The following is a 72089-nucleotide window of genomic DNA, read 5'->3' as shown; positions in this document are numbered from 1 at the left end:
GCGTCAGCACACCCTGCACTTTGCTTGATATTGCGGGAGTCGAGACGCGATATATCCTACCGCTCTTTAAAATGAAGATAGTATTCGTTCATACACAAATAAATTGACACTTCCTCACAGTAACGGTATGTCAGATATTCTTTACCAAAGTTTGGGCTGTAACAGACCAGGGTGTCCTAACGATGTAGACCAAGAAGTTCAAAATAACAATGGGATGACTCCTGGCGACTGCTACGAAATTTGACATCAAATGCAACGAGCAATGTCAGCGTCCAGCTCTCCCTGCATCGGCAACACACTCTGCACAACTGTTCATCACAGTTGCAGTCATCGCACTTCTGCATTATTTCAAAACTGCTTGTTTTCTGGTACAAAATTGTCCAAATTATCCGTCAAAAATAGATCCTGTAACTTCTTTGTGCCACCTCTAAATGTCGCGACGGCCGCGGTCGACGTATACCGCGTATGCGGTACAGAATGAGACAAATCTATTTTTAGTATGCCAAAAAGGCCAGGACTATTGTTCTTATGTAAATTTAAGAAAAAATTGTTACTTTTTTCTTTTGATTTGAACTCTTGACCCATTTCTGTGTGACTTCAGCAGGTATTTTTTGTTTGCATGCGAATAAAATGCAATGTCGATATGAACGTAATGCGTATTTATCGTAGGATACTGTGTGCCTGTAAGTAATCCCAACTTATAAAAATGCTCGGTCTCGGGCGCAGAATTTCCGACGTTCGATCTCTCAGACGTCCGTTTTCTGCATTTGGGGCTTAGAATGATGAAAATACGCGAGTAAGACAACAAAGGCAAGCAAGTTGATATAATATAATAGCAATAACCCCCTTCGCAGTCGGGTATACACTCGATTTTGGTACAATTCGCTCCATATAGCACTCGCCTATCGGCTCGTGCTATATGTCGCGCATTGTACCAAAATCTCGTGTATACCCTCCTGCGGCGTGGGTTATTGCTTAATTTTATTAACACGGTTCTGCTAAATTTCTTTGCACACTATACAGTACTGGGAGTTAAACATTTGTATCTGTTTCAATTAAATTTATCAAGTATTTCTCGACATATCACACTAACTCGGCGCGTTAATTAAATATGCAAATGAGAAATTTATGGCTTATGACTGCTAAATGTCTTGTACATTTGTCTAAATGTCTTAATTGACATGATATTGCTTAATGTCTTTGCATTTTAACAGCACTGTGTGCTCAAAATTTGCAGCTAGTTTCATTGAATTTGCTGCAATATTCTTAGAAATATCACCTGAATTATTACAATTCTTTAAATATGCAAAGAAGAAATTAATTGACATGATATTGCTTAATGTCTTTGCATTCTTTCACAACACTGTAAGATCAACGTTTCACACTAATAATGAAAGTTCATCAAAGGTGCAAATTAGCGTATAATTGACATAGTTATGTTAATTGTCTTTGCAAAGTATTACAGTGCTGAGAGTTCAACATCTGTATCAGGTTTAATTATATTTTCTGGATTATTTCTAGACACCAATTAGAATACTAGGAATTTTACATCTGTACCATGTTTCATCAAATTTGATGCAGTATTGCTGGAAATTGTGCACAAATTAAGATGGTTGATCAAATGAGCAAATTAGCAATAAATTGCCATGATACCACTTAATATCTTTGCAACTATAACAACACTGGTAAATTAACATTTGTACCAAATTTCATTAACTTTGAGTGGGTAATTTTTGAAATATCAGGAATGATTCTAGAGTCTTTAAACATTCACGCTGGGACTAATTTCAGATTCAGATTCATAGAATGCATAACGGAATAACATACACCAAGCTAATGTTGGATTCAGATTCAGAAGATGTAGCTCTGAATATCCCCAAAATTTAATCTTTTGTGGCCAAATTTGATTGTTTTGTGACCACATGCGGCGTGCATTGAGAGGCCATACGGTACTGTACTTATATCAAGTTGTTCAAAAATTGCTGCACAAATGACTGAGAAATCACTAGTGACGGTTGCACAGACGGACGGACGGACGGATGGACGATCGTGACCTAATCTACAGGTGCCCGCCGCTGCTTTAGCGGCGCGGGACAAATAATTGATGCAATTTGACATTAATGTATTTTATGTGTGAAAGATTCGGAACAATAGATTAATAGAACATGTGAAATTCCTGTGTCATCTTATTACCTGTAAAATCTTCATAGATTCAGTCATGTTAATGTCAATGGGTGATTCCGCAATCACGTTGAGGATTTCATCATCTATAGATTATGTAAAATACAAACATGAAACTATTTATGACATCGGAACGCAACAATCGGCCATATTGCATAAATACTTGGGAAGTTATATATTGACATATATCGACAAAGTGAGCAAGCTTTACAAATACTCTTAAAGCAAACTTCATATTCAAGATTTCCGAATATTTCTAAAAATGAGGGTCTATATTGACCTTCTCAAATAAATATTTCCTTAAATTTTCCAAGAGTGGGTATTTCGAAAGCAACACAGATGATAGTTTTGCCACATGTTCAGGAGGAGAATTTTTTCGCAAATACTCTCTGATTCAAATTTGCATCCCCTTAACTGGAATTGAAAAGCAGAAAAAAAAGAAACCTATTATCATCAAAATATATGACACTTAATTTAAAAGAGAACATTTTCGGGTAGAGGAAGACATTTCAAATATTAGTACGTTGCCAAATTTAAATTTCATCACCTGATTCTTCACAAAGAAAATTTCTTGTACTACCACAATCTTCTGTCAACCACTTCGGTGAATTTTCACTTAAATTAAATGAAACAGTAATTAATTCCCAAACATAGAAGAATCTATTTCATCATAAAAATGCGTAGAAACAATAGACGGAAAGGTACAGAAAAGTGTCGTCATACGTATGGATGTTCATGTTAGTTTTTCAAGTCGTGATAAAAAATAAAGACAAAATTATATCATACATGTTTGCAATAAAGAGATTTTGCAGAAAAGTAAAGACACTATGTTATAGTCAAACACAGCTCTCTCCCTGGCAACAGTTTCAAGTATTACCATCAAATTGCAAACGTAGATTTTTTTCAAGATCCTTGAGATTGCTTAAAAGGTTTATGACGTAGTTGTTATTTGTGAAAATTGTTCCCTTCAAGCAACGGCTATTTGGCCAATCAGAAAACAGGTATTGTAAAATTGTATTAATCGATTATAAGTGGACTTGCAGCTCATGTCGACAAATAGCCCGAAGTGTGCCACACTTTTGTTTTGAATGTGAAACTTTTGTCTTAATCTATGAATAACTAGTGTCTATTGACATTGCATACCTGTCTTTCACGTTCGTGTATAAAGTTATACAAGATTTGTTGTAGATCTCTTCATCAAAATAGTTTGGTTTGTATGTCAGATAAGTACCGTCATTTGTTTTTAAAGCTCCGGAGGTGTCATTCAGGTAGGCATCTATCCAAATGCGATTTCCCACCTTTAAGGTCTGCATAAGCTTCACTACTTCAATATGTTTCTCCTCATCGGTAATCCTTATCAAGCGTAACCCATGCTGCTTACAGAGTTCGATTGCTTGAGTACTGTTCAACTTTTCCATGATGAGCAGCTCTCCCGATACTATAATTGATGTTACGAAAAGACTTTTAAAGCACAGTTTGACCTAATTACCCGGAAAGGATCTGAAAATTTAGAAGCCAGGCGTGACATACTAATATTAATAATGAACTTACCTGCGTTTTCGCAAATTGGAAATATCATCGTGTCACAGGGCATACTTTTCCACTTCTCGTTTCTGCGAAGACACATATGCGGCAAATATATCTTTTTAGTTTTATACATTAGTATGCCTACGTTACGCGAGCATAGTTTCAAGGCAAAAATTTTGATAGGTAGTGCTGTAGGCGTCTGCTGTACCAATTAATCATGCAAGAATTTAAACAGAAATGTCATGATCTGGCAAAGTAGTGATATTGGAGAACATGGTAAACCAATAGTTTTAACCTGCCTCGATATTTTGTGGCATCCTTGCAAGATGATCCCAAGGTAACAATGTTTGATAACTACAACATCGCTTCGTAGAATTACCTTATAACTATGCAGTAGTTCGCTATTGGAGTATGTGTATTCCCAAATGGTTTATAGGTAAGTTCCATGCCGTCACTTGTCTTTACTATTTCATTATCAGCTGTAACTTCAGCATCTATTCCATAGTTATTGGTTTTTCTCACAATCGCCTGCGTAATATTTTCGTGTTTTTCTTCACTGTTGTCTATCACTAAACGTAAACCCAACCGTTCACACAGTAGCCTTCCTTGATAATGACTTGCAACACCGAAGTATGTGAATCTTTCCAAAGCTTCGAACAAATGCAAACCATTAATATTGAAAGTAAGACTTAAGTTGGAAAAATACGACAGTTAACGGAATAGTCGCTTAAATAACAGTGAATTCACTTAAGCTTATCGGTGCTAATTTTCAGTCAGTAAGTATCCAAGTGAAAAAAATTAATATAAATATATCTACGGCTTCTATTAAACCATTGGCCTAGAAATTACAAACAATGCTCAGTCGTTTAGACAATCAGTGCATTCAGTTTGTTCTCATAACCGACTAACAGAAAATAATCAAATGCAAACTCACTATATGTGGATCATCGGTATTCCCGGGTGTAACTTAATCTTAATATGGGTGGTTTTCTTGTAAGCCATAAAATTTAGTTCAACTGTTGATCATAATTTGACCTCATTAAAATATTTCGCTTACTACACGCATTTGAGATAACAGTACGTATGTCTAGTTCACTCGCTTTTTTGTCAGTCCTTGTTGTATTTAACATGTCACTGCGCTAAATGAGTTCTTGACAGAAGTTTCTAAATTTAAATATCCGAATACAAAGGCTATGATTTTTCAATTTAGAACACATGAACGAAACGCCAAGAGAATAATATACATAGCGAAGGAGTGGAAATCGTTCCATTGTCTTCTATCTTTTTAGTCTTTGGACAGCATCGCTGTTATCATTCCTAAGATATTTGTTTGGCCGCAAAAAAATTGTCCCACTTTTAACCACCTATGAGTCAACAGAGCAGCTCGTTCAATTTTATCATCTGAAGTGGGGTTTTTTTTGTTTTGAAAAAATGTTTTATCCATCAGCTCTTAATTTAAGTCCTTAGCTTGCAGGTCAAACGGGAGAATTTTTTTTTATTTCACAAATAGTGCGTGTTTTAAAGTATGTATTAGTTACTGTCGTTTATATTTACTGTGCTAGTACTTAAATTGCATTTATTGAAACATAGTAATTTGAGAATGGCCATTTCAATTGCTGTTTTTTGAATGAATTGATAACAATAATTAAATAAAGAATTATATAATTATCATAGTACGAAAAAAAGGTCCAATTTTCGCAACAATTTCAGCATAGGGGTATTTTTTGGTGGAAACGAACAAAAATTATATCCTTTTTGATGCCCCATATTTCCATAACAACCATTTAGGGGTTCAAAATATCAATTTTTATCAAATGCAATGTACAATGGCTTAGAATGCGAGAAAAGTTTTGAAAAACATGTTTTTTGTGGATTTTAATAGGTATGCAGCCTGTTTCCATGACAACCATTTTGGGATTCAAAATGTCACTTTTTTGTCAATGCCATTGAAATGGCTTAGAATGCTAATAAACTTTCCAAACCATGTTTTGATGGTTGCAATACACAAAAGTCTGTAGCCTGTTTCTATGGTAAACATTTTTGGTAACAAATTATCAGTTTACTCAAATGCTATTGAAGATGGTTAACAATGCAACACAACTTTAGAAAAATGTTTTGATTGGCTGTAATAAATAAACGTGACCTCAATACTCATGCAGCCTGATTCCATGACAACATTTGTGGCCAGATATATTTTATTAGTTTTCAAAGGCCCCACCAAAAAAGTTTGATTACTCCAAAAATTAACAATGAGACCATCCAGGGATTACAAAATCAAATGGAATGTAAACTGCTATGGCACTTGTTTCCATAGCATCAACTTTGAATTTCTAAATGATTGCCATGGGAATATTTGATTATTTTCCATCTTAGATGCGCCAATTGTTTATTTTTTTGAGCTCCTCGTTAAATTTCACTAATGGGTAAACATAATGAAATACTCAAATTAGTTTAAGCTGATGTTGACATTTCAAATGCTGAAATGACTGTCAGAAAGCGCATATAGAATAGCATTCTATACTGTGCTATAAGGGTGCATTCAAAAACACTTCTGGGAAACAAATTTCATTTTTTTAAATGCCTCCTTACAAACTTATATTGCAGCGGGGTCGCAATATTTTTGCACAAGCCTTTTGAAAGGTCATAAAATTTCATCACTGCTTTTGAGGAGGGACATCATTTTGTTGCGCAAATATTTGAAAGCCCTGTCGGTGACTGATGTGCATGTTTGATTGTATTGTAAGAAAGCAGACATTAGTAATAGAATGAATGGTATTGGGTTATGACCTTTAACTAAACTGGACAGAATTAGTTATGTCATACCCAGGCTCAAGAAATGATAAAATTCAACTAATCTACAAGAAACTGGTTCAGGCATGTTTTAGTGCCCTCCCTCCCCCCTTGACATGAAAACGTCAGAAGGCCAGATGTGAACCGAAAAGTGCAGCCATGTTCAATACAGAACAGACGTCCTATAATTAGCTATTGATACAGCTAAAGGCCTTTCTTGACTGTCAAATCTTTGTATGATCATTACCTGCAGCAAGTGTCATCATATTTAATACAGCCATTCAGGATATAGATCGCTAATTGCAAACTTTGTATTCCTTATTAGAGACTCAACATTACTGCAGAAAGAATGAAGTTGTTCCATAACATGCAGGTAAAATGTAAAGCCAATCTCGGCTGCAACCATTATTATTTATGGCCAGTAAATATGTCAATTAATAAATAATTGACAGAATATCACTAAGGCTTTTACATTATTCGAAGATCAACATCTGTACCATGTTTCATCTAATTTGATCCAGTATTTCTGGACATATCACTCTAATAACGTGATTTCATTAAAAGCAAATTAGAAATTAACTACTGTGATACTGACAAACAAATTAATACACAGTTAAAGCAAGATTAGCTTAACATGTTTACCAAATCTGATGAAGAATTATTGACATATAAGCCTAATTACGAAAATTTATTACGTATGCAAATCAGCAATTAATTGACATGATACGGCTAAATGTCTCTGCGTGCTATTAAAACTCTTTGAGATCAACACCTGTACCAAGTCTCATAAAACTTGCTGCAGTATTTCATGACATATCACACTTATTGTAAAAAATTGAATATGCAAAATACCAATTAATTTACATGTGTCTGCTTAATATCTTTGCACAGTTAGAGCACTGAGATTTAAACACCTGTGCCGTTTTTCATCGAATTGGTGCAGTATTTCTGGACATAGCACACATTAGATAAGTTCTTGTAATATGCAAATCAGCAATTAATTGGTAAAATACAGCTAAAAGTCTTTCTTCGGTATTACAATGCTATCTGTTAAACATTTGTACAAAGTTTCAACAAATTTGCTGCAGAATTTCTAGACATATCACCGTAATTAAAGAGATTTATCAACTAGTCAAATTAGCAATGTATTGACAAGATAATTCTGAAACGTCTTTCCACAGTGTTAGAGCTCTTTGCAAAGTTTCATGAAATTGGCTGCAGAATTTCTAATCATATCACCTTAATTACGAAAATTCCTCAAATGTGCAAATTAGCAATTATTTGACATGACCCGCTTAATGTCCTTGCAAATTGTTACGGCTCTGATATATCAACATTTGTACCATGTCTCATCAATTTTGTGTCAGTATTTCTTGAAATATTAAGAAAGATTTGAGTGTCTTTCCATATTCACATTGGAGAGATACAAAAGTAATTTCGGATTCAGATTCAGAGGATATAGATCCGAATATCCAAAAAAGTAGTCCTTGGGGTGAACTGTGATAGTTCCAATCGTGTTCCAGGTATGTAAGTAATGTTTTGCCGTTGTTTTCTGCTTATCAATAAAAAACCTGCTATTAATTTTTTTTGAAAACATACCTGCAGTTAAATGCAGTGGCAGAAACCTGAGAATATACAACAAATTTAGCTTTTAAACTCGGCGTTACAGAGATTAGAAATCTTATTACCATCTTATACAATTGCAGAGTACTCTTTCACGTGTTCATGACAAAATTAATATTTTCAAATCCCTACATCTACAGACATTACATAACAGTGAACCGACATTGGCAATATCACCTACCTGATCCGTGTTGGAAAATGGCCAGCGTAAATGCCAAAAGAACAACACCGATGCGAAATCCTTGACAAATATATCGATGCCGTAGCTTCATACTGAGCCTTCTAATGTTTGGCAAAAGCCAAAATTCTAACTGCTTGGGTACGCAACTGAAAATCCTAGATATACGTACTTTATATGTTTCTTAACATGATGACATACTCAAAGTGCTTACTTAATGAAGTCTGACTGTAGAGATGCAACCAAAACGAGGCATGATAATAATTAATATATAAGGTCATCTATTAACCAATCGAACGACAAATTGGTAGATGTAAGCTCCATACAGTCTTCCTATCAGATGACAGTGAAAAATATACCGAAATTTTGACTTGCACACTATATGTCCGTGGAAGAGACATTTTAATGAGTGCACTTGCACAAAACGTCTGATGGAGCATCAAGTTAAGGTAGGTACTGTAAAATTCATACATCCGTAATGTTTATTTTGAGTTTTCTTATTTTTTTGGTTGGTTTTTGTTTGTATGTCTAGCGACATTTCGTTTTCGCTGGAAAAATATGTGCTATTTTGAAGTATATTAGAACTCTCTAATTTTTTTTTGAAATCGATAATTACTGTTAATCCAATAAACTTAAATCAGGAATGACGGCAATTTTGAATTTCAAGTGTCGGTAAATTTATGGCTATTTTTTCCCATATCAAACTCTGCAAAACGACCGCTAATTTTACTCTTGTCTTTTTAGAGAATGGTGGAACGTTATCATCAAATGTTTTGAAACCGTAACGTATAATTTAATGTTATTAGGGTGGTAGAGCGATTCATTAAGATCGAACAGAGTCGCATTTAATTGTCGGACGCTATCGATGGAAGAGGAACATGTGCGCCCTCTAGCGCGGACGTCTCCGTCCTTGTCGATTGAATCAATGCCAGTGACTCGGTGAAGGGGATGTTGTCCTCATAACTAAATACAATTGCAATCAAAGTTTGATTGATGAGGAATTATATATTATACGCATCCGGCTGCAACAACGAATGATCAAACTACTTATTGATACAAATTTTATCATGTTACAGCACTTACATGAAAAACAATTTTCTTAAAAACATAGCTGCTGTTCTTGAATCTTCATCTTAATAAGTTCTTTAAGAGTTATGTAGATGACATCTAGGTGGATGATGCTCTTATTTAGTTTACGGAACTGTATATTTGCGCAAAGAAGTTATTGGTTTGCGTTGTATATAAACATGGTTTTGCGGCTGAGTCCGTCGTTGCTCTTACAAAGCAATCGTGACTTGATTTTAGAGAAAAAACATGACAATGTTAGTATTACTGCCGTTTTATCGAGCAAGATCCTGCAACAGAACAAAATACAGGTCCTACTTAACGAAAGTAGAGTTGAAATCAATTTCTATTTCTTAAAAATCATGGAAACAGTTTCTTCTAAAACTTTCAGAAAAAATGTTTAAAAATCCTATTCAAAATTTATGTTGTTGTATTTTTCTATTTTCGTTGAAAGGGGAGTTCATCTTGATACAAGTATTGTCTTGCAACATTTTGTAATGGAAAATGTGAACTGAGAAATTACTTCAAATGAAATTCATTTTTCAAAAGTAAAAGTCCACACAAAAATATGCAATTAGCATTCCGTGCCTTGCATGATATAAAATTTCAATAATGAAACTAATTGAATCAGATTGTCCACGACTATCGGAAATTTGCCACATTTCAACGAAGTGAACGGTCTGTTCCAACGTTATTAGTAACACTCGATTCCAAATCTCAATGATTGTTGGGAACACTTCAACATAGTGAATTGGTCTGTTCAATTGTTATCGGTTATAGTCATTACAGTTTTTCAGACAGTATATGAACCACCATCATCGAGAGACAACCTGTGTAAAAATAGAATGTGTGTACAGACATATGAAAGTGAAATCGTTTTGCAGCAAACCAGTAGGTGGAGGTGGAATAGAAATCTAATTTTTCAAACAAGGAAACTCTGTCACTTTTTGCCATTTTTTCTGACTTTTATGTAAAGTTGTAACAGTATTTTGTTCTGGTCTGCATAGTTGGCGAAAAGTATCTTTGTAGATATCGGCCTTTAAAAATGATATTGGGTTATATACAAAAATACCTAATATACTACACGTTTTGTTTTATGAACATTTAAGGCGATATTTTTTACTGCGTAAATGATAAAATATACAAATGAGATATCACTCAGTGTATCGTGCACGTCGAACTTACTATATAACTAAATACTAGCTTTACACAAACTCTCGAGGTGATCAGCTTAAGCTAGTGCATTTTTATATATTCGCTAAAGTTATGATAATTCAGTAAGTGTGCAGAAGAGACTGATGACGCTAATGTGCCACATAGAACTATGTCATAACTTGACCCTGTTTTGACCAAAATGCACATGGAGTCATATGACATGTGCAATGCTTTGATATCAGGCCAAATTACAATACCCTGTTGATAAAGAAAAAGGGCTAATTCTATGTATGTCAGTCTCACGTGTTAGTGAAACTCATAGTTATTAATTCAAAAATCATTCATTCAAACGTAGGGGATTTGCGGCTATTGTTAATGCTTGATGTGGTCTGAGTTGCCACTTTATGGCTATTTCAGTTAAACAAAATTGAATCTAAAGCCGCACTTCTCTGTCTCTTTCTTAGCATAATATCACTCCCAAGAAGTATGAAATCTAAGGGTTCAGGGAAAGGAGAATCATTAGAGAAAGATCTGAGAGGGTTGACGTAAAATTGAACATATTTGCCAGAGAAGTCCACAACCGTTCATAATAAACAAGTTTCTTTATTTATTCTAAATTTAGCTAGTGAATTTGTTTTACGTTGTTAAGGAAAGGGCAATAACTACATTGTTACTAATGTTATTAACAATAAAAACTGTGCCTGCATAGACCCATTTGATCCACAGGGTCTTTTAATCAGTCCGTTCCCAACAATTTTGTATAAGGTAAAATTTCTGATGCGGTTCCTGCACGTACTCTGACCACTCAAATGCATGCCATGGATGAGACCCCCCAACAGCTTTGAGTAAGCTATCATGATAATGTAGGCTGACCGCAAGAGTTGAAGGCCATGCGAAACGATATGACAAATCAACTTTCAAGCGAATTATTTATCATTACAACTGTTTACGTGAGTGTGCCTACGCGCTGTGAATACGAAAAGGAAAAAGGGAATAAATTGACTATATACATACATACAACGAAAACATCGTAAAGAGTACATTTACCAACAGTTTCATTCAGGACATCGGTTTTTGATGGTCACAATAAATGCGCATACTCCATGAGTTTTAAATCCAAAATGTGCGCAGTCCTATAGGATTGCAATTTTTGTCAGAGGGTTGTGGAATTATTGTTTGTTAATAAACAAGCAGTCAAAAGATTGAAAAAGATCAGTCAATTCCTATGTAGCACATGATGCCTATGGAACACTTTGTAATTAGGAATACTTTCAAGGCACGTATAACTTGTGTCATTAATGGATATCGCTTGACTGCTTGTCATACTGGTTGATATATCTGTGACTGATCTGAGCTGTTGATCAGTGTCTGGAGCAGGGTAGGCAACAGTTATGGCTACGTAATAGGTGAAATGTTGCCATTGAGAAAACTAACCCCGACTCGAAGTGTTTCCAGGAAAAGTAAGACCGGATGTGATCTTTTGATAGAATAAATAAGAAAAGAGGCAAGCGTTGAGAGACAGACAGACAGACAGACAGACAGAAAGAGACAGACTGACCGATAGATCAATTAAAGGTTTACACTTATTTTGTTTTAAAGGCGTAGAACCAGATGAGAGCATTAACAAACAATAGTGGCTTTGTTTTCATCACTCTTAAAATCTTAGTAAAGAAATTGAACTAATTTGGGATAATTAGATGGCGAAGTAATGTCGCTTACTTCTGGAAATGTAAGCTCATCTGCTTTTCTTTTTAAAGTTGCACACTTGTTTTTATGAGTAATTTGTAATATTGCAACATTTAGCTATAAGGCAGCTAACGCTTTTGAGCAATTTTAAAATATAAAGATCCAATAATCCCAATCGTGTTTAACGTTTTCCGTTTGGGTTTTACATTTTACCACCACAAAGTCTGCGAAAACTCAAGAGTTCTGTTCGTTGAAACTTTTAGCCAATGCGAGTGTAATCAATGTATAATATGTACCTCACAGAAAACAACCGTACCTAGAAGTCAACATATAAATAGTCAGTGGCAAAACAATTTATAATATTAATGACTTAAATATTAATCAAGCTTAGAAATTGGAGTGAAAGATCTACCCTTCTCAGTGGTATAAATGAAGACAGCATATAATACGTAACCTAAACCTTCTGTTGCGAGTGCTAGTTTTTGCAATGTTTTGCCGCTGGCGGCGCTCAGCAAATGACCACTGCGCTGTGAGAGCTTATAGATCTCTGTTTGTTTGTCTATCTATCTATCTATCTATCTATCTATCTATCTATCTATCTATCTATCTATCTATCTATCTATCTATCTATCTATACACTATATATACATCTCTCTGTCTGTACATAGGTTTGTCTGTCCGTCTACTTCACAAAGTAAGGGCTGACATCGACAAACGAATTTTGGCTTTAGAATGTAGAAATTACAAATTCATGTCAAAAACGGGAAATAGGTGGTGTGTGCAGGGCACTGGAGGAGATCTTACACTAAACTGACAATGTTTGGAGGATGTATTTGTTTATTTTTACTTCTCTTCACCGTCACGGCATTTTAAGAAACATTTTATTGCAGAATATAACATATATAACGTATCAATACTGTACTACTACCTCTAAATATTGAGATAGGTGAAATTTGTCTGATAAAGCGCACAATGAAGATAGATGAATTTATTCAAAAATATTCATGTAACTTTTGTGTACACTAAATTGAAAAAAATTCACTGCTATTTTGCAAATTGCAAGCATACTCAGATGTGCACATTTCACCACTGTCTATACATGTGCAGACGAAGCTCTTAATGTAGAACGTCGTACTCAAGAAATGCATCTAAGTCATCTCAGCTAGACAAAAGAACGTTTTTCAGACAGAGAGACAGAGAGACAGACACACGCACACACACATATATGTATATGTATATGTATTTTTATATATATTATATATATATTATATATATATATATATATATATATATATATATATATATATATATATATATATATATATATATATATATATATAGAGAGAGAGAGAGAGAGAGAGAGAGAGAGAGAGAGAGAGAGAGAGAGAGAGAGTTGAGATGCAAAGTGACAGTGTAAAGGACATACAAATTTACTTTTAACATAGAGTAAAAATGGATCTTCCTTTTCTATATTAAACGCGAGAGCTATGGTCTCACCTGTACAAATTAAAAATAAAAACAAAATATTTTTAATTCAAAAAGTCGATGATTTTCCCGAAATGTAATACGAATATTTCATCTATACAAGATGTTTCATCGTCATGGTTATTTTTTCTCCGTGATATGGGGAACAGGAGTGACAAACCTGCAAAGAACATGTCAGAACACCTCAGTGGTACTTTTTATAAGGTGCAAAGGGGTTGTATTATGGGAGAGAGCTTTATATTAGCTTTATATTATTTCTTGTCTCAGAAAACGTGGAATAGAGATGAAACAAAGACTGTCGTTGAAATTGTTAGGCTCAGTTGATAATGAAGACTATGTAATCCTTCTGGAGATCTGGAAAAATTAACCGAGAGCACTGCATATTCTTCGCCCATTTTTTACTGAATTGAAATGTCCCATAACTGTCAACATGCTGCTTTGTGCGGTGATATACATAGAATGTCTAGTCTTCAAACATTGGCCTTCAGTATGTTCGATCTTCATCAAAATATAAAATCTTCATATGAATTAAAAATTTCAAGAGTAAGGGATTATTTTACAAAAGAACAAAACAACTTTAATTGGTATGTATATTTATATGTCAAATCGCAATTTTCGATGCATAAAAAAGCAAGTAAACTTAGCACTTATGGAGCTTAGAGAGACGTTACAACTTCACCGCACGGGGTGAAAGTTTAAAAGCAAACAATGTTACTATGTTAGCGACCTTACTATTGAGGAACACTAAAATCCAATGATATGTTCAGTTAAGTACTCTTTTCTTTGTGTTGTTGGTTACAAGTTGGAAATTCGCTGCTATTCAAATTAAAAATAAAGTAATTACGAATTAGAAAGTTCAAGCAAGCTGTGTTGACAAAAAAAATCTCGAAATTACAGCATGACAAACGGATTAGGGTCAGACACAGTAGTTGATATACAGAAACACAATACTGAGAAACTTGCCACAAGTTACAGCTTAGGCCAGAGAAAAAAAATCTTGTTCATCGGATTTTTTGGACCAAGTCCCATGAGCGGCGAGCGAATTTTTTTTTTATTTTCTTTTTAGGCCGAAGGTAAACTCGGTTCTCTGGCATTTTTGCACAGATGCAGACAAGGCAAGATAATTGTTTCCCTTTTTACCAGAAATATCTCAGACAAGAAACACTGATACTGGTAACTGAATTCAATACTATATTTCCCAACAATAACATAGGCCATTACATTCACAGTTAGTGTTTGCACAACATATTCTGAGCATTTCAACATTCTCTCAGAATAAAACTGAAATGTACAGCAAATCACTGAAATTCAACAATTCAGTATTGTCCTTTAATATTGTCCTGGTGGGACCTAGCATCTGAGTTTTTTCATTTTACTTTGGCCCCATGTTTTGGCCTCTTTACCACTGTCTATATATACACATTTTAAACACTGTACTGTGATCGGAGTGAAGTTATATAGTCATCATTCAGATCGTACTTTAACATCGACGCAACCATGTGTTTTGTCATTGCCGTACATTTTTATACTTTCGATGCAATTTTCATTCAATCGGATGCACCGTCCATCTGCTGTCACGATCTTGTTGAACAAATCGCCGAACGTAATATCAGGACAAACACTGAATAGCGTCTCTGGAACTAACTGTTGGCCATCACGTCGAATGTTGGCGATCAAATTAATACTCATGATGTGACATGTACTAACCTTTGCAAAACGAGCAATTTCTGGCCAAATCGACCCACTTTGCGTCGTGATTCGCCAAATTAAGACGTCACAACAACGTGTTGGCGGTCAACTAAGTCCGAACACGTATGAAGTCTCATTCAAAATCCAATGCCCGCGAAAACCCTACAGAGTGTAGGGCGCCACAAAGGCAGTACTTAAAATATTTGCCGCGAATTTGCCGCGATCAAAAAAAAAAAAAAAAATCCAAATATGCCAAAGTAGAAGCGGCGATTCCGATGAACAATTTATTTTTTCTTCCTGGCCTTATTGTCCCTTTAATGTCGTATTGTGTATTGAAGAGTTTAAGTCGTTCTAATTTTGCGCAGGAAACGTCGGCGCCAGGTGTTTATCTTCATTTTTTTCATTATGTTGATATTGCGTATATAAGTTGTCTTCATGTAGAAATAAACCGCAGTCTAAAACTATTTTTCAGGACAAATTATTATGCGTATTTAGTGGCGTCATTGATCTTGAAAGCTGCTTCGTAAAGTATTACTTTTTGGTGCTTTAATTACTTGCAATCAAAGCAGCTCTGCGCTCATCATTGTCATATACAGCCGTTTACATTTGAAACGATGTAGCCATTGACATCATTTATTGCCCCTATCGATGAAAAGATTCTCATAGACTAGCAAATTGTGACCAATTGCATATCATCAAATGATTGGCTACGAGTCTCAACGAACACCCAATATAAATTTACACATCAAGCCGACATGCACAAACAGATGACTTAAACATACGCAGGAAATTAAATTGTAACGTACGCAGAACTCCTGAATTATAAACTCCCCTGAGACGGATAGTCTGAATATATAGAAATTGATGACGTGAAATCGTTTGTGTGAAATAATTCAGTAAATTCTCCGCCGGATTCAAAGTCAAAACCAACGGCTCCCAATTACCTAGCAAAACATCACCGTTGAAATTTTTCGGCTTAATTCCGGGCCCTTAAAAGTGGTTCGATAACCGAGATACGTTGTTACAAATATGAGACCACTACCAACAACATTATGTACAGTTCACGAACCATTCTTACACACATACTTTCTATCATACATCGCACGCGGCTTAATCAGAGAAATGTAAATGTCATTAAAATATGCGGCAGAAAGCCTCGGGGACAATTCTGTTAATCAACAGAACTACAGTTAATTTTAATGTCTAGCATAAAATTGAACACGAGAAAAGGTGATCTTATAAAACGATATAATTTGCTATGTGTGCCTCACCCTATGACGAGTGGTTTTCATTATATCTTTGATGAATTATTAAAAGATGATGAATTGTTGTAATCAATTTGAGGTGACAGCCTGTACGATAAGATATTTATACTGTTGGCTGGCTTTGCTCTACAAGAATACATTGATTAATTTTACATGCTAAGTTTCCTGAACATCAATCGGACTAATTCGGAATAATATTATATTTTAATTGTTCAAAAGTATCACACACGTCAAATGCGATGTGACTGAATTCGCTATATTACAAAGTACCCATAACATCAAGTGCACATAAAGAAAATTTGATGAGCTTAAATTTGCTGATCAGACCAACATCATAAAAATATATTATGCTCGCAAATTAATTCCAATTGTTGTCTTTAACGTTGCTGGGTATAATTTCTGTACGAAATGTTAACCATGGAGCTTGTGTTTCGTTTTTTACTCTGTTTTCGTCTGTAGCGATTCTCTTCATAATTATAGATGTTTATTCGGACACTGACTAATAAATGTTAACTTCTATAGATCACAAACCGAAACGCTTGATGTTGTGAAATATAGACGTTTTACCCATAACGCATTTTAATATGTGCAGTTCGAACCCCTAGCACAAGACAAAAGCTATTTAAAGCAGTAGCTTGAGTTACAGAGTCACTGACACATTCAAATTTACTGAAAATTATCAGACAGCAAGTGCAAGGTGGTCTTCGACACTCTTTTCTATTGATAGTTGATTTCAAGGGCAGAATATAGCATGTAGAACTTTTGTGTCACTATATTATATATATATATATATATATATATATATATATATATATATATATATATATATATATATATATATATATATATATATATATATATATATATAATACCCATATCTAACAATAAGTCATGCACATTTCGTTTGCGTTTCCCAGTCTTCATTTAGTTTTCTGTCTTCAAATACACACATAGGAATGTGTATCCACACTTGTTTTAATTCACTGGTCTTATAAACTTTGTAACAATAGCGTGTAAGACCACGTGTGATGATAGTCAAAATGACAAACTCTTTGTATTTTTAAATCCCAAATATGCACAATCGTATAGCATTGCAATTTTTGTCAGAGGGAAATTTCAGTCTTGCTAGTTAATAAACAAACAGTCCAAGAATAAGTACTATACGTCCCTTTTTGTAGCACATGACGTAAAGGGACACTTTGTAATTAGGAATACTTTTAAGGCACGATTAACTTTTGTCAATAATGGATGTCTTAAGATAGTCTCTTAACCGCTTGAGCGTTAAAGTCAAATTTTAGCCCTTATGAAATAAACCTCAGTCAGTTTTTGTCAGTGGCCAATGAATTGTCGTATTCATGTGGCCCGAAATTATAAAAAAGTTTACAGAAAAGATCATAAAATTTGGTAAAATGTTGCACTAAACTTTTGGTGAGAAAGTACAAAACTCAAAGGGTTAATGAATATATTAGATATATTAGTGGCTACAGCAGATTTTAATTTCTTTCCCAGCTCAATCTAGTTTAATTGTGTTGTCTTTCATGCCATGGATAACTTTTCTTACGAAGGGTTAATTCCGGGTTTTTAAGAAATTTGAATGTAATCTTGTTTGTCGGGAAAACATACATCACAGGATGAATACGTTTAGCCAAATTGTTTTGTGTCTTTAATACGTATATTGTTGATACTGTTGAATTCATAAAGCATCTCCATCTCCAGGCTCAATGAAGTGTATCTTTTCATTATAGAATTTTCCGGATTATTCTACACTTCCTTTGAAATTAAATTTCACTTCCGCCTCCATCTACTTTAATGTTACACCAAGGAGAGAATGCCAGTCAGCCAACCTTCTTTATAAAATTGAGAGCAGTTACTGTATGAAGACTCCGTTGTTCTGCTTGTCTTTTTGACATTTCATCCTGACTTCTGAGGAAGGCAATAGAATATTATCTGTACTATATTTTTAACCAATACCACATAATCATCAGTTTTTACGTGTTAAATATTAGCCCCTCCGATGACTACATTTTGTCGTCTGCCACACAGTACGCCGCGCGCGTGGTATGCGTCTATGTATACCACTCGGCGGCCGATATGCATCAACCGCACGTAACTGTGCTAGTCACGTATGCGAATTCAGGTGGGATCAAACTTTGTTTTCCGTGTTTTCTCAGAGTCCGTAAGACTCGGCTTTTCCCCAGGGGGCATGACCGATCACCGACGCGAGTGGTACTGTGGCATACAGCAGCGTAGGCGTAGACTCGTGCTCCGTAGCTTAGTTGAAAATGGCCCCAAGGCCGAACGTTCGACGATTCTGTTAATCAAAAAACTATAGTTAATTATAATGTCCAGCATAAAATTGAACACGATAAAAGATGACCTTTCTAAACGTGATAATTTGCTTTGTATGCCTCGCCTTATCACTAGTACTTTTCATAATATCTCTGATGAACTATTAAAAGATGATGAACTGTTGTAATTAAGTTGAGGTGAAAGCATGTACAGTATGATATTGATATTATTGGCTGGCTTTGTTTGACATGAGTACATTGACTAATTTTACATGCTAAGCTTTCAGAACATCAACCAACTAATTTGGAATAATATTATGTTTTAATTGTTCAAATGTATCACACATGTCAAAAGCCATGTGGCTGAAATTGCGATATTACACATTACCAATAAAAGCAATTAAGTGCACAACAAAAGTTGCCGAGCTTAAATTTGCTGATCAAAACAACATATATGCTACTCTCTTAAATTAGTTCCAATCACTTGCTTTGGTACTTAAAGTTGCCGGGTATAATTTTTGTAAGAAAACCAGGGAGCTTGTGTTTTTTTTCACTCTGTTTTTGTCTGTAGTGATTCTCTTCATAACTATCGATGTTTATTCGGGTACTGACTAGTTAGAGATTATTACAAGGAAGCAACAATAAAATGCCTGCAACTACTAAATGTCACAATATAATCATAAATTATAATTTCTGTCAGATCGCAAATCCAAATTCTTGATGTACATTTTAATATATGCAGTTTGACCCCTGAGCGCAAGACAAAGGCTATTTAAAGTAGCTAGCGACAAATATCCAGTATTTAGTGAGGTTACACAAACAGTAGCTTGAGTTAAGTGTCGCTTACACAATCAAAGCTATTGAAAATTATCAGACAGCAAGTCCAAGGTGCTCTTCGGTGCTCTTTTCTATTGATAGTCAATTTCAAGGGCAGAATATAGCATTTTGAACTTTTGTGTCATGGAGATAAAAGAATATACAGGATACCTATATCTAACAATGCCTGATGTCTTTTGTCGTTTGCGTTTTCGCAAACATAATATTTCCGGAGATTAACCGAACAGCTCATTATGATCAAACAATGAGGGCTGAAATTCAATTGAACCGTATGCTTTAGTGGAAGGATATCAATCAACAACTGTATCAGGAAGTTTAAAGTCTTAAACTGTAAAAAATTGATGATGTGACACATGTTGTACAGTATAACACATATTACCCGTCCTTCATTAAATGGAAGAAAAGAAAAGACTATTCTTACACCGGGAGAACCTCTTCATTATTTATTGGTGGCTCTTCTTATTGCAAATAATACTTTTCAATATGTCGTTTACGTGCTATTAAATGATGGTGAACTATTCTAATTGGTTTCAGATAAACATCTCAGTAACTTTGTTATACAATAATACATTGGATGATATACAAGTTTTCCTGGTACTTTGTCATTGTCCAGTGTAGATATTGAGTTATTCAAAAATTAAAGCAGTGAAATTGCTAACTGAATAAAATGAACTACACTGCAAACTGACATCATGATAGACTATGTTGAATATGGGAGAACATTTCCATCTTTTTTGTCTACCTCGTCTTATTGCAAATGCTTCGAACATGTCTCTGATGAGCTATCAAATAGTGATGAGCAATCGTAAAGTATTGAATGATTGGTAATTGAAATTTTAATTCAGGCGTACTTTTTCCGTGTTGCACTGGTTCCCGTTTGTGTCGTCGAATCCAAGATGGGGAGTGACCTCCTCTTAGGTATTGGCTTTTTAATTCTTATCGATACTGGAATTGGCTAGCGAGACGTATGTGTATAATGGACAAAGGCCGCGCAACAACGAAATGACAGACAAATGGTAGCATTTCCCATGTTACCTAATCGCACAGAAACAAACTCTCGTTGCATGATAAAGTCTTTAGCTTTTTTATTTTAAATTCACGCAAGAGAAAGGAAATGTCCCTCGGATTTGTTTGTTTAAAGTGCTTACGGTATTTGTGTTCCAAGCTCGCCGATTTCGTGGTCGCAATTTTCGTTTTATTGATATATACACACAACTTGTGCAGATGACACTGCAGAAAAAAGAGCCGACTCTTTAGAATGTTTGGATAGAATGGACAGTAGAGACACCGAATGAAGCTGATATATCAACACAGACAAGTGGTAATTAAAGTACATAGGACGTCTCGAGTAAAAAAACTGACGGAAGTTACAGGCAAGAAGCCATTACATTATAAGCCATTCGAGTGCCACAGTAACGTAAAGTTATTTTCAGTTCCCTCTCCCAAATTGACAAGGTACATGGGTCAAAATTATCAGACAGCCAGTGAAATGTGATTAGCAATACTAGGGGATGTGATTAATTAGAGAATAAACATATTGACACAATCAGCGGGTGCAATGCAATTTACTTGAGACTATCAACTGTGTGGTTTTATTAAGTACCCTGTAGCTGAATGTTGCATATTACAAATTACTCATAAAAACAGTGTATAACTTTAAAAAAAGCAGATGCGCTTACATTAGCAGATTAACAGACATTACTTCACCTTCCAATTATCCCCAATTAGTGCCAATCGTGTTGTTGATATATCAACTTTCTTCGGTGTCTCTACTCTGTGTTTTATCTGCGTCGGCTTTCCTTTACTGCAGTGTAATCTGCACAAATTGTGTGTGTTTAATAATAAAACGACAAAGAAAACGAGCTTGGAATACAAATCAAATATTATGTAGAGAGTACGCCAGGAAATCCTCTGCCAATACATACTATTGGATTTGTTTTTAGATTTTTAAAGACAGATATGCCAATAAATGAATTTACACAGTATAGTAAATATCTTCTTGAGATTAATATTTACCAGATACGGTGCATTTTGCCCTCTTTTGTACAACCACTAGCTTACAGCGGTATCGTTGGTGTGGCGATAATTACAGAATGATGTATTTTATTTGGTCTGTGTAATTATATTCTTTAATTTTCAAAGAAGGTGACTCATAGAGAATAGCAGAACAAACACACATATAAGATAGTTAGGTAAAACAACTCAAAAACGCATATTTTTGAGAGAAATGGACACAGACGCAGTGATTTTGGGAAATAAACATATTTTTTCATAATGTTGAGATATAGGGCTAACAGAAAATATAGAATGTGTAGGGTCCAAAGTGAAATTTATTGAGAAAAAGTGAGTTTAAAATAAGTATCATCTAACGTGCGTCTATATATATATATATATATATATATATATATATATATATATATATATATATATATATATTGATTACAGATATACTATATATGTGTATGTATGTATGTATGTATGTATGTATGTATGTATGTATGTATGTATGTATGTATGTATGTATGTATGTATGTATGTATGTATGTATGTATGTATGTATGTATACACACACACTCACATTGCAATCAATAATTCATTGACAATGACGAATATTGGAAACTGACAATCATTAGTGTTTATCAAATGAGGAAGACTGTTCGTAAAAAATTGAGTCTGCATATGTACAGTCTAAACAGTGGGAGCACACTTTGAGGCGGCATTGTGCTGTTGTGGTAAAGTAGTGGGATATGGTATATGAAAACACAAAGTTGGCTTCTCTCTCATTATAGAGGTAATTCCAGTACATTTGTGAAAGTCACATTAGCTCTGTATTAAGAAGCTTTCAAAACAGTTTTGTTTCTGCCCACACTGTCATGTACCCTTCGTCTTCAGGGGCGTGTAGACTTGTCGATTTCTGACCCATTGAAAAACGTCACTGTATCTGCGGTTTGTCCTTTATACTGTCCATACTTACTGCGGTGTCTTTGTCGGTAAGAGTTCATGCGCAGTTCCGTTTAGCACCTCATAAATAAAATAAGAATGTTAACGTTGATGACGAGGCAACATGAACGGGAGGGGTTAATAAATGGACGTGCGATATTTAGAGTATGACACTTACATGAATTTCGCCATATATCGAGGCGCGACCTGCAATAATATTATTTCAATTACACCTATTTCCCGATTACTGCGATTAATGCACTGCGCGATCATGGGAACGAAAACATAATGCTTCAGTGCTGGTACAAACAGTGCAGTTTATTTAATAAATAAAACAGTGCATATTCCATAAAGTGTCGATTTTGATAAAATCATCTCAAGGTAACAGTTCAGAACGCAATATGAAATAAAGTATCTTGTCTTAAACATTACTTGTTTTAAAATAAATCATGTTCCATCGCGTTTCATTTGATGTTACCGTATAAATGCGCTGCCCATTTGTAAGTCACATCCTTAGCTACTGTATCAGGAAAGATAGTGCATATGGCATGTTTACGGTTGACACAACATCTTCTTGTACTACTTAAATCCTACTATAACTTTCCAACATACAACTTTGAGCCGTTAAGGGTAACCAATATGAAAAAAAAACCGCAAAGTAATTAAACAATCGTTTGCAATTACGGAGGAAATTTATGCTAAAATAGCTTTTATAACCCTTTGTAATAAGTTTTTGCTTAATATTCTTATGTAATTACAAAATGGCAGCTAATATATACATTTTAAAGGAGCAAAACGTTTTGAGAAAATAAAGCAAACAAATTTAGTCAAACCTTTTATTTTACATAGATCGTCAAATCAAAACTATTGAGGGGACATAAATTTCTTACTTGTTTCATTGTATTTAATTATGAATAAATAAATGAAGTAATGAATTCAATTTTATTACAAATATTAGAGTATTTAGTTTGTGTATATATCATTTATTACTATGAAAAATATTTTGCATTTTCTATATCAAATTTAAGTTCGTGTGCCTCAGCTTCCATGATGCTAAATGTACTAATGTCTCTCCAGAACGAAATGTTAAGTCGAGCTAATTGCATGTGCTAGTCCAAAATGTATATTTAAAATACTTGTAACTTTATATGGATCGTTGAGAGAAAATGACCTGCCGCCACATACTCGATAAAAATATTATGATCTCCAAGGCAAAGCAAACTACCGCTCGTCCATAGGGCTGTAACCCAGAGTTTTGATGGTTTAGATTAATATGGGTATCTTATCTCTGTGTTGGGCAGATCTACTTAGATGTTTACAACATAATGGTACATTCACTGTATATATATTTAAAAAATATCTATTACACCTAGGGTCATCAATTTTACAAAATATTTACTCTATAGCCAAAGAAAATTATTGTTTATGGGAAAATCGAAAGAAAATTCAGGGGTCCATATGTGAAATTTCCATCTTAAATAATTGGTTAAATAAGAGTGCTTTATTGTTAATAAGCTTATATAGCCTAATTTCTAAACTTTTTTAGAAGTCATTTCAATTGTAGAATAATTATGACTAATATACCCTACAAGTATAATGAATGTTTTTGCATACTGTCTTGCTATATGTGTCTTAACAATGATATATCACACTTGCTAATTATAGTACTAGATAAACTAAACCTATAAATCACCAATATACTACAGAAGTTAGACCTTATTTAATGTTCCAAGTTTTGATATATGTCTAAACAATATTAATTGGTTTTGTAATCAAATGAGCCTATAATCAACGACAAGCATTGTACATTCTTCGTAACTTAATTTGAAAAGACCACTGTGCCTCAAAAGTATTTTCATTACCTATAATTATTTGAGGAAATACATGGTACATAGACAGAGCTCACTTTAAACGTCGTAGTCCCGACTGGACTAACATATTTCCAGAGGTGACAACCCCTTGTTGGCTTTTAACTGCTCTCTGTGATTGATGAATTATTACTCACACATAAGCACTGCACTGCTCCACAGACAAAGAGAAACACAGACTAGAAACGGGGATTGTTCAAGGTGTGAAGCGGTGGCGTAATTCCAAACATGTACTCCTCGCCTCGCCTCAGTAAGCTCTCGCATCTGCTTTCCGAAGAGTGTTGAACATGCATCCTCGGTAATTTCCGGATCTTCGCTAATTTTTGAGCGAAATAATGTTCGACAAAGTTCGTTTTTGTTGTCGTGTAGTGCTGAGCGGAATTGGCGTGCTGGGAAAAACGAGAAAAGGTTTGAGCTTCTCGGAGGTGAGTTTTATCATTTTAAAAACCCTAGCAATCAATCAATCAATCAATCAGAAGAATTTATAGAGCACCAATATCCACTACGAAGTGGTGTTCAAAGGCGCTGTACAAAGTTATGGCAAGGTGTCAGTAGGCTCTTTCGAAGAGATGGGTCTTGATGTTCTTCATGAAATTGTCAAGACTGGAAGACTGCCGTATTTCTAAGGGTAAATTATTCCAGTTAAGTGGAGCAGCACGCGAGAAGGAACGTTCACCATAAGTTTTCAGTTTGCATTGTGGAACATAAAGAAGATCCTTGTCATTTGACCGGAGAGTACGGGATATAGGTTTACGGTAGATTAAGTCTGATATATATGTTGGAGTGTTGTCATGAAGTGCCTTGTTGGTGATGAGTCTAGTCTTGTACTGGATTCTGAAGACAACTGGTAACCAATGTAGATTTATAAGAATAGGCGTGATATGATTGAATTCCTGGTACGTGACACTATTCTAGCTGCAGTGTTCTGGGCGTGCTGAAGTGGTAAGATGTCTTTGGGAGGTAGTCCGTATAATAATGAGTTGCAACAATTGAGTTTTGTAGTAATGAGGGCATGAACAAGCATTTCGCAGGTCAATGGTGTCAAAAGCAGCAGACAGGTCAAGCAGAATGAGAAGTACACATTGACCTCTATCCAATGCAGTGCAGATGTCGTTATGAACTTTGAGTAGTGCTGTTTCCGTGCTATGATGTTTCTTGTATGCTGACTGCAGTGGTTCCAGTAGTGAATTGGTGCCCAGATATGAGATCAGTTGAGATGCAACAACCTTCTCGATGACTTTGGATAGAAATGGGAGGTTTGAAACTGGTCGGTAGTTTTTGAAGATATTACTGTCCAATGACGACTTCTTTAGAATTGGTGAGACAACTGCATTCTTGAGTGATTGGGGTACAGTTCCAGTAGTGAGTGACAGGTTGATGATAACAGTTAAAATTGGCATGAGTTTATCAACACATTGCTTGAGAAGTGAAGTAGGAATAGGATCTAACAGACATGTCTTTGATGGTGAACTTGATATGATCTTCATGATACTGTCCCTGCTTACAGGATGAAATGTAGAAAACGATGATGCGGTGACAACTTCAAGGAAATCAAAGTCTGTTGATGTAGTGATAGAGTCCAGACTGGAACGGATATTACAAATTTTGGTGACGAAGAAATGGCTGAACTCTTCTACAAGTTCTTTGATTGAGGTGTGGACAGGTAGAGCATTAGCTTTTGGTTTATCAGATAGAGCAGAGAAGATCCGGAAGAGCGATTGCTGGTCAACCGAGTTGTCTGCAATGAGGTTGTTGTAGTAGGGCTTTTAGCATTTCTAATGGCTTGGCTAACAAGATGACACTGTTCACGAAAGATCCTGTGATGAATTTCCAGCTTGGTTTTCCGTCACATACGTTCAGCTTTCCTTCTTGTTTTCTTTGCGTTATGAATATCTTGAGTGTACCATTTGGTGTCATGACGCACAGTGACAATTTTCTTCTTGAGGGGAGCATGTTTTTGAAGGATTTCTGTGAGATGTTTATTGTAGACTGATACAGCTGTGGGAAGATCAGTTGGCGGTGCGGTAAATTCAGGCTGCCTGCCCAAATTATAGATGATATTGTCAACACAGACAGTGGAGATACAACGATATGATATTTCCTGCTTGAAGGAGGGTGGTTTTGGTAAAACCAGTTCAGCATGGACAGGGTGATGGTCAGAGAGTTCAAGGCTATCAGCAGACACAGTACTAATGTTTGTAGGAGAATTTGATATGATGAGATCCAGAATATGACCTTTTGTGTGCGTTGGCTGGTTGACCCATTGTTTCAGGTTGCATGCTTTGATGATTTCATTGAATGTCTGAGTTGTAGAATTATGCTCTTCATCAATGTGTATATTGAAATCTCCCACTATGTAGAGATTACCTGGACAGGTTGCATATGTCTCAAGTGTAGTACGAAACTCGTGCATAAAGAGGGGAACTGTGAGTTTATTCTTTACAGATGGTGGTGGACGGTAGACGACAATAATTTTCAAGGAGATACCCTGATCACATTTTTATGAATATTAATGTGTGCTTGAACCAAATTTGAAAGTCTTTATTGATACTGCCACATTTTATTCAATAGTTTACGATCAATCATATCGTCTTCTACAAGTTCGTCATGCGTGTTGTGTTTCGATTAGCGTGAAGCAGTGTTTCTGCCCTGCAAGCACAAAATGTAAGCAAGATTGCTACGCGACAGGCAGCACGATGCCAACTCGTCCTACTTTTCGCATAATCTCGTGAAATTATCAACCCTGATTTGTGCTTTTTGTACAAAATAATTCATTCACATTATGATGCTCCAGATATTCTAAATCAAATCTGCTTTTATGCCCCCAGTAGAAATTTACGCAGGAAACCCCTTTTTAAACCAGACTTGTGTTCTGTTAATTGCAGAAAATTCTCGACAGTGCCCAGATGCGTGTCTGTTTTTAATGATATCTCTTTTAAATGTAATATAGATATTTTTTCTACGCTGTGTAGTTTTAAAACTATTTTATCCAGTCATTTTAACAGTTCTCCTTTTTGATTCGTGTATGTTTTTTTTTCAATTTAATGTATCGTGCTACTTTTATGGTTGTCTTGTACATTTGTCTTGTGATGTGTGACTTTTTTGTTTCGCAGATCTGTTAGTGGGTTTGCCCATTGATCTGTGTATCAAATAAAATAAATAAAATAAAATAAAATAAAATAAGTCTCAAAAAGTATAACACCTGTAAAGCTAATTTTAATATGAAAAGGCCATAGTTTATCGAGACGACCATAACATCAAACAGCGTGCCGCAGTTTAGTCCATGCTTCTCTTTTTCTGTGATTGCTTTTGAGACTCCTGGAAACATTTACGATTGATGGTTGCTTAAAATATACGACCTTATTGAATATTGCTTTAAATTGTAGAAAATATACACGATTCTTAAATGCTGACTCTTAGTTGAAGTTTTGATGATAACATGTAGGTACTTAGATAATATACATAAAAAACTTTGCTATTATCAAATTAAATCACGGCATCAGTATCATATTGCAAGACTGAATAAAATCCATCTGCTTACAGAAGTCTTCCAAATTGCTCAAGACATGATAACATCATAACAGAACTGCCATTCATCGTGCGCCCTGAATCATATCACATCACAAGTTGACGCACATTTCATCTAAGTATATTATCCTTATTTAAAGTTACAATCAAATATGTTTATAAATATCAAAAAACGATAACCACTTATGTTGGATCTTGCCACGACGAGTTCACATGAGTGTAAAAAAAGTAATACCAACCTTGTTCTAAGCTTAATTGAAATTGGTTCCAATATGTCTAAGTAATTGTTTTAATAAACGAATATATATATATATATATATATATATATATATATATATATATATATATATATATATATATATATATATATCTTTAACTGAGAGGTGATGCTAATTATTCTCACAATATATATTTAATAAAATCATGTAATATAACCAAAAACTCCATAACACTGAATCTTTTGATATCGTATACGAACCAAAATCATTAACTATGCATTCATTCGTATACAATGCACATTAGCATCACTGATCTATATATTAACATGGTAATAGATACACAATTTCACGAGTTCTGCTTGTAATTTTTTTCTGAATTATGAATGGATTTAAATGTATTCACTGACTGACAGAGTAACAGAAACATGCATATAGTCACATATATTTTAATGACAGGAACCCCAACTCTGATCAGATATGTTGGCTTAGTCCAGTCTAATTTGGTCTGGTAGGATAAGCCACGATATTGTCACAATCATGAAAGCTAATACAATAAAATATCAGATTTTACAATAACGTTCCACTGTTACACATGTAAAACCTTTAGATTTGGTCACTCACAAGTTAGCCTGGTTTATCAACTGAAAGTGACATGTTACAACATTAAATCTATTTACTAATTATGACCTGTGACTTTACAGTACAGAATTTTTATGATACAGTATTTGATAATACAAGTATATTTTAAATTTATAAATATCACCCCGTATCAATATCAGTAAACTAACAATAACAGCGCTATACAGAAAACATTAAGAAGGCTTTTCAGTAGTGGTAAACACTGGAGTTAAACTAACGATAGCACATTACATGGTCATTGACGTGTCATTATCAAACCATATGAATTCTCAATACCCGTATTACCTAGAGTGAATATAGTATCAAACATTGGCATACTTGTTTGTCGGGCGATACCATTTAACAAAGGGGTTGTTTTTTTTCATTACGATATCTGAGTTGGCTTTGAAAGTGAGATGACAGTCGCACTGTACGTTATAAGGTACGTCTTTCCAATGGGTACGCAATCAGTCTTACAAGATGATGGATACCGTTTTGCAGGTGGTCGAGTTATCATGAGAAAATGAGTATGGACACACCTTTAGTCATTTCTAATAGAGTTTCAACTTGAAAACGAAACCCACATCAGGCTGCCGTAAACGCAGTGAGGTGATTGCACAAACACAACGTGGAATTGATGTCTGACTTGGGAGATACCTGAAAGAAAAGTGGAACATAACGAATCAACGTTTCAGAAAATAGGAAATTTCACGGCACTTTAACAGTAACATCAACACCAAAATTTGTAGAGATGGGTATGTTTTCACAAAGATGATGAAACTGTAATATATTGTGTAAATACAGTGAATATGTAATGATGGTAAAGTGACGCATGTATGCAGACACATGATACGCATGATATGCATTTACTATTGAATACCAATTTTCAAACCCATAGAAAAAAGCACTTTAAACACGATTGGAACTAATTTTGGATAATTGGATAGTGAAGTTATGTCGGTTTAATCTTCAAATGTAAGCTCATCTGCTTTTCCTTTAAGGTATACACTTGTTTTTATGAGTAAATTGTAATATTGCAACATGTAGCTATACGGCATATAACACTTTTGAGAAATTTGAAAAACATGAAGATCCAATTACCCAATCGTGTTTTTAACATGTTTAGGGGTATTATCAGAACTTCATCCTTCTGCGATGTTAGACTAAAACACGTTCAACATGTCTGAGTTGTTGTTTACAGCAATAAAATATCTGATCATAATAAATCATATGTAGTCTTATTGAACCATATCATGAAAGCTTTGAAATGCAGTATTTATGAAATTCTGTCTCTTTTGTCTTTCTAAGTTTGAAGCAGTTAGCCTGCAAATGTCTCAGCGATGCCTATACTTATCGAAAGCTTGAACGATAAGGTTTGCTGCTACCAAACTTAGAAAATTATAGAAACAAGAAACTGCAGGCGATAACATAATGATGTAGAGGTCAAAATATTTAGCCGCATGGTCGAGATAGCAACAGCATATAATTGTAAGTTGTCTCCGTGTAAAGATACAATGACATCTTGACCAATGTCAGAGAATGTCTACATCAAAGTAGTACATACATATACATGTATTGTGTCATTTAAACGTTTTAGACGTAATAGGCTGACCACCGAAAAAATAATGCTTGATTAAATTGGCCCAAACGTTCTCAATGACGGCGGTTACAGGCAAATACACACACGGCAGCTCATTTGCCAGTGTCTAGCTAAAAAGCCCTTATCACAACATTGCTTGGATATATACAAGAAGATATGAAATACGTACCTTGCATCCATCACTTTGCTAGCTGTGGGCATTGTCAACGGAGTGTCTGCATCTGTGCTGGGTGGTTGACACTTTGAACTCAACTCCATGACCTGAAGGTGAGCATAAAACATGGATTAGTGGACACATGCATTTATTATTGTGCAAAAAGAACTGTACATTGCATGTCCTCTGGACTTAAACTATAGACGCCTAATAATATAGAAATAAATAGAGAAAACGCGCTACTCTCATTCTATTGGAAGAAATTAATAGCTTGGATGGTATACAAAATATGTGAATATAGCAATCGAGGAAATCATTCAAACGGGTTTTTTTTTGCTTTCTCCGTAGATTGATGAATAAAAATCGAAGCACATGACAAATGTATTTTGTTTGTGCTGAATTTAAACACACTGACATTGACGTACAGCAACGTGAAAGACGATGCATTGATCTGCAATGCAGTGGTCTGGAATATATTACGTACACAAATCAAAGGAAACAAGGTCAAACCCGTCAATGGGTTTTTGCACCGCACTATTTTTCGAAAAACAAAAACAAAACAAAACAAAACGAAACCTTATATCCATAGCAATGTTGTATGGGGAAGACCAGACACATGGCAACAAGAACATAAACACGTACTGTACACCAGGTCAAAGGTCACGTAGTAGCTTCCAGCCTTTGAAATCTCTTCTTCTGGCAGTAAGATACTTGTAACGCTTCCATTGAAGAAGACTACGCTCGAAAATTGAAAGTCGTCAACATCACCAACGTTTACAGGTGCTTCACTTGACATATACACTGTTGTGTTCTCAAGGACGGGTGAAGTGGTCACCAACACAATTTGAATGGCGTGTAAGGGCTTGAGAGCCTAAAATATCAACATAAATTGTTTGTGTGGTAGTATTCTAGGGCAGACTTTGTAAAGTTACAGATAGATGCAGTAAGAGAGACACTGACATCAAACTAATTTCCGACGTTCGATTGCTTTGTCGTACTGCTGTCTGAAATGCCTCTGAAATGTATCACATAAAGATAAAGGTCCTCCCAGTATAGTTGTCCACTTATGGTAAAAACTGGCGGGTTCACAAGCGCACGATAAACAGCTTACTAAGATTCCACGAAATGGTTACGGATTGGTAAGAAAAGAAAAAAGGTTAACTTTAAATGCTAGACTTACCGTAATGCGAAACGAGTAACGTGTAGCAGAATCAGTTTCAACGTATTTCCCCCGAGCGTTGTTTCATTCATTGGTGCCTGACGGTTGCCAAGCCATACCAAAATGTCTTGAGTTGTATTTTGTACTAAAATCGACAACAATTTAGAAGTTTAAAACGGTGTTCAAGTAACCTTTTCACAGAAACCTCTGTCTGGATTTTTAAAAATAAATTATTACAACATAACATGTCGTTTGAGTAAATATATAGCTAACCTTGCATTTGTTAATAGAGACTAACAGGCTGTATTTTCAATTTTTCGTCATTTTGCAATGTGATCTAGGAATATTTGAGGTACGACTTTATAGCTTTCAAGCTAATTCGTCAGTCAGTTCAATTTCATTGATCAATGACACTTCACTGTTAGTGATTCGAACTTAATGTTGTTCCGTGTCTCATACTGAATATACGCTTGAATATGTCATTTTCATTATGACATAATTTGCTGTTATGAAGAATTTCTCCCTATTTTTATTTCTGGAATCAGCCTTTTATTTGATCTTCCGTTTCTATCGCTTTAATTATCGTTCTCCATACAACATGTTACCTGCGCAATATTTATCGGAAGGCTCAAGCATCGTCTTTATGGTTTATAATTATTTTACAATATTCAGTTTACAGGTAATTTGATCAAGTATTTGTGCGGCAGGAAGTTATGTCAGGTGTTTCAGGAAGCCTTTCATTGCGTTGCTGAAGGTAATGTCAACACGCATCAGCCTTAGTTTATGGTCCACTAATCTTAAACATATTCAAAAGCACTGTATATGTGAGGTATCATATATGTTTCAGCTACAGTACGATGATTTTCTTATCACACTAAATATCCGTCATAAGTAAAGATGTATGTTGCGAAAAACAAGAATATCTAACATTCATTTTGATAGAACGTGACAATTCCTTTGACTACAAACTCACCTTTGATCTCCTGGCCGGATTCATTCTTAAACGTCAAGGTCAAGAGATCTGTCTTAAATTGTTTAGACATATTTGAAATTGATGAAACTCAGTTCCAAGGCGGAATATCTGAATTACGAAGAAAGCAATATTAATATGATAACGTTTTCGTGGATGTAAAATGTTAGTTAAAGAGTGTTCCGATACATACGTATTATGCTTCTTACTTGAAGGCACTGAGCGAACAGAACAGACAAAAACTAAAAGATCTATACATTTAGGTACATCTAATTCTAGCTTATTTGAAGTCATTGGAATATGGCCTACACTAACCCTTCAAATGTCATGGAAGCGGACCAAGTTTGAGTTTATTTTACCCACATCTTGCTTTCTGATAACATAGTCAAGTCCATACTTTTAGTATAATTTTAACCTCTTAATGAGGAAAATATGTTGGTGTCGTTTTTGGTATCGACATATTCACAAAGAAATATGTTATGATGGTATCATGCATTTTTTTTGCCTTTTGATTATTTAATTTTTTATCAGTCCATCATCCAACAAGCGTTAGCCCAATTACAGGATGAGGTATGCATAACCCACTAACCCCCAAGGAGCACTGAGGAGTAAAGTGCCTTGCGCAAGGGCACAGAACCGCACTGGAGTCTCGAGCTCACCATCCTCCGACAGTGAATCCGTTACTCTGGATCTACTGGGTCTTGAGCCGGTGTCTCGAACTCACCACCCTCTGATAGTGAGTCCGTCACCCTAACCACTGGTCCATGGTGCCTCTTTAAATTAAATCCGACTGGGACATTGCTGTACTTTATTACATACTTAATGTTAAACATACCACTCTGTTCATCGTTGTATTTCGGCAAAGGTGAAGAAATATGTGCTCCGCCGAAGGAATTCCAAATCCACTATGAGGGCCAACCATCATAGTACCGTGACTCAGATTCTGCACTGTGTTCTTTTCCAAATTCAGAACAAGTGATGGAGTCTTTAGAACAACAGTTGCTCCACCCCTGGTCATCTTGCTAAGAGTGAAGTTAGCTATGTTGTCGGCTATTGTCAGGATGGATTTAGTGAATTGTCTCTGTATGTCTTGATGAAGATTGTTGATGTTATATACCAGAGTGTCATCTAAAACATCTTGTATTTCATAAAGTATTTCTGTAAAAAATCAAGAAATGATTGACGATCAACTTATTTTTCAAACGATGAGCAAGATGCAAGTTACACAACTACACATATGTATATATCATTTGATTTCTTATATCCAGTAGCAAATATTTTCTTAAAGTTTTAGGTAAATTGTCAGGTTATCTTTAAAAAGTCTTTTGAGTTTTCTGAACATGTACCTTACATTAAGCAACTCGATTTTCCTTCAGTGCATTAGGAAAAAATAGGATATGCCTTACTGATAAAATGCTGAATCTTGAATAACCGTCTGTCACACTGTCTTTCGCTAAGTATAGTTATCAAAACAAAACGAAAACCGACAAACACACCTTGTGCCAACACGATACTCATGTTAACTGTAAGATTTCCTCTCAAGAGTTGTGAATTCTTGAGATAAATATCGTCCATTCTCTGCAAGGAAAATTAATGAAGATGATGATAAAAATATAAAAGGCTACATGGCAAAGATAGCTGTGACGAATATTAAAAAGTAATACAGAACAGCCGAAGTAAGTGTGAAAGAGATACACACCATTGAAGTACGGTGCACAAACTTTGACAGCATTTGGCATAATTGCACAACATTTTTTGAGTTCACTATTACAGTGCAGCAGTGAACACCAATATCGCAATGTAGTAAATCCTTTTGGAATGCTTTATTAGATTAACGTTTTCAAGGCATCTCTGTTTCTGAAATATCATGAACAATAATTAATACAATTTGACTTTTATGTAGTCTATGTCTCGAAGATTCGCAACCATGGATTAATATCATGGATTAATTTCATAAGAATATGTGAAATTTCTGTGTAATACCATTACCTGTAAGATCGTTGTAGATTCAGTGGTGTTAATTACAGTGGGTGATTCTGTCGTCACGTTGAGGGTTTCATCATCCATAGATTGTGCAAAATGCAAACAATTACACGATTGATGACATCGGAACGTAGCGAAATGCCTTAATGAATTAATGCTTGATAAAGCGGTGTTTGTGTTCTTGAACATGAGTAATTATAAAAAAATCGGTAACATTTCCAAGACACGAAATAAAGAACAAAGAAAAAAAGCGCAATCTACCATAACTAATGCTAGTAATATTTATATGTAGATTCAACAGTCAGCATTCTGGATTTACTAAAAGAGGAGCAGCAGACGACATCAGGACATAGGAGGCGTACTGTTGACTGTATCACTGTACTGTGTGCAAGTTGCAAAAGAGCTCGCTTCGAATGTCTTTCGTTCTTCATGATCCCATAGCCATAGAGCTTATTGCAATGCTTTTCTCAATTTTAAGAATTTCGAAAATGGTGGCAGAACTGACAATATCTATGTCATTTGTGACGTGTTCCTCGTAGGTAATCCAAGTGAACATATATTATGACATTGTACCATAATATATGACGATTAATGTTAAAGAGAAAGATTTATTCAGGTACAGAAAGATATTTACGTATTCACCTGATTCTTCACAAAGGACATTTTTTGTACTACCACAATCCTCTGTCAACCACTTCGCAGAAATACCACTGAAATCCAATAAAACTGTAAAAATTAATTGTCAAACATAGAACAAGCTATTTCATCATGAATGCGTAGAAATATTAGACATAAAAGTACAAAGTGGCGTGATACCTATACAATTTAGTTTTTCCAGTTATGATAAGAAATAAAGACTACATTATTCATACATGTATGCAAAAAAGAGCACGTTTTGCAAAAATGTAGGATTACTGTAACGTAGTCAGATTCCACGGCTCTCTCCCCGACAACAGTTTCAAGTGTTTTCATAGCAGGCGATGGCTGATTTTGCAAGATCGTTGAACGTGCTTAAAGGTCTATGATGTAGTGTAATTTTTAATATTTGTTCACTTTCAGCGACGGCGATTTTGCCAATCAGAAAACAGGTATAATATAACTGTAGTAATCGCTTATTAGTGGATTTGCAGATCACTGATAGGTCGAAAAATAGTGCACAGTGTGCGACAGGTTTGTTTGGAAATTGACACTTTAGCCTTTCCCTGTGTTCTCCTTCAGCAGGAAAGTGTATACATATATATAGCCTTCAAGGAAGAGTTGGTAGCCAACCTTTGTCACAAAATACCCTTACAGGAAATCAGCCTGCCCAAGAAGTTATGTTAGGTTTGTGACCCCTCCCTGGCTTATAAAACACAAAGACTTATTGAAGCTCTCCTAGTTTGGAATTCATATATTTAAAGACTACGTTTCTATCTAAACAGCTCGATACTGCTAAAGACTAAGAAACACCGAAACAAACAAATTACTGTAATGGAAAATCAAGTAAACCTTTAAATGTAATTAATTCTAAATCCGAGAAGACAATTCTTAGTAATTAGCCCAAACTTAAACTAGTGAAATGCATTTCCGAATTTATATAGAATTTGAATAGTAACAGAGGGTTTCGATCTCTATAAAAAGTTTACCGAAACGAATAACCCGTGCAAATATATTTCTGTATGCGTCTCCCATTATTTATACACTTTAAACGATCTCGAGAATAGGAATGGGATGTGTCCCGACCGTATCATGAGCCGAAAAGTGCGTTTTATACTTAAATATAATCTGTGGATTACTACTTGTCCATATTTACATGGCATACCTTCATATCCGTTCAGGTTTAAAACTACACAAGAAGACATGTTGTAGATCTGTTTATCAAAAGAGTCTGGTTGGTATGTCAGAATAGTGCCGTCGTGTGTTTCTAAATCTCCGGAGGTGACATTCAGGTAGGCATCTATCCAAACGTTACGTCCCAACTCCGAGGTCTGCAAAAAGTTCACCACTTCAAGCTGTTTCTCCTTATCACTAATTCTTACCAAGCGTAACCCATGCTGCTTACACACTTCGATTGCCTGAGTACAGTTCCACTTTTTCTTGACGACGAGCTCTCCCGATTCTATAATTAATGTTACGAAAAGGCATTTCTAGCGCTATAACAATAAAATTTAACTATAAAGGGATCTTAAAATTGTGAAGCCAGCCACGACAAAGGTATTTTACTGAGATATTAATGATGTACTTACCTGCGTTTTCGCAAATTGGAATCGCCATCTTATCACAAGCACGTTTCTTCAATATCAGCTGTCTGTGAAGGCAAATATGTTGCAAATTTTTCATTTACCTTTTTTAGATGAGCATCGCTTTAAGGTACTTACTTTAATGTATGTAGAGGTGTTGGAGTCTGATACACCAATTCATTGTTATTATTATTATTAATACTTATATTAATTATTATTATTATTATTATTATTATTATTATTATTATTATTATTATTATTATTATTATTATTATTACAAGTTTAGGGGCTATAAGTATTATATAGAAATCTAATAACAGTTCATTGAAGCTGTGGGAATTCTAAAAAAGAGGTGTTGTTTATTTTAATTTTGTCAATAGGGGTGACTTCTAAAACTGAAATACATTTCGGACACGTGTCCTGTACTAATTCTTTCATAAACGTACCAATGTACCAATGTACAATGGATTCATTCTGATGTATAATTTAAAACTTATTCAGACTTACCTCGTAAGCCCCATATAGGCATTGCAGAATAAACATTTTTCTGCATTTCGCATGTTTCGCCCTGCCAGTGTAGTCTGGCAGAGACCCTGCGATTCGCGTTCTTCCCTGTTGGAACACGCGCGCGCCCTTTAGAGACGCGATGCGAATCCAAGAGCATGTGCAATTTAGTGTACGTACGTGAGCGTGACAGTATAGAACGTCTACGATCTCGTGCTATCGTGTCGTTAGAGCTTTAAAATGATGGTATGTTGACAGAAACTGGAATTACTACAGAGCATACTTTTCAGGATATCACATGTGAGTGTCTAAGGTACCAAGTAGGACGTTTTGGAAATCCTTTCAGAAAGTTCACGCCGCCTGTGGCCATTTTGTGGAGTATAAGCTTATAAGCTTACAGAACTGCAGCGTATACAGTGTTTCTACTGTACATATTGCCGGAACATCTGCGATTGAATTTTGCGTTTCACGTCGTTTAATCATTCAGATGGAAATGCCGCCCTTCTCCAAACTTTGAAAAAAACAGGGTGACAGATTTGGAATGCTAACTCTTGTATATCAAGAATGACGTAATTTAATGAGAAGACATTTGTATTCGAGCACGGCTACAGTTTTTGATTCGAGAACTCTCATCATAGACCGTGGTTGTATTCAACAATCGAGAGGGCTAGGGTGAGTCGAACTTTTTCCTATGTCCATGTAGCACTTGTGCAAAAATAAGCGAATCCACAGGCCTTTGCGAATAAATGCATTTTTCACCAAGCTGAATAGTTGAAAGATCCGTCCGTCACTTTGGGACGAGGTAGATAAATGCAGTCAAACCCAGCTGGGCATAGAAATTTGCCATAGTATGACTTTATTCTGGAGACGACCGGCCGTGCCGTGGAACTTTGCAACAAAGTTTCCATATCTGAACTGACGTACTTGAATGACAGGCACAGGAATCGATGGCCAATAAAAACGCGTTCTCGTTGCATTTTGATAATGATGTATCAATCACAATGACACAAAAATTATGCCTCCTCCCGGCAGAAAGGCCATAGCCTATTTTTAGCCCTGCTACAGTATGTCTCAGTGCTAAAAGGCCATGTTGTTTCCAGGTTGTCACGGCGACTTTTAAATTTGTTATCAACTCTGAGCTCGAGAGTGTAACGGGTTGTTAATAGGTTACTAAACTTTTGAGTCCCACTGTCGTCCATTATACCTGTTTCCGTGGGTATTAAAGGTGTGCAAGTATACACATCAAAAAAACTAGAAAATTCACTTTATGGGCGGAACCTCGTAAATAGCCTTTTCTTTCCTGGTAAAAAGATACCCCTGATCTAAAATATGCATCGTTTTAAATAAATAAAAACTGTGGTTACCTAAATGTTTACCAGGCAATATGAAACAAAAATGAACATGGAGTTCATGCTGTGATCAATACACTTAGGAGAGCATTTTCATAGTAACTGGGATTACTTTTAATGGAATTTCGAAAAAATTCAAATTTTAAAACGCAAATAGGTTACTATGGAAACACAGGGCAGTAGAAATGGATATCATATTATGTCTTTCTAACCCAAAATAAACCCTTTGGTATAATATTTCTGTTGATTACTGGATTTTTACACTGGATATTTGGTCTTTCTAACCCAAAATATCCCTTTGATATAACATATTCTGTTGGTTACTGGATTTTAGGTTGAATCTTTGAAAAACTGGTAATTTTTACTGGTAAATTTTACCATGGCAACTCAAAACATTAAAATAAGTCTGGTTTTTGTGTTCTCTAACCCGAATTCTCCCCGCTAGATAATTTTCATATCAATCAAAGTAACTTTTCATTGGATATTAGAAAAACTGAAATTTTCAAGCCCTAAAATAGTTGCAATGGAAACATGGGGCGGTGAAATCGATATCATATTTGGTCCTTTTCGACCCAAAATACCCTTATGGTGAAATTTTCACGGAAATTGAACCTATTATTATTCGCGTTATTATTTCTATATAATACTTATATTAATTATTGTTTATTTCGGATAAAAATAATCCATAGCAGATAAGAAAAACACTACAAGTTAAAATAGTCTTTGACATCAAACATTCTGTAACAAACTATTTGAAAAAAATGACAATTAATCATGCAAGAATGTTAAAAAATGTCACAATCAGGGAAAGTCGTGATATTGGAGAACATGGTAAACAAATAGTTTTAACTTCGTTTGATATATTGTTTCATCCTTGGAAGATTAGCTCAAGTTGCAAAGATTTCGATAACTGTGAAATCATTAGTTGCAGAGACTTACGAGATAGCAAAGCAGTCGTCCGCAAATGGGTTAAAGCTAAGTTCCAGGCCATCAATTACTATTTCTGTTTCAGATGTTACTGTGGCATTAATCCAGTAGTTCCAGTCTTTTTCTATAATCGCCTGTACAATATTCGTGTGTTTTTCTTCACTGTCGTCTTTTACAAGTCGTAAACCAAGCTTTTCGCACAATCGCTTTGCTTGATATTGATTTCTTTTGCCGAAATATGTAAATCTTGCCGAAGCTACGTGCAAATACGTATCACATATAATGAAAGAAACAATAAGTGAAAAGTAGATTAACGTATACGGAATATTCGTATAAATAACAGTGAATTCACTTCAACTAGTCGCCCTAATTCTACAGTCAGTAGGTATTCAAGTTAGCTGATGACATTTACTGCTTCTATGAAACTATAGTACTACATATGACAAACATTGCTCAAAGGTAACTTCGAATCAATACAAACAGTTTGCCCAAATGACCGACTGACAGAAAATAATTTAATATGCAAATCTGGTAATAATTGATGTAAAACTGAATCATAGCATGGTTGTTAACCAGGCGATCAATCAGCTTTAGTTCAATAATTGTTCACGTATTCCCTCATTACACTATTTCGCTACGTATGCATAATCACAATCATACAAATCGATCCATAATCCAATGACATTAGGTCAGAATTCATCAGACAATAGTTGTAAACATAGACACAAAACAGCACAGAACAGACAGTAAATAAACGGTACACAAACAAAGTCATTTTTATGAAAGAAAGATATATGGACTTCTGTCAGAAGACCAAGAAGTGATGTCAGGTGTTTCGAAAATAGTTAGCGCATCCTGCCCCACATGTGGCACCCGCCATATATCAATCTGTAAGTCACATAGGTAGTGGTCACGAACTAAGGCCCAATAATCGATAATAGTATACATATTTACATTACGGGACTGAAGTTTAGGGATGACAGCACTTTATTGTCAGTCCTTTTGGGATCTAATATTCAGCATGACTCCCCACTAAATGAGTTCCTTGACAAACGCGATCTGTCTTTTCTAAATTTCAATATTTAAATGTAAATGATATGATTGTTGATTTTAGGAGATATGAACGAAACGCTGAGAGGACCATTATACATAATCAGAAAGCCATTCGTTTCATCTTCTTCTATATCTTGATCAAACCTCTCATGCCACTTTGTAAAGGGATTCCGATAATGAATACGAAGCCATTGTGACAAAACGCCTAGCAACACATGTATTTTTTAGAAAAGTTGATTCATTCAAAGTTGACAAAACGATTCTATCATTGCTGTTTAAAACGTTTATCAAAAGCTTTCAACATTATTTTATATGTTTGATGTAAAACCTGCCAATATATTTCATATGAAACATTCTCTCGACATCGTCGTTGCTATAACTCCAAAAACTATATGTGTTGTACCGCATACAAATTTGTCATACTCTTTACAACCGATGGGTATACAGAAAAGCTCGTTCAATCTTACCATGTAAGGTTCTTTTTTTGTTTGAAAAATTGTTTCATCCGCGAGATCATAATTTTTTATTACCCGCTTGCAGGTCAGACCGAAGCAAAATTTTTCGTTTTTACCGAAAAAACGTATGTATTTTCAATTACGTATAAGTTATTATTGTTATGTGTACTGTTGCGGTGCTTGAATTGCATGTCTTAAATTGTATGAGTTTGAGAGTGACCATATTGATTGCTCTGTTTAAGAATGAATTTGGCAATATTGAATTGGATTAAATTCGATGACACTTAAATTGTTTATGCAGTCAGGTTGTTTCCCGAGAGGGTGAATGTGGCAGTAGAATAACTTAATTTTGAAAGAAGGTGTGCAAATACAATTTCAACTAATGTATATTTCGCTACAAATGTTTTCACACAAAGTTTAGAAGGTATAAATGAAGCAAATTTGCCAGTGATTCTATGTACGTTGTTGCGAGACTAGTTATTCTACTTTCTGTTAATATTGAACATTACATTTTGATCCAACGACTTCAACATTTTTATGTGATCTTTATAAAAACAATATCCACTCATATGATTCTCCTATTATTTGAACTAAACTATGCTTTTGTGCTTCACGTGGAAACTAGCCCAATCAACTTTTTTTCAGCTTAACTTGTGATCAGTAAGTTGCAGAAATCTTACACAGTGGAGAGATGTAATACTTGTTCACTGAAAGCTCTCGTTGATGTGATATACATATGTTCGTCTACATTTCAAGGCACGAAATGTTCTATATCAAGATTTATAATTTGTTTCTATCCCTTATATGTATTTTTTTGTTACGTTTCTGTCTTCTATATTTTCTTTTGTTTTGTTATGTTTTGTTTTGTTCTTGTTTATCCGGTGTGTAAGTGGGGTTTTCACCTCGTTCGGTGTTATCAATTTAGAAAAAAATGAACATGTTTGTTATTTGTTTTTTTCCCTAAATATTCTTGCAGTTAAATACAGTGGCAAAAAGTGAGAATAAAGGACAAATTTAATTTTCATAATTCATCGATACGGTATTTACGATTTGCATTCGCTCGGCTATATTCATGAGAACATGTAAGCAGTTCATTGACTACTTCGGATCACTGTGAAAAATGATTGTCTGACATATTGTAGCGTTTTGAAATATGGATTAAGGTCAGCCACAGACAAATATAGACAGACAGGAAACGCAGCATGCCTTTTGTTCCATGGTCGTCTCGGTAGACTATTGGCTTTTCATATTAAAATGTGCTTCAAGGGTGTTAAACTTTTTGGAGGCTTTGTTTGTGGTTGATAACTGCACGAGATTATGCGAAAAATACGACAAGATGGCATCGTACTGCCAGTCGCGTAGCAACCATAGTTACTTTGTGAGCTCTCAGGCCAGAAACACCGCTTCACGCCAATCAAAACATAACACGCCAGCAGTTTCATAAACATGTCCTACCTTGACGCACGTGTAAAAAACGGTATGACTGACCGTAAACCATTGAGTAAAAACAGACATTATCGATAAAAGGCTTTCAAATTTGGTTCAAACACACTCATTATATATTCATAAAAATATGAGAGGAATTTTTAAAACGGTAAAACTCACTTTCCTGAAGCTCAAAACACTCCCGTTTTCGCCAGCACGTCAATTCTGCTCAGCACTACACGACAACAAAAACACAAACTTTGCCGAACATACTTTCGCTTAACAATTGGCGAAAATCAGAAAATTACCGAAGGATGCATGGTCGGCACTCTTCGAAAAAAGAGAGGCGAGAGCAACCTGAGGCGAGGCGAACATGGATGGGTTACGTAAACGCTTCACTCCTTAAACAATGCCCATTGCGAGTCTGTATATGTTTGTCTGTGGATCAGCGAAGAAACGAAGCGAAGAAATCTTGTATTGCAGAGTGTTCTTTCTCGGTTTCACGACAAAGGTAATGTTGTCAAATCCCTACATCCACAGACATTACATACCAATGAATCGAAATTGGAAACTTCAACCTACCTGAGTCATGTTGTAATATCGCCAGAGTAAATGCTAAAATAACAACAAAGTGAAATCTATGACAAATATTTCGATGACGTCGCTTCATACTGAACCTCCTTACATTTGGCTGTAATCAAATTATCTACTGTCAGGGTATGCAACTGAAAATCCATGGTATACATACTTAATATGTTTCTCAACGTGATGACGTACTCAAAGTGACGGTTGAATATGAGCATGACACCCACTGCTTACATAATGAAGTCTGACTTAAGGCTTAATAATAAATCATATGTAAGGTCATTCATACGTTGACCAATCGCAAACCAAATAGGAGATGTAAACGTCATACATTTCTCCTGAGACAGTGAAAAATATACCTAAAGATTGACTTACAAACCGTACATTCCAGAAAACATTTTAACGAGTGGGTTTTCACAAAATTTCACATGGAGCATCAGGCTGAGGTAGTTACAGTGAAATTCATACATCCGTAATGTTTAGTTTGAGGTTTCCTTTCGGTCGTTTGCCCCTATCTTTAAGAAATGGCAAGGGTGATAATACTTACTAATTGATGACCGAGTTATAAGCTGCATTTGCATACACTGCCAGTCGCTACTATTATTTATTACGGTATCGTATATTGGACGTTGTTAAAGTACGACAGCAGTACTGTTAATATTTGTTTTTTGTGTTGTTTTGTTATTTGTTTGTATGTCTAATAGGGTGTCTTCTACTCAGAAGTAGGATGCGCTGTTTTGAAATATATAAGGACTCTAGAATGTTGAAGCTTAGGATGGAAGTAAGTTTTTACTTGCTTTCTTTTTTGAATATCGATGATTTACTTTTTTATCCAATAGAATTAAATCAGGAATAGCGGCCATTTCGAATTTTAAATGTCGGTAAATTTATCACTATTTGTTTCCCCAATATCAAACTTGGCAAGACGACAGCTAATTTTACTCCTGTGTTTTTTAGAGAAAGGTTGAACGTTATCGTCAAATGTTTTGTAACAACAAAGTATAATTCAATACCACGGTATTGCCCGAATTGTCAAAATGTGCAATTTATAAGGTAAAATTTTTTAGTGTGATGGCACCTTGCAAGGAGTTTATGCAAATCTAAGATGGGTAAATAGTTTCATCGAATTTGATCAATAGGCAAAAACGATGGTTTTAAACAACAATGATATATTGCAGAGAAAAAAAATAAAACAAAAAATAAATTTGATTTTAGAGAGTTGGTCTTGATATAAGTATGTGCATGTAACGTTTCTAATGGAAAATGTGACCAGAGAAATTACTGCATTTGAAATGCTCTTGTCACAGACATAATCTAATTTGTTATCGTAAGATTGCCTAGTTTATAGGATACATATCAATTGGACTTGGATGTGGTTCTAGTTTCCAGTAGAATGTACTGAATGAACTTGCATCATGAACTCTGTAAGACCCGACATGTCTTCACATTTTTCTGCCAAATGCAGATTGTCAACAGTAAAAGCAAGCTATTTTTCGAACGCTGGTTGTTTTTTCCGCTATGCAAAGTACTAAAGTAAATGATTAGCATAAAAATCTCGGAGATGTTAATTTTCCATGTTTGATAAATATCACATAATAGGATGTTGATTTATATTACACAATAGGATGTTGATGTATGTATTTTTTCATTAGAGTCGTATTCAATTGCCGGACGCTATAGACGAGAGAGGAATATGTGCACCCTCTAGCGAACGTTGTAAAATATCAAAGCACACACGTTTCCGTCCGTGTCTATTGAAGCGATAACAGTGACTCAGTGCAGTGGATGATGTTCCCCATAACTAGATACATTTGCAATTAATATAAATTTTAACAAATTTTACATTGTTACAGCTCTTACATGACAAAAATTCTCTCAAAACATAGCTGCTATTCTTGAATCTTCATCTTAATTGGTCTTTTAGGAGTTATCTCGATGAAGTCTTAATGGATGATGTCCTTATTTAGTTTACCGACCTGCAGATTGGAACAAATGAGTTATTGGTTCGCGTTTTTTGTAAAGATGGTTTTGAGGCTGAGTGCGTTAATCCTCTCACCGTACAATCGTGATTCGCCTTAAGAGAACAAACAGGACAGTGTTAGATAACTACAATGCTATTGAACAATAGTCTGCAACAGAACGAAGCAGTTACAAATTAACGAAAAGTGGAGGTCAAATCAGTTCTTAAAAATCATAGAATCATTCTTTTTTTCTCCTCATACTTGGAAAGAAAAATGTTTAAAAATCCTATTCAAAATTTATTTTGTGTTTTATTGTTTTCTCTGAAAAAAAAGAGTTGATCTTGATATATGTGCATGTGACATTTTCTAATGGAAAATGTGACCTGAGAAATTACTGCATTTGAAATTCATTATTCCCAATTAATAGTGCACACAAATATATATCAAGTTAGCATTACTTGCCTGGTATGATGTAAAATTTGAATTTCGGACAAAGTGATTAAGATTGTCAGCGACTGTCGGATATGTGCCGCATCTCAACAAAATGAACGTTATGTTCAAAAACTCTTGGTTATACTCAGTTCCAAATCTCAACAAAGAGAATATCACTCTTTTCAAATGTTATCCGTTATACTCAATATACCTGAGCGACAATACGTGTAAATATAGATCGTGTTTACAGATACAGAAGATAGTGAAATTGCTTTGCGGCAAATAAGTAGGTGGAGGCGGAATAGAAATTTAAGTTTTCAGGCAAGGAACCGCTGCCAGTTTTTCCATTTTCGGAGAAAATTGGGAAAACCTGACTTTACGGCTAAGTTGTAACTGTATTTGGCTCTGTTCTGGATAATTTGTCAAGAGTATCTTTGTTGACAATTGACTTCTTAAAAAATCTTGGGTTATATGCAAACAAATGACCTGCTCGGCCAGCTAACCCCATATAATCTTTGTGATCCATGAATATTGAAGGCACTGTTAGTTTACTGCGTTAATTATAAAATATGCAAATGAAATAACACTCAGTTTACTGTATCTTGCTCGCAATAGAAACTGACAGCATTACACATGGACCCCGGGTGATCAGCCAAAATTAGTGTATTCCTTTTCATATTTGCGATAATCATGATAATTCGCTAATTGTGCAGTTGAAATTAATGACGCCAATGTATAACATATATAACTTTTTCATAACTTGACCCGATTATGACCAAATACACTTTGACTCATACCAATTTTTTGCAAAGTTTTTGATATCAGGCAAAATTGCAAAACCTATTTAAATAAGCAAATGTGCTAGTTCTATTTACGTCAGTCTCATATATTAGTAGAACTAATTAAGACCGATGCAGTTAATGAAAAAAAGAGTAATTCATTCAAAATATCATTTAGTCGAACTTTTGGGATTTGTGGCTGGTGTGTTGATGAAATGCTGGATGTAGCCTGAGGCTATTTCAGCCAAAACAATACCGAAACTAAAGCCTCAGTTCCTTGCACTCCAAGAGGTATGGTATTTAAGGAATCAAGGAGAAGAGAGTAAACAGAGAAAGATCGAATATGGTTGATGTAAAATTGAACATATTTGCCAGAGAAGTACACAAGCGTAAATAATAACCTAGTTTCACGATTTACTCTAAATTTAGCCAGTGAATGTTGTTTACATTGTTAAAAAAAGGGCAATACATTTTGTGCCAGCATCGACGTATTTGATCCGCGGAGTATTTTAACCAGTGCGATTCCAACAATCCGGTGCCAGATAAATTTTTGATGCGGTTCCTGCACGTACGCTAAGCATTCAAATATTTGCCAAGGATGAGACATCCAACTGCTTTGAGTAAAATACTAAGACAAATAATCAAAGAGATGTATATTTTGCCTGTGTCTTATATGGTAAGTGCATTTTGAACAGTAAGCGGACCTCTTTATACACACATAATGTAGGCTGATCGCAAGAGTGCAGGTCATGCAAGACGATATGACAAATCAATTTTCAAGTGAATTATTCATCATAACAATTGAGTATGTGGATGCGCCTACTCACCACAAATAAGAAAATGGAAAGAAAGACATTGTTAAGAGTACATTTACCAGCAGGTCCATCGGTTTTGGATGGTCACTATAAATGCGCATACACGTGAACTAGAGATTTTGGTTTATAAACCCAAATGTGCACAGTCGTATAGGATTGCAATTTTTTGTTAGAGAGAAATGTCATAACGGTGCTTTCAATTGGTTCGCACGCACAACCTATTCTATTCACTTCCAGTCAATTAGCGGAAGAGCAACAGACAGAATCGTTCAGCCAAATCCTCACTCTCAAAAAGATGAGTTAAATAACCGAAGCAATTCGTTGCATTTTTCCTGACTGCGACTTTTAACACGTTGTAGAGTTCACAAACTCATATTATCGCACACAAACTTTATCTATGCAAGGAATACAACGAGTAAAGTTGGCGAAAAACAGCGCTGGTGACAATTCTGACCACCATCAGAGCTGCCCAGGATAAACAAATACAGTGTTTTTAATCGGGTTCGAACTCACAACCTACGCCATCGAGTCACCTAGTGGACAAGCAACATAAACAGTTGTTCAATAAGCGAAGTCAGTCTTGTTTGTTCTAGAATAAACAGCCAAAGAATGAGAACGATCCTTCAATTCCTATATAGCCTGACGTAAATGGGACACTTGTCAATTGGGAACACTTCACGGCACAATTAAGTTTGTCATTAATGGATATCTCAAGAGAGTCTCTTAATTAATGAATTTCATAAGATACATTTTCGTGACTACAGCAAATTTCAATTTTCTCTAAAGGTCAATCTAGTTAAATTGTGTTGTATTTCGTGCCATAGATTGCTCTTGCTAATTTTACGATGGGTTCAGTCTGGGTATAATAAAAAATGTCAATTTAATCTTGTTTGTGGGGAAAACAAACAATGAACGGATGATTACGTTCAGTCAAATTTCTAGTGTCTTCTAATACGTATACTGGATATTGCTGAGTTCAGACAGCTTTCCCATACTCTATAATCTTTTTTTTACAGATAGGCCTAATTATATGTCGTGTTTCACCATACAATTTACCCATTGTCTTCTATGCTTCTATCGTTGAAAATTAATTTTATATTTCGCCTCCACCTATTACTTTGCTGATGTAGTCACAGTGATGATCATTCTTTCTAATTGCTGTCATTTCACGTGATTCCAATGGAGAGAATGACAGTCAACCAACCTTGATAAAGATGAGAGCTGTTACTATATCACGACTCACTTATTCTGCTGATCTTTCTGACAACTTTCCTGTCTTCTGGAGAACGCGATATAATATTGCACCTCATGAGCTGTCGGCCATTGTCTCGGGCAGGGAAGCCAACAGATATGGGTACCTACTGGGTAAATTGTTTCCATTAATAAGGCTAACCCCGACTCCTAGAGTTTATAAGTCTTGATCGGATTTGATCATTGTATCGCAAAATAAGAAAATAATGACGAAGAAAAAGAGGCAAGCAGAGAGAGAGAGAGAGAGAGAGAGAGAGAGGAGAGAGAGAGAGAGAGAGAGAGAGAGAGAGAGAGAGAGAGAGAGAGAGAGAGAGAGATGGGGGCAGACAGGCAGACAGGCTTTCTCATGGTCATTTTTAGGCTAACACGAGCCAGATGAGAGTGTATACAAACATTAGTTGGTTTTATTTTCATCGCTTTAGATCTTTAAGTTTTCTGTTTAGGCATTTATGTTTCGCGACCGCGACAGTAAAGTCTGTGAAGACTTAAGAGTACTGTTCGTAGAAACTTTTAGTCAATGCGAGTGTACAAGCAATGTACAATATATATCTCACAAAGACCCGCCGTACCAAAGGTCAACATGTTTATTAGTCACTGGCAATACCATTTACAATGTTAATGACTTAAATATAAGTATTGCCCTGGTGAGTGCTTTAACTGAATTTAAACAAGTCGGCTTCGTGATATCGATTATCTCTAGAGTTTGTAACTAAACATACGGGTTTATGCTTTTTCCACCAGTGTAATTTGACCCACTTAATTAAAGGAACAGGAACAGTCTTTAAAATTCGTATGCGTTATGCGACTGTAATATGCCTGATATTAACAGTCGTGGCTTGTTTACCATCATCAATTCTTGTTGGTTAAACAAAGGCAACTACACGTATTGCAACAGCACAGTATGTGGAGGAATTTCAACAGGCACACTCAATCTAACTGGCACTAAATGATGTAATCGTATTTGACAATCCCGATATGAACCCAAAGTCAATGTGCGCAATTATAGAAAAGAAAATCAGGCATTTGTGTTTATAATCAGACAAGAGTGTATTTACTATATATTGGTTTATGTAAATGTACACAGTCAAAAAACTTGAAATTTTGATATCCATATAAATGTTTTACTGAAATATATTGGAGGACAAAGCCAATGAACAGAAATAATTTGCTGACGAATAATATTCGTCGCTTAAAAATCTATTATTATCACTTTGTATATCACTCAATATTATCAAGTCATTGACAATGACATAGTCCCAACTTGTAATAGGAGTATTAGTCTTGATGGGGCAGGGAAATGTGGTCATTAAGAAGTATCACTGGAGTGTATATGTTGAGATCTATGGGCACATAGGTCTATGTCGTTGTTCCCAATTTGAAACACATGAGGCATGTCTAAGTTATGGTTCTAAATCGGGAAAAAAGATCAGACCTCCAGCTGTATTGGCCAGCCAAGAAATACATATGCGCATAATAAAAGAGGTACAAGATGTGACATCTTAAGGTCTAATATCCTATCAAAATTGAAGGGTATAGACCTTGTGGTTACTGAGTTATGCATATATATGTACAATCAAGATCAAAGGTCATCAAGGTCACGTGACATTTTGAAAAACATTGCATTGCTAATTATCCCTATATGCCAAAAATCAGACCTCCAGCTCTATTCGCTTGCCCAGAATTATATATATGCATAATTAATGAGGTGTGTTGCCATAAGGTCTCCCATCCTACTAAATATAAAGGACATTGCTCTTGTGGTTACTTATTTATTGACATAAATATGTATTTTAGGTAAAAGGTTATCGAGGTCACATGACATTTTATTAAAAAATTTCTATCCTATAGTTATCCCTGTATACCTAAAATCAGACATCCTGCTCTATTGGCTTGCTCAGAATTAGATATGCGCATAATTAATTAGGTACAGTATGTGGCGTCATAAGGTGTCCCATCGTACCATATATGAAGCGCGTAGCACTTGTGGTTACTGAGTTATGGACAGATATGTATATTCCAGGTCAAAGGTCACCGAGGTCTAATAGGTCAACTAATTTTTTATTTTTCTTGGCCTTATACATGGGAGTCTATGCAGAACTGACTTATACATGGGAGTCTATGGAGAACTGCCTTATACATGGAAGTCTACGGAGAACTGCCTTATACATGAAAGTCTATGGAGGTGTAAACTAAAAAGTCCTCTAACACGGCCAAATTTGATCGCATTGTGAAACAAATCGACGTACATCTGTATGGGGTAGGGTACTATCCCTGTGCAAAGATTCAAAGAAATTGACCAGGGCATGTTTGAGATATCTTCGTGAACGGACGGATGCACGTACGGACGCACGGACGGACGGATGGACATTACCCAATCTATAAGTCCCCCGGACTTAGTCCGTGGGGACTAACAAAACCATATGTCATTGTCCCAAGCTCGTGTTAAGAGTATTAACTTTAATTTGTTTCGTTTTGAAAAAAATTCGACTTTTAATTAGTCGATAATCAATTACCGTTACTCAAGATGCCTAAGCGAATCAAATTCTTGTATGACCAAATTAACGTATGATCGTTGTTGATTACTAATTCAAAAAACTCAGTTTTATTATATCTCCTATTCACTCAAAATTATACAAGTGACCTATCTATCAGTAGTCAAACTCATCAAACCGAATGTAAGATACGAAATAAAATACACTGAGAAGTCAAAATAAGTGCTGCCATTCTTTCTATTTTAGACTTTTTAAATGCGATTCGGCTATTAATAAGTATGCTACGCTGATCTTACGTCCAGTAAGACTAAATATATCAATCATCAATATACTACAAAATTCAGAACTTATTAGGTGCATTAAGTTGATATATGTCCAAAGTATAATAGCTTGTTTGGTCCTCAATTAAACTTATTATCACTGTGTCACAGTCATTATGCATTCTCCGCAACTCAACTTGAAAATGGCCACTGTGCCTAAAAGATCCAGTGGAAAGCCTATTCTGATTACCGTAATTAATCACAGCGATATGATTTCGGTTCATTGCAATATCAACAGAATTAGTTTCATGCGATGTTTTCAGTGTATTTAATTTCTTTAAAGTAATGCATAGTGTGAGAGTAATTAGCATTACCTTCCGCTTAAAGCTCATTTTATTTTGTTTACTAAAACAATTACTTAGACGTAAGGGAACAAATTTCGATTAATGTTAGAATAAGGATGATGTCACTTTTCCACTCACGTGATCTCGTCGTGGCATGAACCAATATACCTATAAGTGATTATTGTTCTCAGATATTTATCAACATATTCAATTATAACTTTATATAAGGATAATGTACTTAGATGATATGTGCGTCAAATTGTGATGTAATATGATTCAGCACGCACGATGGACGGCAGTTCTGTTATGATGTTAGCATGTTAGCATGTCTTGAGCAATTTAAAAGACTTTAGTAAGCAGATGGATATCATCCAGTCATGAAATATTTATGCCATGATCTCAGCCTCATAATAGCAAAGTTTTGTTACTTATTGTTCAAGTACCTTTTATCAAAACTACAACTTATAGTCAGCATTTCAGAATCGTGTGTATTTTCTATCATGTAAAGCAATATGAAGTCTTATATTTTAAGCACATAGCGATTCTTTAATGTGTCTAGGATTACCAAGAGCAATGCATTGCTTAATAATTCATCTAACACAGAGAATAGTTAAAAACCAACGTTAACAAAGGGATGTATTCTTCAACGATCTATCACTCCAGTGAGGACTATGACGTTTACAGTTGGCTATTTCTGTTTCATATATTAACGACGCATTTATTCGTACACAATGCAAGTTACCTTTACTTGATCTACACGTAATAAAATAGATACAAATTTTCATCAGTTGTGATTATGAGTTTTGAGAATTTTGAATGGAACTAAAATGCATTTACTCACAGACAGTGACAGACACATGCATATAGTCACATACATGTATATGAAAGGAACCCAAACCCTAATTCAAAATGTCGGCTTTGTTCAGTCTGTTTCGATCTTATAGGATAAGCCACGGTATTGTTTACAAGCAATCTTTAGTGATTTAATTAGAGGTAATTAAATATAATGACATCTCCTATTTCGTAATAATAGACATATTCCTCTGTTCCACTTGTAAAACTTTTAGATTTGGTTACTCATAAGTTGATAAGGTTTGACAACTGCAAATGACATGTTAAAACCACCAATCTATTTACTAATAACAACTTGTGATAATACAGTGCTCTATATTTACATTATAGTATGCGATAATACAGTATATTTTCAATCGATAAATATCATATCTTATAAATATCAGTAAACTAACAATGTTAGTTCTATACAATGGGCATTTAAGATGGTTATTCCGTTAGTGCTAAACACTGAAGTTGAAAAGTCAAAACACAATAGCATAATACATGATCAGTGACATGTCATTATCAAACATATGCATTCTCAATACCAATATAACATAGAATGAACCTGACATAAGATATTTGCATACGTGTTTGTCTGTCGATGCCATTTAACAAATGTGTTGATTTTATCATTAGGATGTCTGAGTTGGCTTTAGGTACGTCTTTCCGATTAGTACGTAACCAGTCTTACAAGTTGACGAACATTGATATGCAGGTGGTCGAGCAGTGTAAACGCGCCTATTTCCCATAGAGTTTCGAATTTGAACCGAAATCTACATTACGGTGCCGTAAACGTCGTGAGGTAATTGCACATACACAACGTGGAATTAACGTCGGACTTGGGAGATACCTGAAAGACGAGTGGAACATAACGCATCAACGTTTCAGAAATCAAGAAACTTCAAGGGGCAACATAATACACTTTAAGATCGACATCAAAATCAAAACTTGTAAAGAGTGGTATTTTTCACAAGGAAAATGAAATCGTAATATATTGTGTGAATACAGTGCAATATGTAATGATGCTAAAATGAGGCATGTATGCAGCTCTGTGTGTGTCATACACACAATTTTAATACATGTGTGTAAAAATTCATACTATAAGTTAGCCCATTACATTTTTCCTGAAGTACATTAAAAACTGAATGTCAATTTCATCACGAAGAAAAGGGCACTTTAACATGTTTAGGGGTAGCATCGGAACTGTATCATTCTGCGTTGTTCGACCAACACACGTTCAGATTGCCTGAGTTCTTGTTTTTAACAATAAAACGTCTGGTCATAATAAACCATGATGAAGTCTATTGAACCATGCCATAAATGCTTGGACATAACAATTAATGAGATTCCAACTCTTTGTTTCGCTGAGTCTAATGCGGTCGGCTCGCAACAATCATAAAGGTGCCTTTATTTGTCGAAATCATTATCGCCAATGTTCTGTAGATGTTCTAAAGCAATGCTCTCAAGAAAATGTGCACGAGGTAAGTCTCGGTGAATTAGGTCCATATTTGTGGTCTTTTCGTTGAGATAATAACAGAAATAATGGTACATTATCTCCGTTTTAAGTAGAATGACACATTGACCCTTGTCAGAGAAATGTCTACTATAGGCATACATTTATTGTGTGACTTTGGACACACAGACCTATAGTTTGACCTGAAATAATTATATGTTTGCTTATTTTGACCTATCTGAAAGTTTTAATTGACGACTCTGATGACAATTTACAAGCAAATACTCTAATTGCAGCTCGATCGGCAGCATGTAAAGGCGCTGGTCTAAAAACTAATACCATACCAATGCGCAGCTTTCTAAAACGAGATATGAATCCTTACCTTGCATCCACCGTTTTGCCAGGTGTAGGCCTTGTCAACGGAATAACTACAGCTGTGCTGGGTGGTTGACACTCTGAACTCAGCTTCTTGACCTGAAGGTGAGCACAAAACGAATATATTTGCTTATGAAAGTTCGTGATATATTATATGCAGTTGTTGCATACCTCTATTATTGTGGATAGAGCGAATAACAAGAATGAATTAATGTTATTTGAATGTATAAATGTCGAATTCTTTTCTTATCAACCACTTGTAAGGGCTCATTTTAAAGCTCTTGGATTAAGAAAATTTTCTACGTCTTAGTTTTTCGAATATTTAAATTTGTATTTTTCTTCATAGAGTTAACACAGGTATTGCGCACGTTTTGAATTTCAACTATCAGTAAACCTCGGGTAATTTTTTCTCCATTGTCAAAATTTGCATTGTGACCCTTAGTTTTATGTTAAATCTAGTGAGAGAATAATCGACAGTTTCGTTGAGGAAAGTATGAGAAAAAGTTTTAAGTCTGTCACTTTCGAAGCGCATCCTTACTTAAATCAGAAAATTTGGAAGAAAAGAAGCTTAAATCAGAGACAGTCGAGAAAGTTTCTCTACTGTCTATGCTTAAATACTATTAAAATATTTAAGGACAGCAATGGAGAAAATTTTTCTGACCAAATTTTGATTTTTTTAATTTGCTGCTAACCATGTTGAATAAAAATCGAAGCACATGACGAGTACATTTCATTTGTACCGAATGTAGAACACTTACGTTGATGTGCAACAACAACAAAAAACAAGGCAGTGAACGAGAATGCAGTAATCCGGAATTTAACATTTTAAAACATCAAATTGCCCGAAATATACAAGGCTTGACCCGGCGATAAGTTTATGTTTCATACATATTTCTTAAAAACATTGTTTCAACAGTTGTATGTGAAAGATGAAATTACATGTTAATAAGTACATTAAAACGTACTGTAGACAAGGTCAAAGGTCACATAGTAACTTCCAGCTTTTGTAATCTCTTCTTCCGGCAGAAAGATAGTAGCAACCCTACCATTGAAGCAGACTATGCTCGAAAATAGAAAATCATTAACATCAGTAAGGTTTCCAGGTAGTTCTGTTGACATGTTCACTGTAGTGTTCTCGAAGATCGGCGAGGACGTTGCCAAGACTATTTGAATGGCATGTAAAGGCTTGAGGGCCTGGAAATATCAACATACAATATTCGTGTAGATTATTCTAGGACAGACTTTACACAATTGCAGATACATACAATAAAAGGCGCATTGAAATCAAAATAATTCCCAACGTTCAATTTTAATGGTAGTGTTTCTTTCTGATATGACGGTGAAGGAAAGTATTAGCAATGTGGCCGTTCAGGAGATTCAGTCAAAAATATCGTTACCCATTTATCTGGTGGCCTTACAAACGCAGAATGAACAGCTGATCAAGACCACATTGCAAACGAGTTTAGGATTGGTAATAAATGTACAGAGGAGACTCACCGTGACCCCAAACAGGTAACGGGTTGCTGAGTCGGTTTGAATGTATTGCCCCACAAGAATTGTTTCATTCAGTGGTGTTTGACGGTTGCCAAGCCATACCAAAATGTCGTGAGTGGTATTTTGTACTGAAATCGACAACAGTTGAGATGGTGTAAAAAGGTGATCAGGTATCGTTGTCAACAAAAACTTGAGTATGGAATATTTTAATAAATGATTATAACAAGGCATATGCTCTGAGTAAATAGGGAACGCTAGATATATTTTGAGTAGATAGATTATAGGAACTTAGGTCAACAGAAACTTCAGTCTGGAACTTTTATAAATAAATAATAACAACACGGCACATGCTGGGATTATAAAGTTAGGCTACTTCTCATGTATTGGTATCGTTGAGAGACTCAACGACAATATTTGAAACGCACTCGTCATTTTGCGATGCAACTTCCATTCGATTAACCTGTGAAACTTCAATATCAGTATTTCAAACGAAATGTTGCAATATATTCCTTGTCTCTTCCAGTGAGATGATTGTCTGCCAACACTAAATATGCGCCACAAGGGAACACATATGTTGCAAAAACGAATATATGAGTTCCAACAAAAGTACTTTAGATATTTTGATTGAGAAAGACAATTACTTTTATTACAATCATTACCCTACCTTTGATTTCCTGAAAAGATTCATTCTTAAACGTCAAGCTCAAGATATCAGTCGTAAATTGGTCAGACATATTTGAAAACTGATGAAATTCGTTTCCAAGGCGGAATATCTGAAACAATGAGAAAATAATATTAATTCGACCAAGTTCTCATAAGGGTTAAATGATAGATGTCACAGTGTTCCGATACCTGGGTACATGCGTCTTTAATGAAGGCCAAGAGACATTATTAACATGGCAAAGAAATTGTCTGCTCTGAACTAACAAAATAGACTTAGACAAATATCCTTCAGGCTCATTCCATTCCACGTCATTTGAAGTCATTCCAACATGTCCCTCGCCATCAGCATGAATATATCATTAGCGAATCAAGTCCGAGTTTTGAAGTTAGGTTTTTCTTTTTATCCATATTTTGCTTTCTGAGTCCTTTGTCAGTTTTTGACAAGACATTGTCAAACCCATAGATTAAGTAATCTAAAACTACTGAGGAAGGAACGTTTGTGAATTGTTTTGTGATATCAAAATGTTCACAAAGCACGTTATAATCCGACAGTGACATGTACTTTAATACATACATAAAGTTAAACATACCACTCTGTTTATTGTTATGTTTCGGTTAAGTTGAGGAAAAATATGCTCCGCCGAAGGAATCCCAAATCCACTATGAGGGCCTACCATCAAAAGTACCATGACTCAGATCCTGCACTGTGTTCTTTTCCAAATTCAAAACAAGTGATGGAGTCTTGAGAACAACAGATGTGCCAGCTCTGGTCATCTTGAAAAGAATGAAGTCAGCTATATCGTTAACCATTGTCAGGATGATTTTTGTGAATTGCCTCTGTATTTCTAGATGAATATTGTCGATGTCATTTACCGGAATGTCATCTATAACGTCTTGTATATCGTTAAGAATTTCTGTAAAAAACAACATGAAATGATCCAAGATCAACTCTATTTTTACAATGAATGAGCGAATTGTAAGGTAAAAAACGACACGTATCTACTTTTATATCATATGGTTTCCTAATTGTAATATACCCCGAAGCAAATCGTGTCCACTGGTTTCAAGTAGATTGAAGTTCATATTAGAAAGTCTTCTGGTGTTTTTAAACGGGTATTAAATAAAATTTTCCTTCAAAGCATTATGGAAATTTCTTAACAAAATGAGTAGTCATTCACTGAAAGAGTGGCAGATCTTGAACTATTATCTGTCACCCTGTCTTTCACAAAATAAAAAAAGAGAATCAACAAACTAACCTTGCGCTAACACGATACTCATGTTAAGTGTGAAATTTCCACCCAAGAGTTGCGAAATGTTGAGATCAATATCGTCAATTATCTGCACAGAAAATTAACGAAGATACGTGAGTAAAATGCATATGTTCACTGTTATATTGCTAAGATAGCTTTGATGACTACTAAACATGTAATACAGAACTGCCTATAGTAAAAGCGTAAGAGGCATGCACGATTAAGTTGCGGTGTTTAAGCTTTGACGACATATTTGCACATCATTCGCGGATATCACGATTTGGGTCAGCAGGAAATACCAATATCGAAATGCAGAATACTCCATCGGATTGCTTTATTGGTTTAAAGTTTTCAAGGCACCTCTGTAATTATTGAAGACAAACGCGAAGACACAAATATGCCGTGTCAAAATGGTTTTTAATGTAATTCAGAGTACAATAATAACATTTATTGAAATCTTTTTGTATAACTGTAACATCGGGAACGATAATTAATACAACTTGACATTCATGTATTCAATATCTTGAAGATCCGCAAACATGGATTAATAAAATTAGAATATGTGGAATTTATGTGTTATCTTGTTACCTGCAAATATCCGTAGTTTCAGTCGCGTTAATTACAGTGGGTGATTCTGTCGTCACGTTGAGGGTTTCATCATCTATGGATTATGTAAAATAAAAACAATTACACGATTGATGACATCGGAACGCAGCGAATTGCCATTGAATACTTGATGAACTGACTAGTTGTCTGTTCTTGAAAATTTTTAATTGTAAAAAAAACAGTTACTGTACAGTAATATTTGCAAGACATGTACTAAATAATAATGAGATTGAGTAATGTGATTTTATATGAGGAAAATACGCAGTCTACCTGAACTAATGTTAGTTATCTTTTTTTCGATATAAATTTAATGTTAGTAATGTTTTCAATATAGATTTTTTTACAAAAAAGGCAGACAGCATTAGTACAGTTGAGGGGTACTTTTGACAGCGCGGCTCGACCATCGTTCGTTCTTCATGATATCTTTACCATATCGCCCATTGCAATGTTTTGGTCAATTTTAAGATTTTGAAAAGGGTGACAGAACTGACAATTTCTAGGTGATTCATTGTAACTCTCTTACAGTACTCGCCAACTTAGTCTGCACGCTAACGCTTTCTAATTCCCTAGATTTGAAATTTCACATTTGCTTAACCATGTCCAAAAGTAATGAATTTACAAAAATGGATTTTGTTTCATTTAGTTCACCTCGCTATTCATTCAAAGAAACCGGCAAAACTGCAGAAGAGCCTACTAGCAGTAACATGTTATACAAACATGTTATCGCCTTATATGACAAACAAATCATCTTATATTCAGACATTGTCTTGGACTCTTGAAGGTTAATACACCAAGAAAGAGCAAGTTAATCCAGTTACACTTATTGTGGGCAACTTGCGGGCAACCATCAAATACGTTTATTCAACATCATAGTGGTGATTCTGATCTATTCTTGAACATTAACTTGCTTGCACACACATGAAACATCGCAATCTTGCATCTAGGCATTGACCTAACCGTAACCCCTTTTCCAAAATAACGATGAATTTAACCCCGGCTCGAATAGATCCGGGATTTGGATTATCTAAGGTATTAAGGAGATTATGAGGCAGTTCTTCTTTTGTCATCTTTTGAAATTGCAATCATTATATAAATATGTTGCTAGATTTTCGGATTAAGTCCGCACCGGTTTTAACCACTACCAACTGCCTTCTTTCTGGGTAGCAAAGCAGTCATTGCAGAACCAAGAAACTTGTTTGATTATCGGGGAGCAGGGCCCCTTCGTTTCCGTCCCTAGTACACGTACAAGCTGCCTCACTGGACAGCTATTCAACCTATACTATGACTATAGCCCTAATATTTAATAACTATAATTAATTTAATTCAATTAAATCTACGTTTATTTTGTTACAATTTATGCTCCTCGATTTATACTATTAGCAGGATTTTTCTGCTATAAGATACAAGTTTCAACTAGGGACGAGTTTTTAAATATAATTGTATTGTATTTATTTAACCTTTAGCAAAGCACATTTACTTGCCCCTGCACAAAGTGATAAGTAAATTTCAAGGTGCACACTCCAAAAACAAGGCCCATTAAGAGAGCTTTGGCTTAAAGTATAGTGCACATATAAGTATTAAGTATCACAGGATTAAACACGCAGAAAATAAGCAAGTAAGTAAGTAAAAGTAACATTTATACAGCCCCTGAAACCAAAACAAATTGTTCTAAGGCGCATTACAAAGGAACTTAAGGGGAGACCCACATTCGCAGACACTTTTCTTTAATCTGATTTTTCACCATTAAAATGAATCTTTAACCCGACATGTAGTATATGTTTGGGTAGCTCGACAATTGAAGATTATAAATATTGTAAGAATATTTCAAAACCTGTTCGCGTGTGTATGTTTTGCTCAAAAATGTGTGTTTTTGAGTTTTTCACTTAAAAAAGTGTAAGTATGAGAGGGTGATGGCCATTGGTGAGCCGTTTACTGCAATCGATAGCAGGGTAAGGTGTGTAAAAAACCGTGTCTTGGATTTTTGATACTCCGCTTTGGTTTTTGCACAATTAGCCTTGAAAGTGAGAAGTGGTGGATTCTGAATAAATTAACGGCTTTTGTCCACGTTTGTCACGATATCTTTTGTTTTTGGAACATCATCGGAATTCTGAGACACGGTTTTGTAGAAACAGTCATTAACTACAACCTGTGCAAAGATAAGGCTAATCCGTCAACGCGGCGCCAAGTTACACTCTCCAGAAGTTGCAATACAGTGCCAAAACGGAACGGAGTAAATCGCAGAAATGTGTATGCGACCCTTCGAGTCGCACAAAGTCAGCTAAAATTCCTGTTTGCTCACATTTTCGGTGGAAATTCCCTGCCCATAATGAAGTACAGGACTATTGACACAATTGTCTGAATTTGTGGTATGAATGAAATGATACATGACGTGAAAATTGGAAGAAAATGAACACTGAAACGGCCAGTTCGCGGCGTAAGCGTTAGGCTTTATTTACACAACTGTCATTCCGAGCTAAATCTGGGGATAATCTTCTTGCTAAATACAAACTAGCGTATTAACTGTGCACTGTAGTGTACCAGTTAAAATTTGATTATCAAGCGAAGAAATGGCTGGCTGCGTATATACTTCGTAAAATTATGTGATTTTGCATGCCAAGTCCGATGACATCGTGTTTTCCTCTCTTTTGGTTGCGCAATCGTCACCGCGTTTTCAGCTTCCTGCCTGGAGAGAGACACATGACATGAATTTACAATGTGGTACATACCGACAAAGACGAAGTTCATTCAGACGCCGTGTTGCGACGTTAGCTTTTACGTTCCGTACTGCATGTTGAAGTACGACCACAGTCCGCCTTGAACATGGCATGGAGCTAAAAACGGACAGCTACATGAACGCGGTTTCCGACCTCAGAAGCACCATGATTGCCGAGCTAACTTTGTGTTGTGCCAGGTTAGAACCCATCGTTAGGCTAAACTAAATACAACACTTGACAATATCTGGTATCTAAAACGATTTCCTAATAGGAAGACAAAAAGTTGGCGAAAAACTGAAATAAATCGATTTTGACAAGAAACTTGAACAATTCTAAAAGCGACTTGTTTTGGCCTCGCGAATACCAATTACCATGGAGGCGAGTACCTAAAACAGATGCTGTGACCACGCTGACTGAAGACGTCATTCTAAAATCGCGACGGTCGAATTTTGTACAAGTAATGAAATGCGTGAACTTCAGTCAAACAGTTGAATATCGCGTTCTCTGATATGTGGAAACGAGCATTCGTCGTTCTCCGGTGGTGACTGTACTGTCCGTTGAACTACTATAATAACGACGATAGACGGCCAGCAGCACGCTGTTTTTCAGCGTGATTGAGTTTATCAACAGAAAAAGTAGTTGCTGATTCGAAAAAAGCACGTTCATGGTTGTTTAATTTTTTTCAATTTCATGGAAACTATTCTATCATTTTCAATTTTGGTTTCTTTAAATTTATTACATAAGTTTATAATTACCTAATAACAATTAAATCGCAATGATTTTAAAGCTATACTGACATGAATTTGTGCTGTGAAATATCGCATACTTTTCAATCGAGATTGATTTCGACCCTGGACTTCGACTCACTTCATGAGCAGTCCGCCAATAAAAGTTCAGTTGATCGAGACAAATTATATATGCTCTATGATTAGCTCCGGTACAGATTGAAAAACAAATGCTAGGTCAACATTGTGTTTACATTGTAAATCACGGCATCATTCTAATGTAATATAGCAAAACTGTACGTGCATTACCCGCATCACGTTCCCTCTGTGCCCGCATAGAATTTACAAAACAATAAGCTCACGTTTCCAAACCGGGCAGAGCAGACACCGGCGCGATTTTCTCGTTATAAAATTTCGAACTATTGGCATATTTCTAATTTCTACTGAGAGGAATGTTGCTCGCCCAACTGTCGAAACAAAACGACTACGCAACCATTTTCACAAAAAAGGATAGAAAACTTGTAGTGACGTACAGAACGTAATCTTCATTGCATGCTTTAGGTGTAAACCGTATACGTAACGTAAGCAGTTACAGTTTTGGTTGCCGGACTTCACTGGGCATTTGCAGACGTAAAAAATCATCTGACATTTTTATCATCAGTCGCAATTAGTTCGGAGCGGGATCAATTTTGAATGTCGGACTTCATTAGGTGCAGACAAACATGTAAACTGTTATCAGAAAAAGACGTAATTTTTGGATTTTCGGAGTAGCCTAGTTTGATTGGGCGGGGTCAGTTTTGAATGTCAGACTATACTTTGCATTGAGTCCACGTCATTTGTTAGCGGACACAAATGTACGTTTTGGTTTTCGGCGGCGATTAATTTTGAATGCTGGACTTTATTTAGCAAACATGTAAAGACAAAGACCTACTATTTGGATTTTCGGCCGTTATTTGTTTTGTAGGGGAACAGTTTTATTAAATACGTGTTATAGGAAAACGAGGTAAAAATAACGTAAACTACAATGAGCAGCCTCTCTGTTGTGCGCAAGATGTATCACCAGTTTTTGTTCGAAGCTCAGTTTAGTGTTGAATGAGTAAGCGTTCTGCGTTACATTCCTCGCTTGCGACCATTTCCAGTTGACACCTTTTCAACGCATCGGAAACTGGAGTTTTAAGCCTGACTGTAACTCTGACAATTTTAACTGTTCTCTCATTCCCGGCCATATGCTTGATATTTCGCTTATGTGGACCATGCTTTGCAATCGACGGCTACCTGCAGCATGTTCAGTAGCCACGACATACTTCCTGCCGCCAGCTGGGAAGAAGACTGACGCATGCGCACTCCTCCGGACGGAATTAACGTAATCTACTTACGCTCTTGAGATAGCCTTGACTAATCTGGAAACCGTTAAGACATAAGAAAAACACGGCACGCGAACTGGCCTACAATGCTCATTTTTGTTAAAATCTTACTCATTTCCGAGTATGTTATGGTTTCAAACTTATCGTCCACTCAAAGGCCATATTAGACAGATTCAAAATTTACCATAAAACGAAAAATGACCAAAATCACTAAAGGAAGGTGGGTCTACCCCTTAAACAAAAAGCAACTGTACAGTAAAAAGTGTGCTATAAAAGAAAGGTTAAAACTTCAGAAATAAAAAAAAAATAATAATAAACTGACACTGGTCTAAAAATAAGCTTCCCTGAAAAGGTACGTCTTAACACTACGTTTAAAAGATGAAACGGTTTGACATTGCTTGATTTCCAATGGAAGATCATTCCATAGTTCTGGTGCTGCAGTCACAAATGCCCGTTTTCCATAACAGAGCTTAACTGGATTGGTTTTAAGAAGAAGTTTGTCCTTAGATCGCAGATTGCGGCGAGGCTCATACCAGATGAGTAAGTTAGCAAGGTATGGTGGAGCTGAACCATTCAGAGCCTTGAAGGTGATCAGCAACAGTTTGAATTTGATGCGTTGTCGTATTGGGAGCCAGTGCAGGTTGAACAGAATTGGAGTAATGTGAGTAGACTTCCTGGATCTGGTGATCAGTCGAGCAGCTGTATTTTGAACACATTGGAGTTTCTTGATATATGTAACAGGTATACCATATAGAAGAGCGTTGCAATAGTCAAGTCGTGATATTACCAAGGCATGAATTAGTATTAACACTGTGTTCTTGTGTATATACTTTGTAATGTTGTTGATTGAGACAGATGGAGAGGTGTTATTCTGACTGGAATTACCCGTTGCTTTTGTTGGTCAGTAGAGCATCCTCTTTTGGTATTCAAGGTCTTGCATATATTAAGGGTGTTAAGTGTCCTCCAAACTTTGGCATTCACTCTGGACAATTGGGAAATGTTTATAACATTGTTTCTGATGCTGGTCAGGATGGCCCTGTTGTATGCAAGTAAGGGCATGTGTTGAACAGAATGGTGCAATAAAGTTGGAACTTGCAGCAAAATCTTCAGAGCCAGGGCATAAACTTCAACTAGAAGTACTTGAAGCAACCTCAGTGACTTCACAAGCAAGAATACAACAGTTCTTGAACTTGGAGTAGCGAGGTACTGATAAAAAGAGAATAAAACTGGAGAGCGAAGTTCGAGTGCAGCGCAAGGCGCAACTCATTTACATTTACAAATAAGCCAGGAAAATATTTCTTGGAATGAATTCAATGATTTCTCACTGGGCAACGGCATCAAGAGACTTAAAGGTATTCTCACATTTCGACCAGAGAACGTGCTTTACCGACAACACTTGAAGAAAACGTCATATTCATGATTTGCTAATATTTCTAGCAATAAGGGGTCGTAGTTACCTTGACATTTTCTTAAATTTTCGAAGAGCGGTTATTTCGAAAGCGTGACGGATGATATTTTCGCTATAATCTAAGGGTGGCATTTTCGCAAATTTTCCCTGAAATACAGGATTTAAAATTCGTATCACCTTGACTGGAATGGAAGAGCAAACAGAAGAAACCATATTAACATCATAATATATGACGATTAATGTTAATTATATTACCATGCCCTGTCCATCGCGTTTAATTGGTCGAGCTGAACCGCGTGACTGCCAACAAATACAGAGTAATTGTTCGTTTTCATGCCCGTCAATATGAATAATATCGTAAACTCGTTAACTTTACGGCTAAAACGAAAATAAAATGGGGCATTTGTAGGTCAAGTTTAGACGCTTTTTTCCAAAAAATCTCCGGATTTACAAAATTTTTGCTGCGCGCGCACTACTCACTGACAGGTTCTGGGGCCCCGTTGTCGTTCGCACGGGAAATTTTCATAAATTTTGACGGTTTTTCGGGGTTCGTTGATAATATAATTGAAATAACAGACTCCGCACTGACCATTAACGTTTATTTATGGGCGCGGGCAAGAGGAAAGCTCGGCAAGCCTCGCCCGCTAATTTTTGGCTTTCCTCTCGCCCTTGCCCATAAATAAACGTTAATGGTCAGCGCGTCGTCCGTTATTTCTATAATATAAATATTTTTTCAGGTAAGATAAGATATTTTAAGTACAATAATGTATGGCAAATGTAACTGTCATCACCTGATTCTTCACAAAGGACATTTGTTTTGACACTACCACAATCTGCTGTCCACCACGTCAATGTATTTTCACTGAAATTAATTGAAACAGTAAATATTAAGTGTCAAACGTAGGAGAACCTATTTCACCATGAAAATGAGCGGAAATAATAAACGGAAAGTACAAAAAGTGTCATGATACCTAATAAGTATGTTAGTTTTCAAGCTATGATAAAAAATGAAGATAAAACTATAAAAACCATACATGTTGGCAATAAAATGCAGATTTTTGCAAATCTGTAAAAATACAACAATTACATCGTCACAATCCACAGCTATCTCCCTGGCAACACTTGCAAGAGTTACCATTATGAGACAATGGTTGATTCATTCAAGATCCTTGAGCTTTCGTTAACGTCTATAATGAAATGTAATTCAAAATAGTTGACTTAAGCGAAAGAGGTTAAGCAAATCAGATAGCAGGTATCATAAAATGGTATTAATCGATTATCAGTGAACTTACAGCTCACAGTCGACAAAGCCCGAGCTTGCATACACTACAACGAAAAGTTAGTGGCAAACCTTTGTCATTATATACGCTTAAAGGACTCGGATATCAGGCTGGCCGAGAATTTCTGTTTGATAAATGACCCCTCCCTGGCCGCTAAAACACAAAGCTTCATTGGAGCTCTCTGAGATTTGAATTGATATCTTTCAATCAGCGCCTTTATATTTAAACAACACGATACAGCTAAACGATTATATTCTTGTTGTTATTAATTTAACTACGGGGGCAAAACACTCACACAGCCAGATTGCTAAAATACTGGCAAAGCAAGTGAATATTTGCATATAGTTAATTCGAACTACGAGCAAATAATTCGTAGTATTTGGTCCAAACTTCAAACCAGCGAATGCATTTCTATTAACAAATTTCAAAGGTAAACGTAGGCTAACGTTAAAGGATCTCCACAAAGTTGACTAAGGCGAATAAACCTAGCACCAAGATATTTCTGTACGCGTCTCTATTGTTTGCACACACTCTGAAACGATCTTGAGTATAAGAATCTGATGTATGATGGCCGTATCATTATCCGAAAAGTACGCTTTAGTCTGAGACGTAATCTACTAATTATTAGTTATTATTTACATTGCATACCTCTCATCGACTTTCGTGTTTATTATTACACACGAAGATCTGTTGTAGATTTGTTCTTCAAAGGAGTCAGGTATGTATGTCAGAATGGTACCCTCATGTGTTCTTAAATCTCCGGAGGTGACATTCAGGAAGGCATCTATCCAAATATTGTATCCCAACTCTAATGTCCACAAAAATTCATACTTCAAGATGTTTCTCCTCATCGGTAATCCTTACCAAGCGTAACCCACGCTGCTTACAGAGTTCGATTGCCTGAGTAATGTTCCACCTTTCCATGATGAAGAACTCCCCCGATCCTAGAATTGATGTACGAGAAGAAATTTCTAGAGTAGTAAGATTTAATAATAAAGGGATCTGAAAACTGTGAAGCCAGGCATGACACAGTATATGACTCGGATATTAATGATGAACTCACCTGCGTTTTCGCAAATTGGAATCATCCGTGAGTCACAAGGCACACTTTTGAAGTTCGGCTTCCTGCGAAGACATATATAGCGGAAATGTATCATTTGCCTTTTTTTAGCTTTACAACTTTGGATTCTGAGGTAACACAGTATGGTTCCAAGGCATTAGTTTTGATAGGTAGAGGTGTAGGTGTCTGATGCACCGATTTATCATGCAAGAATTTAAACAGAAATGACATGATCTGGCAAATAAGTGATATTTGAGAAAATGATAAACCAAATATTTTAGTCTGCCTCGACATCTTGTGTCATCCTTGCAAGATGAGCTCAAGATATCAATATTAATGTTTTAGATAACTACAAAATTACTATGTGGAGACTTACCGGATAGATATGCAGTAGTTCGCTGTTGGGATATAATTGTTCGCAATGGTTTATAGCTAAGTTCAAAGCCGTCACTTGTCTTTACTATCTCTGTATCAGATGTTACTGTGCCATCAATCCAGTGGTTCTTCTTTTCCTCTACGATCGTCTGCAGAATTCTTTCGTGTTTTTCTTCACTGTCGTCTTTCACCAGTCGTAAACCAAGCCGTTCACATATTAGCCGTCCTTGATATTGATTGTGCAGCACCGAAATATGTAAATCTTGCTAAAGCTGCGAGCAAATACATACCATTTATAATGACAGTAAAACTTAAAATTTGAAACATATGATGCTCATTGAAAAGTCGTTTACATATTAGTGAATTCACTTAATCTCATCGGTCCGAATTTTACACTGAGTAAGTATTCAAGTGATATGATAATATTTACTGCTTCAATGCAACTGTCGGCCTAAATATGACAAACACTGTTCATAATTTTGAGGAATCAATAAATTCAGTTTTTACTTATGACCGACTAACAGTAAATACTCCAAATATTTCACAACGCAGACACAACTCAGCGTATGGGACCAGCGTATGAGACGCACAAGTTGCAAGTACAAAACACACGATTAGCTTGGATATCACGACACATTTCAAAGTAAAGCGATGGTTAATTACAGTAAACTAGCGTGGAACCGCTCTCTCAGCAATGACAATTCAACAGTTAATTACATTTGATCTACAATGTAGCTGTTTTTCGAGTTTCAGCTGAGAATTAAAAACTGATTCAAAAGAGGTTTTTGCTGTCGATTGAAACTGTAAAAGCAGCTACATTATAAAATAAAGTGTAATCGATTGATCGGGTATCAGTCCTAGACAAAGCTGCCCAATGCTAGTTTATTGTAATTGTTCAATGTGTCGGTGACTATGAATGTGTGGTGATACCCAAGCTAATCGTTTATGTTGTAGGTGCAACGGGCCGGCGGTAAGCGAGTTGTGGCAAAGATGTGAAATGCACTTTAGTGCGTATTTTAAGTCATGCACAAGTTATAGAAGAATATGAAAGAATGAATTGGATAATAGGGAGTTTGATTCAATTCGATGGTATTAAATTGGTATTTGCAGTAGGATGGTGGTGTAATATGCATAGTGGCATAACAATGTATCTTTCGCTACAAACATTTCAAGCAAGATCGAGGGGCTATAAGTAAATTGAACTTGCCAGTTATTCTGTGTACCTTATTGCAGGATCTAGTTATCGTAATTACTATGAAAAAATGAATGTTACATTTCATGCAAACAAATTTGATACTTTTGTGTTCCTTTGGTAAAGCAGTATCCACTGATGCTATTCTTTAGTTGTTAACTATGGGTTTATGCTTCAAGTAAAAGTTTACACAAGGAAGCTAGCTTAAATTGGAGGTAATATTCCACAGAATACGGATGCAATAAGAGTTTAAGAAAAAGTCTTCTTGGTTAGGTGTTGGTGTTCTTTCAACATTCATGGCATTCAATGTCCTTTATCAAGAGTTATAGTTTTTTCTAGCACTTGTATGTCTTGTATCTCTTGCGTTTCAGTCTTATTTGTCTTTGTTTTGTTTTTTAATGTTCTGTTTTGTTCTTGTAAAACTAGGTGCGTGAGTGAGGTTTCCTGTTTTTCCAGTTATCAATATAGACATGTTTTATTTATTCATTTTTAAATATTATTACAGTTTAATACAATGGCAAACATGTTAGAATAAAGAAGAAAATTAGCTTTCATAACAGGACGTTACTTAGATTATTGGCTCTGCTATGTTCATAAGTGCATGAAATACGGATTTAGGTCAGCGAAGGAAACGAGACAAATTTAAACGTCTACATTGCAGACTGTTCTTTCACAGGTTCAAGATAAAAGTCAAAGACAAAAATTTTCAATTCAAATTCCCCTATCTACAGACATGACATACCAGTGAACCGAAATTTGAAATATCAACTTACCTGATCCATGTTTGAAAATGGCCAGAGCAAATATCACAATAACAAGACGGATGCGAAATTCTTGAAAAATATTTCGATGCCGCTTTTCATACTGAGCCTTTTAACTTTTGGCAGAAATAAAATTTTCAACTTCCTTGGGTACACAGCTTAAATTCGTAGATGTACGTACTTTGTATGCCTCTTAACATGACGACGTTTCAAAGTGACGGTTGAATATGAGGATGACACCCACGCGCTTGTTAATGAAGTCTGACTGTAGAAATGCAAACTAAACGAGTCATGATACTTAATAATTTGCAAGGTCATCAATTTACCAAGCGCACGACAAAAGTGACACTGTTTATGTAGGCGCCATACAGTCTTCCTCTCAGAAGACAGTGTTAAATATATCAAAGTTTGACTTCTCATCATACATCCCAGGGAGAAATGTGTTATGAGTGCATTTTCACAAAGTTTCACAAGCTGCATCAGTTTGAGGGAGTCACCGTGAATTCCAAACTTCATATTGCTCACAGGAGTCTCTTGTGCTACTTTTCTACAATGTGTCTGTTGACAGCCGTGCGCTTTTCCGCCAAGGCAAAGTCAATGCGACCAGTGACTCAATTGCAGACAATTGGTCACTCAGGAATTTCACTTCGTAGCAGAAAGTTAGACTCGAAATTATGTTCAATTTTAGCAAGAGACCAATGCATTCCACCGCAAAACTGAACGCACATATATAGCAATGACTGTGATGATCAAATATTGAACCTCGATGAAAGAATAACATGTGCGCCCTCTAGCGAATGTGGTAAACTTACAAGGCGCATACGTTTCCGTCCGTGTCGATTGAATCAATCCCACTCACTGCATGAAAACGCAATAATACAGATAAATTCACATTGATGAGTTGACTGTATTATTGAATAATACACGTGAATTCACATGAATCCACGTGAATACAGGCTTGCTGAATACAAGCAATGGATTAATAACTGTATTCACCTGTATATGCACTCTTCAGCTAAATACAGGCAATAATCCATGCAAATACAGTAAGTATTATTGGCTTTTCATGCAGTGACTGACTCCAAGTAAAGGGTGTCTCCCCATTACTAGATCTTGTGGAAAATGAAAGTACAATAAAAGGGTTAAATCAATAGACACATGTAAAGTAGACTGACTGCAAGAGGTACAGACCATGCGACACTATGTGACAAATCAACTTTCAAGTCACCTATTCTCCATATCAACTGTGTGTAGGTGTAGGAACAAACAAAGAATAAATTGGAGAAGAGGAATGAATTGACTAGCGTATAATACAATGTTACTAAAACCATTGTAAAGGGCACATTTTCTACCAGTTTCAAAGTAGTATAGGATTGCACTGTCTATATAATTGAGGAATGGCATTCGGGTGTTTTTTAATAAGCAAAATGTCAAAGCATGATAAGGAAGAGTCAAACTGATTGTAGCATGACGTAAGTGGGTAATTAGGAATACTTTTCAAGGCACGGTTAACTTTTGTAATGGATGGATATCTCAAGAGACGCTCTTAATAAAGATTTGAATAAAGAATGTATTCCTCGTTACGGTGAATTTTAATTTCTTTCCCAGCTCATTTTTCTTAAATGTTATTGTCTTTTTGTCATTGATTGGCCTTATGAGTGTTATAATTATTTCTGGGTTATTAATAAAAATCAGTTTAATCTTGTTTGTCGCCAAAACATATAATAAAAGGATTTGACACTTCTACGCGATATTGGACATTTAATTTCTATTCAAGTCACGCCTATCGGTTTGCTGATCTAGTCACGATGGTGATCTTTCTTTCTGATTGCTGTTCACGTCATATGATCGACGGCCCTGTTTCCAAGGAGACAGAGCCAGTTATCAAACTTTGATAAAGTTTAGAACATTTACTGTATCTAGACTGACTTGTTCTGCTGCTGAACTTTCTGACAACTAGGCTATCTTTTGCAGAACACAATACAATATTACTTCATATATTGGATTCTGGTGCTTTATAAATAATGTGGTTACTAGTTTGATCGCTATATCTGTGATTGAAGTCAGCTGTCGGCTAGTGTCTCGGACATGGTACAGTATAGGCGACTGGTATGGCCACCTATGGGATAAACTATTATTAAAGAAAACTAACCCGTCTGCTCGTATACTTTCGTTACTGGCTTGCCTAAATAGAACTAAACGTCTTTTAAAAACCTAAACGACAGTTTGAATTTCCCCAGTATCTTACATTGTATCCGAAACCCGCACCGGACAAGATAATGCCCTGTGAATGTCACTGACAGGTACAAATCAGAAATATCATATACGCACCTTGTCTGTTACGAGTATTTTCATCAGTGTGGTTGGATTTTTGTGACCCATTTATTGCTGTAAACAATATAATTCGCCACCTAGATACTAAGCAATGCAATGCCTGTGAACTGACTGCAAACTACAAAATTTTGACCATAATCACAATGACGTTTCGGGGTGTCTCAAGTCTTATTCTCTCAGCTCTTTTGCACGTATATGGACATACCAGCGAAGGTCACGCGTACGCGCAGCTGTAAGTAGTTCGGTTACAGTAAAAATATAATTCGTATTTTAACTACTTAAAACACGGGTTCATATCAATACCGTCTAAACAATGGAGAATGGCGATACATGCATAACATTTATGATAACATTGCTTAAAACAAGGCAACTACACGTATTGCCACAACACAATGTGTGGAGGAGTTCAACAGGCATACTTAGTCTAATGGGCACTAGATGAGGAAATCGCATTTGACAATCCCGATATGAACCCAAAGTCAATGTGCGCAATTATAGAAAAGAAAATCAGGCATTTGTGTTTATAATCAGACAAGAGTG

General features: G+C 35.7%; 1 protein-coding gene across 1 annotated transcript; it reads right to left on the bottom strand.

Moving 5' to 3' along the window:
• Window positions 1-49587: 49587 nt before the first annotated feature.
• LOC139126706 (polycystin-1-like protein 3) lies at window positions 49588-69478 on the bottom strand. The gene is made up of 13 exons (XM_070692752.1): window positions 69228-69478; window positions 67264-67534; window positions 66891-66952; window positions 66476-66771; window positions 65339-65409; window positions 58319-58391; window positions 57737-57818; window positions 57071-57394; window positions 56482-56590; window positions 55821-55945; window positions 55289-55517; window positions 54331-54422; window positions 49588-53345 (listed from the first exon to the last, which is right to left on the bottom strand). Exons 8-13 carry the CDS (start codon window positions 57167-57169, stop codon window positions 53274-53276), a joined length of 726 nt encoding a protein of 241 aa, XP_070548853.1. The 5' UTR covers window positions 57170-57394; window positions 57737-57818; window positions 58319-58391; window positions 65339-65409; window positions 66476-66771; window positions 66891-66952; window positions 67264-67534; window positions 69228-69478; the 3' UTR covers window positions 49588-53273.
• Window positions 69479-72089: the final 2611 nt, after the last annotated feature.

This window comes from Ptychodera flava, chromosome 3, assembly GCF_041260155.1.
Source record: "Ptychodera flava strain L36383 chromosome 3, AS_Pfla_20210202, whole genome shotgun sequence".
Classification (NCBI taxonomy): domain Eukaryota; kingdom Metazoa; phylum Hemichordata; class Enteropneusta; family Ptychoderidae; genus Ptychodera; species Ptychodera flava.
Note: the sequence above shows the minus strand (reverse complement) of the source record. Positions and strands in the feature narration are given on the sequence as shown.

Coding starts and splice junctions, on each gene's coding strand:
- LOC139126706 (XM_070692752.1), bottom strand. CDS start 57,169: ATGGTACTTTTGATGGTAGGCCCTCATAGTGGATTTGGGATTCCTTCG. Junction 56,591..57,070: donor ACATAACAATAAACAGAGTG/GTATGTTTAACT, acceptor TCATTGTTTCAG/ATATTCCGCCTTGGAAACGA. Junction 54,423..55,288: donor GACCTTTGACCTTGTCTACA/GTACGTTTTAAT, acceptor GCTCACCTTCAG/GTCAAGAAGCTGAGTTCAGA.